The sequence below is a fragment of the Terrapene carolina genome, unplaced genomic scaffold (genome assembly GCF_002925995.2).
Source record: "Terrapene carolina triunguis isolate 2854851 unplaced genomic scaffold, T_m_triunguis-2.0 Scaffold130, whole genome shotgun sequence".
Taxonomy (NCBI): Eukaryota; Metazoa; Chordata; order Testudines; family Emydidae; genus Terrapene; species Terrapene triunguis.
In genome coordinates, this window is record NW_020664481.1 from 9,846,386 (window position 1) to 9,918,474 (window position 72,089).

The following is a 72,089-nucleotide window of genomic DNA, read 5'->3' on the forward strand; positions in this document are numbered from 1 at the left end:
GTCCAGGTTTTACCAGGATTGTTCCTTTTATGAGGTAGCTGTCCTGGGGACTCTGTGAGGGGGCTCAGTACACACTGCCAGCTGTCCAGTTTTAGGGGCTCAGGATCATCATGGAGATCCTGGGTTTTTGTACCTGAGAGGTGGCAACCCTAGTTGGCAAAGTCCAGGTGGGGGTTACATGAATATCCGTCTTCTTCCCTCAGCAGCAAAGTAGCCTCAGGGCTGTGTCCCCCCACCACCACCACCGCCGCCCCAGACACCCCCCTCCCCACTGGATCCATTGGCTCTTCAGTTCCACATGACAGAACAAGGAGTAATGGTCTCAAGTTGCAGTGGGGGAGGTTTAGGTTGGATATTAGGAAAAACTTTTTCACTAGGAGAGTGGTGAAGCACTGGAATGGGCTACCTAGGGAGGTGGTGGAATCTCCTTCCTTAGAGGTTTTTAAGGTCAGGCTTGACGAAACCCTGGCTGGGATGATTTAGTTGGGGATTTGTCCTGCTTGAGCAGGGGGTTGGACTAGATCACCTCCTGAGGTCCCTTCCAACCCTGATATTCTAAGATTCTATGATCCTAGCCCTGTGCAAGGAATCCCCATGGAGACCTTTGCTATGCTGTGAAGCAGGGATGGACCCCCTGGGCTGGCTCCTTGAATCCTGCTTCCCCAGCAGCAATCCTGCCGTGTCCAGTGCCTTCCACAGCTGCAGGATTTCCCCCTCTCCCCTCCCAATATTTAATTCATACTGAGTTGGGAGAGAATCAGGTACTTGTTTAATACGATCCCTCTCCTACAGTTTAGCATGTAAATCCTTTCCAGTCCCCAGCTTTATTCCCTTTCTTGCCTCCTCCAGTGTTTAGAAATGTGAGGGACGCCAAGCCAGGCATGTGCAAACCTCCCCACGCAGCTCAGTGTCTCAATCCTGACCCGCAGCAAACCTGCTAATCCAGCTCTTAGCCTTTCGGAAGCAGAGGCTGCCAGTTACAGTGAACTGCGGCAAATTGCAAACTAGTGGGAAAACTGAGGCGAGGAGGAGATCACCAAGCTCATTTTCACTCAGAGCCTAACTGGGATTTGAACCCTAGTCCTGAAGGGATGTTTGTTTAATTGCATTTTTCCCATTTGTTCGCTCATGTGTGGAGCCTTAGTTTACGCATGCAGCAGATTTTGACTTGGCAACGTCCAGACTAACTTAGAGCATATTTGCATTGTGCTGAGCTTCAGTGTTGCACCATCATGTGGCTACTTAATGCTGTGAACTGCAAATTTAAACACACAATGAAGGGGGAAAAAACACCCTCTACTTGAATTTTTATCCGTTGCACCTTTGTACCAGCAATTATGGTATTGTGCTGAGCATCATTTATTTTCTCTGTTGCTCTGTGGTATTTCTATAGTGCCAGTCACTGGGATTTACACGGCATATTGACACATGCAAATCCCACAAATGGACATTTGTATGCTCCAGGGCAATAGCAAGCATAAGTCCCCCTTTTCCACCCACCAGGGCCACCCAGAGGATTCAGGGGGCCTGGGGCAAAGGGGAGCAGACATAGAAAAAGGCGCCACCCGCTGTGGCGCTTGTACTCACCAGGCGGCACTCCGAGTCTTCGGCGGCGGGTCCTTCACTCGCTCCGTGGCACTGAAGGACCCGCCGCTGAAGTGCCGCCGAAGTCCCGGAGCAAGGTAAGGGACCTGCCGCCGAAGTGCCGCCGAAGACCCGGAGCGCCGCCCGGTGAGTACAAGCGCCGCAGCAGGTGGCGCCTCTAGCAAGGAAAGGGATTCTCGGCCAGGGCTCGCAGGGCCCGGGGCCTGGGGCAAATTGCCCCACTTGGCCCCCCCACTTTGCTTGTTCTCCCGTAACCACTGCACTTTTGAAAGTCATAAAAAAATTCTTAAGGTACCAAATAGAATTAAATCCACTAACCAGAGCACATCTGTCTCAAAGGAAAATAGAGGGAGACATTTTTATCTGTCATTCTAACTTACCACTTAACAGAAATATACTAACAAATGGGGTTGTCACCCAGGGCCTCCCAAGCTGAAAGCAGGAGCCTCTGCTGTCAAACGCAAAGGCCAAAAAGATTTTTGTATAAAGGACAAACTCTAACCCAAACACACAGCACAAACACCCAATAAAACATAATGGGCTTCTCATTTAACAGTGAGGCTAATTAATCACTGGAACAATTTACCAAGGGTGAATTCTCCATCACTGGCAATTTTTAGACCAAGATTGGATGTTTTTCTAAAAGATCCGTTCTAATTCAAATAGGAATTATTTCAGGGAAGTCCTTATGGCTTGTGGTATCCAGGAGGTCAGACTAGATGATCACAATGGTCCCTTCTGGCCTTGGATTCTATGAATTAGTCCATTTTTTCAAATGATGCCAGTGAGAGGAGAGACTGTGTCCTAACAAAACCAGATCTCCCCACTCCCCTCGCCGCCAGGCAACCTCCCTACCCAAAAAGAGATTCTTTATAAAGAGGTTTGTTTTGAAACTGAGCAACAGTGAATATTTTTCTTTTGCTTCCACTGCTTTGTCCAGTAGCCTCCATATTCAGTTTACTGATGCCATCTTCTGGTTAGTTAGTTGACTGCCTTATGTAGCAAAAGCCTCGGTTAGAAGCTTTAGTATTTATCAGTGCCGTTAAAGAGTTTTCTAATCACATCCCCAAAACAGTTTTCCTTCCTTATTTTTAACAATGTTGATCAAATGAAATATTAGAAAAAATATTAGTAAGGTAATCATATTCAGCATTTATGAATAATCATTATATTTTACAAAAACAGTTATGAATGTATGATTCCAACAATTTTTCCCATTGTTGACCATTAAGATATGGTGCCAATTTTATAATATTTACATTAGTGGCATTCTCTCTGATCTGGCACCAGATTATCCCAAATCACTGGACGTTCTACCCCTTGAGAGAAGGTGAGCAAGAACAAACCATATGTAATAAATGTCAGGTTGCTTAATGCACTACTGGAAACCACTCAGATCCTACAGGATAAGGGTGGTATAAGAGCCTATATAGAACAGAGTCATTCTTTAGGTGCTGCTGGGAATTTTCAGTGTGTCACAGAGTTGCGGGACTCTGTGCATCTGGGTTGTGAGATGAGATGTGAAACTGAGACCCTGACTACTTGTGGTCATTAAAGATCCGATGGGATTTTTTTGTATTCACCCTAGTGTCCTGGCCAAATCCTGCGTCAGGTAAATACATCCCGCCTATCAAAATCTCCCCCAACAGTTTCAGTTGGATATACTGAACTTCACTTCCTGATCTAAATGTATGTGTAGTGTTGCTGAAATAAAGGGTTGATATTATTACCATTATTGGTCTGAGTGGCTAGCCAAAAATTCAGGGTCCAGTAGGTTGTTCCAAGTGGAAGTAGAAATTGATGGAGTTTGGTATTTTCTTTGATGCAGCTTTGTTTATTTACAAAGAAGGTACAAAGTCCTGTGTCTCTGAGCACTGAGGGACTCAAATGACAGGAAACAGCTTCTTTTGCTCAGAGCACCAAGAGCACTCGTTCCAGCCTGCACCTCTGACCTAAAAACCTCTTTCCAGGTGACTTCCAGAGTCAGCTACCCGGCTTTCAGCTGCTCCTTCAGGCTTTCTGTCTCACTCAGCCTGTTCCTATCTGATCTCAGTTTCTGTGTGATCTCTCTACGCACACACACACACACACACACACACACTCTGTCTCTCACTCTCACACTCACTCCCCTACCAAAAAGAATACTCTGCCAAAAAACTCCTGGGTGGATTCACACACATCTTTTGTCTTTGGTAGGGCTTGTGTTTACAGTGATGTTAATTGAAGGGTGAGTTTGCACCTACCAATCTCACTTGGGTTTTAACTCAACTCATCACAATAATATCCACCCAGCTCATAACGATATGCTGCAAGCCAGAAGTGGCTGCACTTCTGTAGGGGTGAGATGATCCTTCTATAGCATGTCAAACGTATGAACAGAGCTACAGAAAGAGTGGTGCCACATGAACATGAGAGGATAGTGCAGAGTCCGTCTGAGGCCACCGAGAATTAAGCAATAAGCTATAACAAAGTGGGTGATATGTGATCGGGGTATTTTTGTCAAGTGCCTGCAGCACCCTGAGAAATGCCCCAGTACCCGCGTACAGGACAGGGAGGAGCGGGTGGCTGCTAGGGTACGTTTAAGTAACAACAACAGGCATTTTGGAGCATTGATAACAGCTTACTTTGGAACAAGAAGGACGTGCCCCCTGTATCACTGTGTTCAAGGTCAGTGGGCTAAGGTTCAATAAGCAGATTCAGCATAGGGAAGTCCCACAGCAGGCTGGGGGTAGGGAGTCCTATCCCATCCCATCCAGGCTGCAACCTCATGGCTTAATTAATCTCTGCTGCCCCCTTTTGTGGGAGGAGGGATCCCTGATGCAGGGTGGGATGAAACATCTCTCCAGCTGGTAGTAAGACCGAGGCACAGTGACCAAGCTATTGTCTGTGTGGCAAGTTCCCAGCTGTGCATTCTCTGCGAGTTGGTTCCTGGCTGTAGTACTAGGAAGGCCCCTCCAGCCAATCAGGGAACAAGCCGCCAGAGCCCATTCGGAGGGTCATTTTGAACTGTGGACACTAGCGACTGTCAGCTCGCACATCCTCAGCCAGGCATTTCCAGCTTCGGTCAGACACTAATGATTTTCCAAATGCATCAAGTAAAGGGGAAGAAAAAGATCAGACGGAAAATGCACAGAGAAGTGATGTTACGCCAGTGACTCATATGTGGGCTGCACTCCCTTATTTGCCAGCTTTGCAATCAGAATGCAATTGCAGGCTAAGCTGGGAAGCCACATTTTTAATAACTTTCTCATTATTGTCAATTTTCAGCCCTAGCACACATGCAAAAAAGAAGAAAAATCCATTTCCAGTTCCCTTAAAGGTGCTAAATGGCTTTTGCACTGAGTTGTGAAAATTTGCCACTAGCACAATCACGGCAAAGTCTGTTTGCCTCTCACTATCAGAAAAACCTTGGAGAAATCCACACAGGCCTAGGTGTGTTTTTTATACCACCCCTAATTCAACACTCTGTTGTTAAGCGTTTAATTATTAAGACAGTGAAATATGACAACAGCTAAGATGTTAATTGAGGGAACTAATTACCGCCACCACACACCTGGGTCACCCTCAGCTTAAAAACCCTCCTGTCGTTATCATCTAGTTGTCCTTTGAATGACTCCTGATGTAGTAACCTCTTAATTCGGACAAACGGCTCCTTCAGACGGGAGCAGATGACTCTAAGGCCTGGTCCACACTAACCCCCCACTTCGAACTAAGATACGCAACTTCAGCTACGTGAATAACGTAGCTGAAGTCGAAGTACCTTAGTTCGAACTTACCGCGGGTCCAGACGTGGCAGGCAGGCTCCCCCGTCGACTCCACGTACTCCTCTCGCGGAGCGGGAGTACCGGCGTCGACAGCGAGCACTTCCGGGATCAATCCAGGATCGATTTATCGCATCTAAACAAGACGCGATAAATCGATCCCAGAAGATCGATTGCTTACCGCTGGACCCGGAGGTAAGTATAGACGTACCCTTAGTTGATGTAGGAAAATCTTCCTCCTCCTACGACAGCAGCTTAACGGTCCTGAGAGATCCCCTGTCTGTGCCACGACACAGAAAGGCAAGGTAATGAGAGAATAGTGGGCAGGAAGAACTTTTCCCTTAGAAACTCTGAGGAGTCTTATTATTGCCTTGCAGCCCAATGTGGAACGTGTGGAACTCACATCAGCACATTGTAGGTCTTTGTCCCCCTGTAGCGGCAAGGCCATATAAGAGGTTTATGGATCAGCTGCTGCTCCTGGCTATTAGGCATAGGCCCTGATTCAGCAAGGTGCTTAAGCATGTACTTTAAACACATCAACAGTCCTATTGCTTTAAACACGTGAGCCATTTAATTGAAGTTAAGTGCGTGTTTAAATGCTTTGCTGAGCTGGGGTTTTAGGCCTTTGCGTTTGGCAGCAGAGGTTCCTGCTTTCAGCCTGAGAGGCCCTGGGTGACAACTCCACTAGGGGGGTCATCATTCAACAAAACACCACAGGAGTTGTTGGGGGATGAAATTTACAATTGCCTTTGATTCCGTGAACGGCAATGAGTATAACTGACTGGCTCTGACGACTAAGTGCTGTGAGTGGCCAGCTCCCTGCACAAAGGGTCCTGCTTCTACAACAATTAGCAGGAACATTTTCTGAAGAGTCTGAAGTCACTTTTGAAAATGGGGCTTAGCTTCCAAAGTCCAGACCCTCAACGGTACTTAGCAGCTGAACTCCATTGATTTTAGTGGGAGTTAGGCACCTAAACACCTCTGAGGATCTGGGCCCCAGGGGCTTTTCACAATTTTATTCTAGATCCCTCCAGCTTTAAAATGTATCCTCATAAGAACTGGTATGCAGAACCTTGGTGCAGTTTGATAGCTCCAGTTTATAAACAAGGGTGTAGATCAAACCAACTACAGCCTCCTCTCTATTGTCTGATTTGAGGGAAGAGTGTGGACCTGAGGTGGTTAATTTCCCCAGGCCTGATTGCGTGTCACTTTACTTTTCAGTGAGATTTTATAAATGAGGCAAAAACAAAGACACAGATCAAGACTGTGCTACAATAAACGCTTGTGCGGCTGCGACTTCCACAGATTTAAGCCCAGCAGGGACCAGGAGTAATGGCGATTCACAGGCATCTTGATCAAACCTCTTACTGGGAGCAGGTAATTGAAATGCTGTAGTCCATCACTAGCACTTACGAAGCTATGACCCCCGAAGGCACTGAGTTTAAAGCAGGTCTTGAGCAACCGAGAGACCCCACACATTCCCTCAGACACTGGGCACAGAGGAAGAGGCGAAGTGTATGCTGAACAATCAGTGGTTTGGTCCCGGTCCTGCAGGCCAGAATTAGGAGGAGTACAGCATCAGACCCCATTTCTCTTCCACTTCCTCTAATTCAGTAGCACATGCCACTTGCTCTGGGGTGGCACTACCTGTCACTCTGCCTCACACCAGGAAACGGCCTAATGGTTAGAGTGCCTGCTTGGGACAGCTGGGCTCAACTTTCTGCTCTGCCAGAGTCCCTGTGCAGTCTTGGCAGCTACTTATTTCCAGGGGTCACTTTGCTCACATTGGCCTACATTCCTGTATACAAATTTGAGTTGCCTGAACACACAGAAGTTCTGGGTACTAGTTCTCATTGCTACCAAATTGCAGTTATTCCATTCTGAGCCCTCTAGTTCATTATCATCTGCTTAGCTCTCTGAAGCAACTGTTCTTGTTAGTGTTTCTCACAGTCTAAACCTTCTGCTAGGGACCCTTTGGTGATTATTTTGCTGCATTGGGCACCAGACTGGGAGTTAAACATGCAAAATATGCACCCAAGTGTGTGAGCATTTGATGTACCTAACACTTAATGGAGCAGTTCTGGTTCTGTTGAATGGGGCCGCGGTACACATGCGCACTAGCCAGCTCATTGCAGTACATTCAAAGGAGTCTGAAAACAAGTCCAGCCAGCTTGTTTCTGTTTAGAGGTGCAATAAAAATCCTGTCTTTGGGCTTTTACAGATGTGATTTTTGTGTATGTAAATGGCTGGGCCAAAAAATATTTCAGGCACAGTTAAAGGAGACCTGCTGAAAATGGAGCCCTGACTTTTAATGGGGAATTAGAAAGCAGGGGCTTGAACTTTAGACCTAGGGGTGGACTTCAGTGTTTGCTTTTTTAAAAAAAACAAAGAAAGAAGGGCCTTTGATTGGAAGCTTGAAAATAAAAAAACAGGAAATCACACCCAGAGCTTGGGAGACTGGTGATCCAGTATCATCATTACAGGCAGCATGATAGCAGCTGATGATGCTAATAGTGTCACAGGGACTGCCTGGGATCTTTCCAATAGAGCTACATGTATTGGGGGCAAGCGACACAAGAAAATGTGCTGTTTCCAGATGCCCATAAACATGCCTGTCTCTAGATTCTTACTCTGTCTCCCATGATTAAGAGCCATTTTTCTACTGGCTTCCTGCAGTCATGTCTGCAAAAGCGTGATGGATGCAAATGTGTAATTTGGGTGAGATATGCCCTGATTTGTGCCTCTTTCTCACTAGTTATTAATCATCATGTTGCTTTAAAGCCTCCAAATAATCCTTTTTGATTGTAGTAATCGAGTGGAGAGGACAGACCTCATCAGCTTGGGCTCCCCTGCTGCCAAACTGTGCTAAAAAGCCACTCATGCCTTGAACAGATGTTGCTAGTTTTTAGACTAGTAGGAGATTAATGGAATAATTTAGACTCCCTTTGGAGAGCAAATGCCAGCTCAGTCAAAATCCACACACTGACTGATAAGGGAGGGAGCATTGTCCTGGGGTTAGAGCAGCTAACTGGGAATCCCACTTCTTGGGTTCTCTCTTTAGCTTTGCCATTGTCTCGCTATGGGTGTTTGGGCAAGACACTTCACCTGTCTGTGCTTCAGTATCTGGGATGACGGTTCTCATTTGCTTTCCCTGAAATGTTGGGAGGTGTTTGTAGTGTGATTTGAGATCCTTAAATGAAAACTTGGATGTCACTAGTGAGAGGCAGACAGCCACTTGGAAAAACACTGACAGACATTCAAATAAATTAAGCCTTGATTTATGCAATTAAATTGCGCATGTAACTACCACAATTATGTGCACAAATCAGGGAACAGTGTGGCCAGCAGCATGCATTTAGGTGCAAAATGATCCAGTTTGTGATCAGAAATGGATGAGAGCAGGCTAGGGATACATTTTGCACATGTAACTGCACAAAACTGACCGGCCTGAGAGGAAGGATGGTCTTGTGGTCAGGTACCTGGGTGAGAGATCTGGGCTCAATTCTCCACTCTGCCGCAGACTCCACGTGTGGCCTTGGGCAAGCCGTTCACTCTTGTGCCTCAGCTCCCTGCCTGTAGCCTGGGGATAACAGCACTGCCTTACCTCACTGGAGTGTTGCACAGATAAGTACATTAAAGATTGTGAGGTGCGTGGACACTACAGTAATCAAGCCCATGTAAGTACCTTAGACAGATAAAAAGTCTGGTCCTAAGAGGCAGCAGTAGAGGCAAGGCACCTGCTCTAATCACTGTGAAAAGGGAAAGAAAGATCTTGTACTTAAAACCCAGGACTGAGGGTCAAAGGAGCCAAGTTCCATTCCTGGCGTTGACGCAGGCGTCTTCTGTGTCCTTGACCAAGGAAAGATCTGTGTTTTGCCTTAGTTTCCATTCTCTGTAATAGAGGTGTTACTTCCATAGCTCACTGAGTTGTTGGAAGGTTAAATTGATTTAGCGTGTGTAAAGGGCTTTGAGGTCCTTGGATGGGGGCACTGTAACAGCGGCTGGTATTATTTTATAGAGTAGGTAAAAGTTGGCCTAGTACATGTGATGGTGAATGCCTGTAATGGTGGGTCCCTGCTATTACACTTTCTCTTAGCTCAAAGACTGTGGGTTTGACCCCCACTCATGCCCATCAAGTCTGTGTATTATATCTGACCCACAGTATTCTACACACTCACAGTACATGTGAATAGTGACCATACACGTTCCTTTCTTTATTGTGGGGGGGTGTTTTTGTTTTACTTTTCAGCACCCTAAACAGAAAAAGACATCCCAACTCAGATCTCACTCCCATGGGTACCGTTTGTAATGAAACAGCCCTCGTAGGTATTGATACTTTGCTGCAGGCTGGCTAAAGCACTGGGCTTGATCTAAAGGCTCCCAGCTGCAATGATTAGTTAAAGGCAATTGATCAGAGTAATGATTTATTGTGTTAGCAGATCCTGCCTCAGGCATTTAGAAAAACTTAGCTCCTTGCCAGTCAGCGAAAGTTCTTTGATCACACTGGATTGAAGGTTTCCAGTTTTGAATTATTGGGTTAATGGCATCTGAGCAAAGGGATTGATAGGTTGAGTAAATTCTGAAATGGGAGTGCGGGGTCTGAGATACTGGACTTCAGATCTACTTCTGATGGAGAATTTTGGTTTTCTCATGAAGAAAGAATACAACAGAGAAGTGAGGTTACAGCTGACCCCATCTTCTGCACGTTAATTCACTTGTGGCTGCGGAGTAGAGTTTGCAGATATCCTCCCTTTCCTCATTCATGAACATCAGTGTCATAACATAGCTCTACTATCATATTAGAGTGTGTGTGGACACTGCACACTGTTCTACACTCTATAGTGTCAGTGTACCCTGAGGAAATCTCCACGATCCTTTTCCATCAGTATCAAGAGTTTTGTCAATGATGCATGAGGAAGCCTACTGCATTCCTTCTCCATCACAATTACCATGTAGTTTCTCTCTGTGTTTTGGAGAAAGCGGACAGTCATGCCCACTGCTGCTGTTCACGGTTCTTAGCATTAAGAAAACGGCAGCTTTAGCAAGTCACCTTTTACTAACAGCATTACATTCACAAAAGTGTAACAACATGGACAACCACCAGGTGGCAGCATACCTGTGACATCACAATACAGTAAGTGCACATTAATAGAGTCCTGTGTGGAGACAAAATTTGTATCTGCATCCAATCCACAGACATGGTCTAAGGATTTCCATGGATATAAAGCAGATATCCAGTTCTGCAGGGCTCTAGATATAAAATTTGGATCCGCATCCATCCACGATCTGCAAGCATGGTCAGTGGATATAAAGTGGATATCCACAGATTTTCAGGGCTCTACACATTAATATGCTACAATTTGATACCATATGGCAGGGATGCTACAAACCTTTCAAATCATTTGTAGAAGATGCTGCAAAGGCATCGGATAAAATTAATTGTAATTGTAGTAGCAGTAGAAGTACGTTGCCCCCTAGACAGTCATATACTTCAAGGCCAGAAGAGACCCTTATGATCCTCTAAACTGACCTCCTGTATAGCACAGGCCACAGAATTTCACCAGTGATTCCTGCATCTAATCAATCCCTTGTGATTGAACTAGAGTGTAGAGCTTTCGAAAGGCATTCACTCTTGAATTAAAAACTCCCACTAATGGAGAATTTACCACATCACTGGCTACTAGGTCCAATGGTTAGTTACCTTCGCTGTTCAAAACAGAGTCTTCTTTCCAGTCTGACTTTTGCTAACTTTGACTTCCAGCCCTGGCTCTTCTTTTACCTTTGTCTGCCAGATTAAAAAGGTCCCTTTAGTGTCAGATAACTCCTGACTGCGATCAAGTTGTTGCTTATGCTCCCTTTAATAAGGTAACTAGTTCGCGCTCCTTTTGTTTCTCACTATAAAGATGGGTTTTCCAGACAACAAATGACCTCACTGCATGCACCTCTGCAGCAAGAGAGTGTACAAACATCAACAAGAGGCCTGGGATTTAGAGGGGTAACATACGACCATGACATAAAGCTTGCATCATTAGTGTTTTATTTTTTAGCACTTAGTATTGCTGCTGACTGAAGCTCTGAATGAGACACTTAACACCACTGAGCCATTATCTCTGTGGCCCATAAGACTAGATAGAAAAGCTTAAATCAACACAGAAATGGGTGTGTGCAAAGGAGCCAGCCCTTATGTTCTGTGGCTGTTTCATTTAGTGATATGCCCACGTTTGGTTGAAACTGAGTCTCTGCAAAGCCACAGAGATGTGCTAGCATATAGCAGTTCATTTCAAGTCCACTCCACTGTCACCTGGTGCTAAAACCTGATGGGAATTTGAGAACAGATTTGTAAACAGAAGATGCCAGCCCCTGGCAAAATGGAAGTGAGAAGTTGAGTCCCTATTGTGTGGCCCCTCTGCACCCCCTCTAGCAGGTGTGCGGGACAGTTGGGCCTAGAGTAAACAGCATAAAGACACAGGACAATGTGAACAGGAACATAAAGGGTTGAGTCTTGCCATGAAGTGTAACAAAGATGGACCTGGGTGGGTATCAAGCAGAAGAGAATTCCACACGGGGGGAGGCGGTCAGGGGTTGCGCATGAGCAGGAGCATGGGTTTATTTTAGATATATAAAAAGCCCGATTCAGACTCTTAGGTTCTGATAGAGGCCTCTCTACAGGATGGGGGAGCAGGCAGATACCGGACAGTGTTAGTATACAAAACTCTGAATACTTTTATTGGTTACAATATAAACCTCAATCACTCCACATTCACACCCCAAACATACTGCATCAGAGTCCGAAGATTAGAATGAAGTCCCGACAGCCAGTCGAGGTCCACTCCAATCAATCATAAGGCGTGGGGAGCCAGCTAGCACACCTCTTCAAAATTAGGGTTCTGGATCGATGTCTGACTCCAAATTGCAGATGTATCAGGCAACCATTTATAGTCCATTCCATCGTGTCATCAGTCCTTTGTTTCTATTCGCTGGGCCTTTCATTTACAACTCCAAGAAAACAGTCCTGGGCATAATCCAAGGCGTTTCATTTCCCCCAAATTTGTCCACAGCTGTAACGGATACATTGCCATGACAACACCACCGATGTTATTCCCTTTTCTGATGATTCTTTATCTTTCCCATGGACACAACAATTGTTTCGCATGAACAGTCCTTGACCGCTCGCAACCTTAAATCCTCGCTTCGGTTGCCAGCACGCAACCCACGTACTCATGTCAAGCGCACTTCACTCACACTAGGCCTCAAATAGCCTATAACGTATTACAACATATTTCTATATGTATACATATGTGTGACAACGTATGAGGTTATCTCCCAACAAGACTCCCCAAAGTATATGTACAAAACGCAACACACCAGCTAAGCCATTAACAAACTCACCAGTGTCAATTAAAATCCACTTCCAGACTCAGAAAGTCACCTGCCCCCAAAGAGTTACATGTTCCCCACCCAGGCAGATCCTTGTTCAAGCAGCACAGATTAGAGCTCCGTTCCTCCTGCTTCCAACACACAGGCTATCCTACAGGAGCTGAAGGAAAATCCCTACCCCCCCCACACACACACACACACCCCCGCCTGGCTGCTGGTATCTCCCTGTGAGTCTCCAGACCCTGGAGGCAACACATGTATGTAAGTTCAAGTGGGTCTCCCGCACACTGGCCCGTCCATTACACTCTTACAACCTAGCATTTCACTGAATAGACATATTTGTACAGCAATCTTTGAGAGACCTTTCTCCCGCACCCTCAGATCATTTATGCATGTATCAAGATTCCATTTCACCAGCATGCATCTGCCCCAGCAAAGAGCTCAGCACGTCCCTGGAACAATGCAGCTAGAAGTTACTCAGCATGCTCTGGGTGGGAACCTTGTGGGCATTTCCATCTATTTCCTTTGCTCTGCCAAAGCAAACCACCCCTGGTACTGAGCCACTGCTAGGACTTTGCTCCTCTAACCATACAGGGGAAACTTTCGGGGCCCACCTCCAGATTCTGCACGCTTGCTTTTGCAACAGGCCTGCACCCACAGAAGTGAACAGATGCCCATTTTGAATGTACAAAGACAGGCTTTGCCCACACGAAATGGGTGTGAGCCAGCATCTGTGGGTGGAAGACGAGCCAGCTACATACAGAAGAGCTGCCTCACAAATTCAGGACTAGCTGGAAACGGCCTTCGCTGTCCTATTAATCAAAAACCTAGTATTTACCAGAACTTGTGCTTGCTTTGTGAGCTGAACTCCGAGCAGAGCTACTGTAAATATCATCAAGATGGTGGCTTTTCATCCACTTCTACAACCCTACATGGGCTTCAAACACCCTGGATTTTAAAACATCATCCTATTTCTAGAGTACTCCAATCTCTAGCTCTCCGAGGGGTGAGAGCAGATACCTGCAGACCTCAAGAATGAGATAGGGCCCAAACAATTGGTGACCTGGTTTCCTCCGACATTCCAATTCGTGGGCTGCACTAGCCCTACCTAGCCCCTTCACCCAGAAGATGAAGCTACAATATTCAGTGCTGGCAACAATGACAGGCTGGCAATAGTGACAAGTCTTTCTGAATCTCATGGGGGCTGGGGGGGAAGGGGCCACTACCGCTGGCTGATAGAAATGACAGTCTTTGTCAGATTAGTTTGAGAGAGAGTCTGAAAAGAAACACAGCCAAAAGGAAACATTAAAGGAAAGCACTGAGCCCTTGATCAGAAAGGGGAGACCCGCTGACTGCAGGCGGCTAGGGATGCTTGATGCCTAGGACCTGACCAGACTGGACCTGCACTTCAGTCTCTTCAGCTCAGAGACAGCTGGAGTAACTGTTCTAAAAGAAAGGAGCTCTCTGCTGACATGTAAGGGCCTGTCAAGCCAGGCAGAGAACCCAAAGGGGAGAGACCCAGCATAAAGTTTACAATACAAATCCAAACCACTGCCTGGCTCTGTTTATAGTGTATCACTCAGCCATACGTAAAACTCTGGGGACCTTCCCTGTAGGAGAGAGCCACCAAAGGTCAGCAGATGTTTGTGCTTGGGTTGAGTCTCTTCCAAACCCGTTTGGGAAGGTCCCCACCATTCCATTGTTCCTATGAGAGTGGCTGTGACTGAAATCATTTCTGGCAGATTTCATCCAGAGCGGCGAACTTTGGTCCCAGGGTGTCCAAGAAATCCTTGGGCAGTTCATCGTCGAAAATGAGCAGGGACCTGAAGGAGCCGCTTCTCTCTAGTTTTCCCTCCTCGGCATATGTGTGAGGTTGGTAAGTGACCATGTTCTCCTCCAGGTTGCTGAGGTGATAGAGCCTCTGAGGAAGGGAAAGAGAACAAATAAGAAAACAAAATTTCCCTGGAGACTCCAACTCTCACATCCCTTTGGAAGCCAGTGGGATTCATCATAAGCAGCAGGTTAGCAAGAAGTCCCAGGGTGATACTGTAAGAAATACTAGTCACTCCCACCCAACCAGCCAGCCCCTTTAAGACACATCAGCTACGCCAAAGAGCGCCCCGGGAGCAGCGCTGCAATACAATAGCACAGGGAAGCTGTCAGAAGAAATACAAAAAGCATGAAAAATTACAAGTTCCCCAGCCAACACAGCACGGAAAGAGCAAGGAACCTGGTTTTACCCATGCACCTGCAATGGGAAGTACTGCAGCGCCCATTGCCTGTCCAGAAAGGAAAAGGTGCACATGTGACGGACACACAAGTGTCCAGGTAACTTGTAGGTGACCAGAATGGCACAGCAAGAAGTGCTGGAGACACGAAATCTTCAGCAAAGGCTCAGAGATTGTTGTAAGTGACCCCTCCTCACACTCCCCCAGCTTGTGTACCTTGCTCTCAGCCAGGGGTTCAGATTCTGCTGCGAGTTAATGCCCGTTTTACGCACCCTATCCCCTTTTCCCATTCCTGGAAGGTGTGTCTCTCCTATGAGCAGCTGCAGCCAAACTGGAAAGTTCCCAGGGCAACCCGTGTTCCACAGCCAGGACCCACGGACAATACTGAGGAGTTCAAAACCAGCCATTCCCTACCTGATTCAACATTTCACCCACTGTTTCTACAGTCGCAGGGAGCGGTCTTCTGTGGAGTGTCTCCACGCGTCTAGAATACTGGACCCCCTGAAAGAGAGACATAGCATTGGACCTCAACAAGGCCATAGCCCCTCCATCAAGATTTTACAAGTGTCATTCTGGTCTGAACAAATTCCTCAGTACTCACTAGATGTTATAGCCATTTCTCCTGTGCGTGTGTAACCCACACACTGGGTGTGGTGTTCTGTCCCATCTGGTGGCACCAAGACCACTTAGACAGAGGTAAAAATGAGTCTGCTCTACAGCCTTAGCTAACAGCCAGTTAGCTTTTAGCTCATGTGGTAAAGGGTTATGCACTAAGCTCCAGAGGTCCCCGGTTCGATCCTGCCCACAGACAACTGGGGTCTGTCAACATTACATGTGTCTTGTCTATTTAGATTGCAAGCTCATCTGGGCAGGGAGCCTCTGCTACTCTGTGTTTGTACAGCGCCTAGCACAATGGGCCCCAGTCTTGGTTGGGCCTTTGGGATGACCATCATAAACATGGTGAATCATAATAATTCACTGCATTCCTTTTAGTTAAAGACACCAAAGGGAGGACCTGATCCTGCCAATATTTACTCACGCAAGTAGTCCTTACTCACAAAGGCCTAGTGTTTTACGTGAGGCTTACCGACTCAGGGTTATGTTATGAAAATAAAGGTGTTAGGCTTTGCATTTTTTTCTAACCTGTCCCCAGACAGAGATAGTTTGTGGAGCCCATTAGTGAGCATAACACAGTGAAAGGCATTCTACTTACGTGGGAACTGTGGTTGTCACTTACTGGTCTGGACTGGACCATTGTACTGGCACCCTTTAAAAAATAAAAACAGGGAACTGTTGCATGATTCCAGGAAAGTTATTAGGGGTTAATAAAACCCACCACAGTTAATCTCTCATCCCTTCCCCCCATCATTCCTCCCCCCACCCCACCCCACACACAAAATACTCTATGCTAGTTTGTAGAGTTTACTTACATATCGACCTTGGTCATAGTGTCCTCGACTGGATGTAAGGGAGGGAGATGGTGCCATTCCATTTACATCCTACAATGGCAAACAACAATCTCACATCACTAAAATACCTGGCTGGATAGTTAAGAATCTTGTAAGGGGAAATAGTTTTATTCTGAATGGAGACTAAGCTTGAGAAATGTCAGCCTCAGAAAATGATAAGTGACTAAGCACAGTGCTTAGAATGGCAGTGCAATTTCAGGGTTATTATTTTCAAATAGGGCTGTCTTAAGTTATTCTTTTCACGGTGGTTCATGTCATAGGCAGTGTGTTAGGCACATCTGTGACGTTGGCAGACCAGGTGCCAGCTCATGCCAAAGCCCCAGGTCAATTCACTTGTGTATTAGTATTGATCAAAATAACTTAAATGTATAAGAATGTATTTGGTGTTTAAGCATCATGAAAATGGGATGTTACATGCATTTTTTTACTTATCTGTATCCTGTTATAATGTAATAGCAAACATTTACATTATAAATACCCCTGTAACTAAATAACCCTTCAAAGAAGCCTTGTGAAATGCTAATGAAGGACTTTAACAGAAAAGTGCTAATTTCAAATCTAGTGGCCATAATATGTGATGACCGGAGGTCAATGACTCAAAATTCATTCCTCACTCACGGTCAGTGGAAGAGCCCAAATGGATAGAGACACTGTCAACTTGTTTTCTGTCAGGAGAAGCTATAAAAGATGGATTCAAGGAAAGATCCTTGATCTCTGGACTGTTTGGACTCCTACAGAGAAGTGTACCAGATGCAAAGCAGAGGTCCCCAGAGACAATCTGGGTGGCAGTTTGTCTGGGTGGCAAGATAGGCTGGAGAATCTACGGGGACTGTCTGTGACTCCATGGTAAGACTGATATAGCAATCCAGGAGTTCACATTTGTTACTGATTTGGTGAAATCTAAATATAGCCCATACTACCAGCTTGGGGTATCTGCCCTGTTTTCCAACAGTCTGCCCTAAGATAGGCTCTCACAGTTGTGAGCCACTCCAGACCTTAGGGTGTTAAAAAGGGACCACTCAATTTACAAGAATATATAAACAAACAAGTGGTTACCTCAGGCATTTGTTTTCCTTTTCTAACTTGTGCATATGTAGAGAGTTGGCTTTCATAATCCAAAACATCAGGCATAACCTGCAGAGGGCAGAGATGAAGACGTGCATTCATTAAATGTACAGAACAAAGGACTATTAATCCTTATTGGCTCCTAACCAATATTTTGCAACCCCTGCCCTTCGTCATCTGTTATTTCCCTGTTCTCACTAAACAGGCAGGTATCACATGGCAAGTAGAGATGGAGGAGCCACTCAAATCTTTCCTCAGCAAAGCACCATGTATGCCTTGTTAATACATTCCAACGGGATGAGGTGTCCAAGAAGAAGATTACTCAGAAAATTATTGGAATGGGAGAGGGTGCATCAGAGTTAGTCCCCATTACCTGGATAACCCAATACCATACAGCAGGTCATTTTCCTGCCACATTCTGCTGAGAAAGGGAGCAGTGTTCTGCTCAACACCAGATGACAGGAGACGTAAGACCAGATGGTTGATAATCTGGGCAGACAAGTATTGAGTTGGCAGGATGCTCACAATAGGAAAGTGGATAGATATATGCTCAATTACCCACCTGAGACAAAACATTTCCACTCTCTTCATTGTACTTGATTAAAGTCTGGTTGCCTTCTTCAAAAGGGAGATTGGCTTGGCTTTTCCTGTTTTCAGATCCACAGTAACACCGCAGCAGAAGACAGCCTGCCACTGAAACAGGAAAAGAATGACCAGAACTGCTACTGACACCTCACAGCCTTTCAAAGCAGCCCCGCTGGCACCTCACTGAGCTCTATGAATGTATAGATCAGATTTCAGATCATTCATTAATTCGTGTTTCAGACATAGGAAACATCAGACTGGACTAGACCAGGGGTCCAGCTAGCACAACATCCTGTCACTGACAATGGCCAGCTCCAGATGTTTCAAAGGAAGGTGCAAGAAATCCCACAACAGGCAATTGTGGAGTAACCTTCCTCTATGGGAAATTTCTATCTAATCAACTCTCCAACACCACCTACTATGAAGAACTCAAAGAAGACCCCACACCACAGGAATTTAAGGATATCATCAAATCCTTCCCTCAAACAACTCCAAGAGAAACTCTACAAACTCATCCCTCAAGAACCCACCACTGGGACCTTCTACATGGTTCCCAAGATACACAAACAAGGGAACCCAGGCAGACACATCATATCTGGCAACGGTACTCTCAGTGAAGGAATATTGGGACTCCTAGAAACCATTCACCACACAAAAAAACTTCCTCCAGGATGCAACCAACCCACAAACTCCAGATCATCAACAATTTCCCTCAGGACACCATCTTTGCCACCATGGATGTCACTTCCTTATACACCAATATCCCCCACAATGACAGCATCGCTGCCTGCCTCAAATATTTACAAGACACTGGACAACACTGTGATCTCCACCCTGAACACATCGCCAAACTCATCCATTTCATCCTGACCCATAACAACTTTACATTCAACAACAAACATTTTGTTGAAACCATCGGAACAGCCATGGGTACTAGCATGGATCCCCGATATGCCATCCTCTTCATGGTCCACTTGAAGAATTTCTGGACAAATGCACCAGAAAACCACTGATAAACCTAAGATGTGTCTATAATATTTTCATCCTCTGGACAGATGACCTAAACTCCCTCAGGTTTCCACCACAACTTCAACAGCCACCATCTGTCCATTAAATTCTCTTTGGAAAACTCCCACACTAGCATCAACTTCCTGGACACCAGAGTCAGTTTCAACAATGGAACCCTACAGACAACTATGTACAAGAAACCCACAGATCACCACACTTACCTCCACAAATCTAGCAACCACCTCAAACACACCAAGAAAGTTATCTACAGCCAGGCACTCAGATACCACAGAATATGCTCTAAGGAGAAAGTCCAGGATATACACATTAGCGCACTGAATACTGCCTTCACCAAACAAGAACACTCCACCAGAGAAGTGGATCACATCATGGAACCAGCCCGGAGTGAACCTGCTTCAATACAGAAATAAAACACCCTCTGACCTCACCCTCCCCACCCCCCGTCACCTACCACCCCTTACTGGAACCCATAAGAAGCATCATCAAATAAATACAACCCATGCTCAGTGGGAACCCATCCTGAAAGAAATCTTTCCTGAATGCCCTGTGCTGGCCTTCAAACAATCCCCTAGCCTCTCCAAGCTCATCATCAGAAGCAAGCTCCCCATAGACTAGGACACACCAACTCACAGCTGCACCAGACCCTGCCAAAACAACAGATGCAAAACCTGCAGACATATCTCCAGTGCTGCAATGATCAATCCCTACCTCCATTGCTATCATAATATGTCGTATACCTCATTCAGTGCACTAACATGCCCAATAATAACTATGTGAGTGAAACCAACAACCACTACCATCTCGAATGAATTCATACAGGAAAATAAGTTATCCTATCACCTGTGGGTGAACACTTTTCACAAAGTGATCACACTATATCTGACCTCTCCGTCCTCATCCTCAAAGGAAACCTGCACAACACCATCAAAAGACAAGCCCGGGAGCTTAAATTCATTACTTTGCTAGACACTAAAAATCATGGATTAAATAGAGACACTGGATTTATGGTTTATTAAAACAATCTATAACCCACCAATAAAACCTACCCCAATCCCAGATTCCCCCTTTTCCTTTCCCCCTGTGATGGGAGGTCCCTTGAAATCTGTGTTAACTTTGGCTACACAATCTGTTCCACCTTGTATTTAGCTATGACACTCCGTATGTTTCCTAGACCTCAAGAAGAGTTCTGTGTAAGCTCGAAAGTTCGGCTCTTTCACCAACAGAAGTTGGCCCAACAAGAGATATTACCTCATCCATGTTGTTTCTCCAATATCCTGGGACCGACAGGGCTACAACAACCCTGCATATCTATTCCCAATCAGTTAGGGCTTGGCTAATGCCAAAAGTTTTATCCTTATACATTTTAACTTCATCCAGGAATCTTCTCACTATCCTTATAGGTGCCAACATTCTACTCAAACTTTCTATCTTCCTACAGAACTCTTCTTGGCCTCAACTATATCATTCCAAGGAACGTGTGACTAATGTTGGCATGTGGCCGTGAGTTCCACAGGTTAACTACATGCTGTAAAAGAGAGAATTCCCTTTTATCCATTTCAAGTGTCCTGCCTTTCCATTTCGTTGGATGTCCCCTCATACTAATACGAGAAAGGGTCAGCAGGAGCGTGACATACATTTCACGCTCCATCTTATCTCATCTCCTATCTAAAATACGCTGCCCTGAGCTTTTCACTCTCTCCTCAGATGGAAGACTTTCCAGGACTGTTCATTTCCACTGCTCATCTCTGGACCCTGTTTTCATTATACTTTTGAAACAGACACACACTGTTCCAGATTAAAGTGTCCCAGCTCACTGTGTGATGCCACTGTAGAACTGACCGTGTTACTTTCTAACCCACTCTTCATACAGCCTAATGTTGTTTGCTTTTTCGATCATGACTGCACGCTGAGCACAGGTTTCCATTGAGTTCTCCACAATAAAGCCCAGGTCCTTCTCCTGAGACGCTACAGCTAATTTAGAGTCCCCCTCACCCAATGTAGATGAGTCATTTAAATAATCCCTTCCAAGGTCCATTACCCTTCATTTGTCAGCACTGGATATTATCTGCCATTGTGCTGCACATCATGGCATTTCTGCCAAATAATTTAACAGACTGTTCTCTTGGTTGCTGGAGATGAAAAGACTGCAGTGGTCATTACATGAGCACAGCTATGGTTCCCATTGCAAGACGAAGGTGGATCCAGAATGTAATAAGGCTACAGATCATCTGCTTAGACCACTGAATGGTGGTGACACAAAAGAGCAGTTATATAGTTCCACCTTTACAGCACTCAGACATATTGAGAGTCAAATGGCCATTTTACTGCCACTTGTTCCTTCTAAAGGCAGGTACTGTATGCCACATATTAATAGGTTGCAGCGCCCATGAGATCTTATAGCCAGGTGATGAGTAAGTGAGGGGTAAATTTTAGGAGGTATCTTACCTAGAGGTAACAGGAGGGCTGCCAAAATCACAGCAATAGCGCCACCTCCAAGACTCAATGGCACGGAGTTCGGTTCTTCGCATACGTGTCCATCTGGGCAACGGCAGAGCCTCACAGACAGATTCTGCTTCACAGAGAATAATCCCTGCCTGTCCAGTATTAGGAGAGGCACCAAATACTTGCCACGCGGGAGGTTTCTCAACATTAAAAGTTCAACCGAGTCACCTAAAAGAAGAAAGGCAAGAACTCCTGAGCCTCATGTAAAAAGCAATAAACAGCCGGAAAGCACAGTGTTGATGGAGGAGTGGCTTTTTTCCATTTTGAGCCCTTCTGAGTTATACAAACTGAGTGGGGAAATTGATTGGAAGCACAAAGGGACAGAATGTCAGTGAGGTTAGGTCCACAATTTGGTGTTTAATTTGCACACGCCGCTACCCAGACAGTGGGCGCAAAGTGGATAACTGCATGTGCCAGTGTTTTAGTGCCTGCCTGTACCTGATAACTGTATCCAGTAAAATAGGAGATCTATCGCTTTCCAATAGGTGTAATGCCTTCAGTTCCATAGGCACTGTGGCGATGATCCCAACAGAAAACCGTTTCTTGCCATATGTGAGATTTTAGAGGCCTCAAAGCAGAAGGCTGAATGGTGCAAAATCCTATTGAGCCTATAATCATGGGAAATTGTATTAAAAGACATCTAAGCAGATTCTGACCTCCAGAGTTACTCCAGTGTAACTCTGGAGTGACTCCACTGAAGTGAGAGTAGACTTACTCTGAATCTACTCCGAGGTAGGAGTGCAGAACTTAAAACATTGAAGTGATAATAAATAACAGATGGTAAACATGACTATGCCTGTGTGAAACAGTGACAGGATGACAAAGCGAGCAGGGGTTTCACAGGGTGTGTGGGAGGAAGAACTTACCAAAACTCTTTCCCAATCTCCAGTTTTGCTTTATACTTTTTGAGTCATCAGCGAGTTTAAATGTAAAAGGACTGGCATACGGATGGGAGTCATTATCCTCCGCCTTTATGATGAGAGGAGTCAGTATTGCTTTGTCACAAACTTCCAAGGAACGTGTGACTAATGTTGGCATGTGGTCATTGATGTCAGACAGGTAAAGCAGAATGGTGCCAGTGCCCGTCTGCGGTGGGACGCCTAGGTGGAGAATATGCTTTATTAGTAATAATCAATTAGCCAGTAATAATCAATTAACCCTTGATACTACTGTCAATTAGATACATATCATCATCCCCTCTTCCAAATGGGTTAGCTTAAGGTATGTCTACACTACCCGCCGCATCGGCGGGCAGCGATCGATCCAGTGGGGATTGATTTATCATGTCTAGTCTAGACACAATAAATTGATGCCTGAGCCCTCTCCCGTCGACTCCTGTACTCCAGAGCCGCTAGAGGCGCAAGCAGAATTGACGGGGGAGTGGCAGCAGTTGACTCACTGCGGTGAAGACACCACGGTAAGTTGATCTAAGTACATCGACTTCAGTTACGTTATTCATGTAGCTGAAGTTGCGTAACTTAGATCAATCCCCCTCCAGTGTAGACCAGGGCTGAGATACCAAGGAGTTAGATGCATTTCCAAAGGGCACACAGCAAGGTCACAGTCAGGACTAGAACATAGTCCTCCCTCTCATTCCCCCAGTCTCCTGCCCCAATTATGAGATCACAGAAGGAAGTACAAAAGGAAGGTGGATGGTCCAGTACATAGGACACCAAGGTTCAATTCTCTGTTCTGCCATAGATTTCTTGTGTGAGCTTGGGCAAGTCAGTCCGTCTCTGTGCCTCAGTTCCCATCAGTACATGAGGGATTGTAGCACTGCCCTACCCCTGTAATCCATCATCTGTACTGCAGCTAATTAGTGTCTGGTAAAATCAGAGGTGTCGATTGAGACCTGCAATGCCCCACCTCTCCCCCTGTAAGCTCCCAACACAGCTGCAATCATCTGAGGTGATGAGCTGACAGCACCCTTGTCTGCTAAGTGAGGCTAGTAGCAGGCCGTTCTCACTGAGGGAGGCCTCACTTGTCACACTCCCTTGGTCCTCTAGAGCTCAGATCTGGTGAACTTTAGGGCCCAATACAAGTCTGGCCTGTTTTCCCAGGCGCTCACTTGAGGCACTGATTAGGAGACAGAGTGGAGCGCATTTTAGAGCGGGAAGGGTTTAAGCAGGAGGCTGTTGGGAAATTTGTTTTCTTTGAATGTTTATTTGCCATATTGTGATGATGGTTGTGCCTTTATCCTTCACATGTGTGCCTGGAGAATTTGACAGGTGTCACTGAAAATCTGATCCTCTGAACAAATATGCAAATGAGCAGCATTCTGGATACAAAACAAGCAGGGACTCCTGAAAAGAAAGACTTACAGACACATATCAGCAAGTGAAGACCTTATTCACTGTGCAATGGACTCGAGTATCCCCACTCTTCCTCGACAGGGACTATTTTTCCAGTAACAGGAGCTCTTATTCCTCTCTACAGTGATGCTAACGCTCACAGCACATACTCAGAAATGGTCTCATTTGCTACCATCTGAACAGAAACTTACCATCATCTATGGCATGAACAATGATGGGGTAAACACTGTCATTCACATAGGGGGATTCCCGATCAAGTTCTTTCATGGCAGTAATAACGCCAGAGTTCTCATCAACAGTCACCCACCCTGCTGGATCATGAAATACTTTGTATCTGAACAAAACAAGACAAAAACCCCAAAGCCACACAATTATTTAAAATGTCTTAGGCACTCAAATACAAGTTCCGTTACATCTCCTGGTATCTTTTTAAGCCTCAGATATTTCCACTCTGGGACTTCACTTTGGTTAGTGTTTCTTGTTGATGAAAAGTGATGAGGTGGCTTCACTAGGGACTGAATTTTCTTTATCAGCCAAAACATTTGCAGTGTAGCTGGCAGCAATGCAAGGTTCCCCACACCAGTGCTAATATGCCTCTCCCAGAGCATAGAGGAACCACTGTTAAGGGAGAGATGATAATTTAGTTTCCATTCCAGTTCAGGAAGGAGGAAGTCAATGGGAGTTCTGACCAAGCAAGCACTGTATGATTGGAATCATTATTTTTACTATTCCAAAAGCAAAACTAGATATTTTCTGTCTAAGTCTGGAGGGTTGGCTGTATCCAGTCAGTCTAGTGCTCCAACATACAGTTTAGAACAGTTGCACTAAGTTAAAAAGTTCTTTCCTTTATGTTCCTTAACAATTTCCCCAGCTCAGGGTTTATAGTGTCTCCACTTACTTTATATTATTTGGCACCACATCTGGATCTACAGCAGAATATTTTCCAAGCCTCGTCCCAGGCTTCACGCCTTCTTCTTTTTGAAGAACAAGTGTAGGAGGGTGAAATTCAGGAGCATCATTTGTGTCTAGGACTTTCACAGCCACGGATGCACTAATGGGGGCTACAGGAGGGCTCCTCAGTTTCCCTTTAGGACATGAAGATAAAGGTTCTTCGTTTTCAACAGAAATGACAAGTCTCTTCTCTGAGTCACCTTCATAGTCCAGAGGCTGCAAACCCCAAAGAGAAGCTTTCATTAGAAATTATGGCTTTTCCTGTGGAAAGATCATCTCTCTATAAGTGAGAGCAGTAATTGATCCCAAATTACAAGCAGCTCCAACTACTAACATTACAATCAATCTGTCCATGCTACAAAATGCCATATTGTATCAAATCTACGGCTTCAGTAACATTACCTTAATAACCCTTAAAATGCCCTCATTTGTTTCAGGATTGGTCTCAACGATGAACTGTTCCTTTTCATTGCCTTTCACAATTTTGTACTTTGCTCTCCAAGCAGGTGTGTTTGGAGAATCTTGATCTTCCACCTGGAGCCTTAACACACCTGGTCCTACTTTGCCTTCTTCAATTTGCAACTGATACTGAATAAAAAAAAAGGGGGGGGATTGTCTCATCAATGTCTAACCAGGAATCATCACATTGAACTAGTCCATCAATCCAGGTTCCCATCACACTTCCAAGCCCTGAAGATCCACTTCACAGAGGCCCTGTTCCTCTGCACTAGCTTTAGGGTCCTTACTCCCTGGTTGTGCAGCTCCAGTGTAGACGCACAACTAGGCCCTCTCCTACAGCTTCCTCCAGGACCTTGTTCCCCAGGATGGCAGAGGCTCTGTGGATATGGCCTGAGGTTGAGTAATCTCTGAAGATCTGGGTGGGGACATAATTCTGCACAGTGCAAATATCTCCCTAATAATAGTTACTTCCATCAGATTCTGTATCTTCTGCTGGTAATTTTTATTTTTTTGTTTAGGGCTCAATGATGCCTCCCTGACTCACACAAAGTAGCAGTTTACTCTGCGAGCTGACTTATTGATATCAATTAAACTACTCATGAAACAAGGTCCTACTCAACGTGACTAAGGGTGGTGGAATCTAGCACTTGTATCCTGGAGCTTATCTAAAGCACCATCCATTGCCAGAGACCATGGAAGCAGATACCCATATGGAGTGAACAAATCACGATGGCTACAAAGGACCATAGAACTTAACTAGCATGTTTTATCCCCACAAAGCCCAAACTTCACCCAGAAACCTGCTGGAACAGGTACATTTTTGCTCTATGCCCTGAAGTTTTCAAACTCTAGCAAACAATCCTGGGGAGTGAATTACATAGGCAGAGGTCTGCCATGGCTAGGTCTTAGTCAGATGTTGGTTTTGTGCACTTTGTGGCCAATGCTGCGATGTAAGACCCTTTTCTCCTGGTCTGCACCTTAACTTATTAATACCCACACATACCCTGTCAAGCCTCCCACCTTCATTCACTAGAACAGGCAAGTTACAAAACCGGTTTTAATTTTTCATACACAAATGGAAAATATTAACTGGACTAGAACCCTAAAATCCTCAGCTAATTCATAAGCTTTTCAGAACTTTTTCCCCAAAACCAAACAACAAAGGAGGAGACAGCAGAGGAGAAATGGAAAGAGCATGCTGGTTGGAGACTGGGTGGTAGTTGGGTGGCTATAATTACTTTCAGCTCAGACTAAAGTCATGGCTCCTTTCTCAAGCAGAGAGGATTTCTGGTCCCTTAGACATCAGGAAGCCTGCTTCAGGAGAAGAGTTCCGCACTTCCTTAGTTCTTGGATGAGGTAGGGTTCCCCTCTCTCCCAGCCTCAGGTTCAGCAGAGAAAGCATTTGATGCTTTCCAGATCCACAACAGTGGAGGATGCATTGCTAAACTCAAAGAACATTGAGCCTGCATTCCAGTAGCTTGTAATCCACCTGGTGAGACTCGTAATTCAGCAGACAGAAAAAGAAAACCAAAGGAAAGGGAAGATCCTGACTATGAAACAAAACAATAAGCACCCAAACTGGCCCCATTCTCCTCAAGATCACTCTGGGTTTTTTTTATAAAGCTCTCAGGCCAGGCTGTTCACTATGCTCCTTCCAGAGTCGTCTAGGAACTACATCTACCTAAAATATTTTTTATGCAAAAAACAGCCTAGGGGCATATCAACATGTCCAGTTCACAAACAAGGTTCTCATCACACATCAGGATCTTCCTCAGACCAACTCTGGCCATAAGTTTGAGCTCTTTTCCAGAATTCCAAGGTAACTGTTCATTAATCCATAACCCTTTTAAAAGTCACTTTCCTTTAGGCAAGCTTGCTTCACTGGTCCCACCGTCATAGCAAGCCCCCTCCTGAGAGCACCCTGCTGCCGGTATTAGCAACAGCTTTATCCTCCGAACTGACAGTAGAAACAACTCAGCAAAACTTAACTCCTACAATGGGATATACAGAGGGTACATAAGTAGCCAGGTGTACTGGGCATTATGGATCACAACCAGAATTTTTTCCACAATCAACATTTCCAGTTGTCGGCTATATTAAAATAAATTGCCTCTATAATGTGCATTTGAGAATGCAGGTATAATGGGGTGTAAACCCCACACTGGCACTGAGAGGGTTAACAAGAGCCTGGGAACTGGACCCAGAGGGGTGCTAAGTAGGTCAATTAGCCGGTCCACCTGGAAAAGAGTCAGGCCTGAGAAAACTCAGTTAGAGAGAGAGCCAGGAGAAAGGAGGCTGGGAGTTCCTGCTATCTGAAAATGGTCTGATAGAAGTCAGGAGAGAGGAGAATTGGGAAAAGCTACAGGAGGGGAGTTAGTTTGTGTGGTGCATCTCAAAATGGAGGCAAGATTCCTGGGAGGCAGCCCTGGGGTGTCAGTGTTCAGCTGAAAAGTAGAGTACCCAGGGAAACTTGTGAAGGACTAACATTCAAGCCTGGGAGGGATGGAAGTGGGTCAGATTGTACTTCTGGTTTGGGATTTGGTGAAGAACTCCAGGGAAGAATCCTACAAGCCAGAGCCCTGAAAGAAGGGAGTGCCTGAGAGGCATGCAGGTGCACAGTGAGCACAGGAAGTGGCTGGTGGGAAAGGCCTGTGGACAGGCTGAGATTGGAAGTGGTCCCTGGGAGGCAGCAAGGAGTCTGAGTAGATGGACATTGGCTGCTTTCTACAGGGTCCCTAGACTGGAACCCAGAGGAGAAGGAGGGTCTTGGTTTCCACACTGGCCACCAGAAAAGGTCCTGGAGACCACTTGTGGAAGGACTAGTGTGTTAGGACTTGGGATGGAGAGTCGGCTTGAGGATGCCACTCCATTGTTTATCAGACTTTGTTACTCCAGAAGGGATGGGACTAAATGTGGCCTGACCAGAGGGTTGAGTCACAAGAAGACACAAGGGCCAGAGAGGCTGTTGGTAAGGGGTACTAGATGGAGAGCCTGCTATGCCATGCCCAGCCAAAAGAGGGCGTGACAGCAGCGAGTCCACTTTTCTACAACATGTAAGTGCTGTTTTAATAGCACCTGATTACAGAAATGGCACTAAAACTTTTAGAGGAGCCAATATCAGTACATGGGAATCCACTGAAATTGATGACATCCTGTCAAGTGTTCTCCTGTCAACATTTAAGAGATTTCTATTGACATTCATAGATGCCAAGGCCAGAAGGGACCATTCTGATCATCTAGTCTGACCTCCTGTATAACAGGCCCAAAATAATTCCTAGAGCAGATCTTTTAGAAAAACATCCAATCTTGATTTAAAAATTGTCAGTGATAGAGTGAATTGTTCCAATGGTTACTCACATCAATAAAAAATTATGCCTTATTTCCAGTCTGCATTTGTCTAGCTTTAATTTCCAGCAGTATTATCCCTTTCTCTGCTAGACTGAAGAGTCCATTATTATATAAGTGTTACCTCAGATACATTCTATAAGTATCTAATCAAATCAACCCTTAACCTTCTCTTTGATAAGCCAAATAGATAGACTCAAGGAGCTCAATCACTAAAGGCTGGTTTTCTAAGCTTTTAATCCTTGTCATAGCTCTTCTCTGAACCCACTCCAATCTATCAACATCCTTTTTGAACTGTGGGCGCCAGAACTGGATACAGTATTCCAGCAGCAGTCACACATTGCCAAATATAGCGGTAAAATAATTGAGATTCCCCTGTTTATGCATCCCAGGATGTCATTAGCTTTTTTGGCCACAGTGTCACACTAGGAGCTCATGTTCAGCTGAGTATCCATCACAACCCCCAAATCTTAGTGCTGTTTTGTTAATAACCCACATCCATATATACTTTAGCTTGATCTTGCAAGGTGCCAAGCACTCTTAATTTGCCATTGAGCTTACTCGGCACCTGGCAGGATTGAAATTTCTTCCTCTTGGGATGATTCAGTAAAGTACGTGCACTTTTTCCTTACATTTTCCTTGGTAAATTCAGGTGGGTGGTTGTTTGCATCTTCAACGGCAATGTTAACTGTTGCAGTAGATGACATTTGTGGGGTACCATCGTCTCTGGCTTTGATCAGAAGTTTGAAAGAGCTGGCAGTCTGAAAAACAAGTTAATTAACTTCCAAAATATAGGTTAGGAAAAAGTGTCTGGTCGCTGCTACAAAACTGATCCTTTAAACTATTTATACTTGTGAATCTCTCCCTACCCCAGAAATTCCTATATGAACCTAAATTTACACATGGCAAGTACACCTCTACCTTGATATAACGCTGTCCTCGGGAGCCAAAAAAATCTTATCGCATTATAGGTGAAACCGTGTTATATCGAATATGCTTTGATCCGCCGGAGTCCGCAGCCCTGCCCCCCTTGACTACTGCTTTACCACGTTATATCCGAATTCGTGTTATAGCGGGTCGCGTTATATATATATATATATATATATATCGTAACATATTATGTACTTCACCTGATGATCCAAGCATCCTGAAATCACTATAAAACCCCTGGTAGGATGGATGTTAAATCTGGGCTCTTTCAGATTGGGTGTCTGTGTAGTAAGGGAATAGGTCACCAGAGAATTAGCTGTGTCTTTTTCATCTTTGTCAAAAGCTGTCACGTTGAAAACTGGCTTATCTAGGATGAAGAATTGAAGCATTTATTACACGAGTTCACTACTGACATGGATGTGCTTGGGCCTAATGACCTTTATCCCTCTCTACTACTTCTCCCCTCATTACTCCAGGCCTTCTGCACGTCCACTAGACTCCTCTGTGCCTCCACATATTCTCTCCACATTTGGACTGAGGTTTGCCACTTATGTTTCTCTTCCTCTGCAGCTCCTGCCTCCTCTCCTGCCATTATAATTACTCTAGCTCACTTAGGGACACAAATTTGTAAGAGAGAGATATACTATAAAGATATTTATTGCATTTCTGTATTTCTTTACTAAACATTCACTGGTTTCTAACCCAGCAGTGCCACCAGTCAACCTCACACTATGTGTTCACATCACTGTTCTTTCCGAGCACACCCAGTCCAGTTTTTTGTTTATCATCTGGTTCATTAGAGGAACTGGAAAAAGTTCAGAGATGGCTTCCATGCAAGGAAAAACTAAAAATATTAGGGCTGCTTAGCTTTGAAAAGAGATGACTAAGGGAGGATGATAGAGATCTATAAAATGTGGAAGGAGTGAATAGAGAAGTGTTATTTATCCTTTCAAACAACACAAAAACCAGGGGTCATCTGATGAAGTTAATAGGCAGCAGATTTAATGCAAACAAGAGGAAGTACTTCTTCAAATAATGCACGACTAACCAGTGGAACTCATTGCCATGGGATGTTCTGATAGCCAAGAGTATAACATGGTTCAAAAAGAACTGCATAAGTTCATGGAGGGTAGGTCCGTCGATGGCTATTTGGCAAGATGGTCAGGGATGCAACCCCATGCTCAGGACTGCCTTAAATTTTTGACTAACCAAAGCCAAGAATGAAAGACAGGATGGATCACTCCATAATTATTCTGTTCTCTTCATTGCCCCTGAAGCTCTGGTACAGGCCACTATCAGAGACAGGATACCAGGCAAGATAGACCATGATCTGACCCAGTATGGCATCTTTTATGTTCTTATCTGGAAGGATGAAAGGGTCCAATCCTGCAACATGCTCAGCACCTCCTGTAAGGAGCAGGGCCCTATCAGCTTCTAAGTCCAACCACTAAACAACTGGTTCACATGCCTGCCAGGAACACTGAAAGCTCTACTGCTGAAAATGACTGTTTCATATGGAGATAAGGGATACTAGAATTATGTACAAAGGCTCTAAACCTGTTCCCACTAAAATCAATGTGAATTTTGCCATTGACATCAACAGTGTATGACCCTGGGATTGTTATTTCCAGGTTGAAGCTGGCCCTGTCTACTTCCCATCCCTTTAAGTTCTCTACAATTTTGTGCAAGTTTTGACTGATAAAAAGGTACCAGACCCAAGGACGCTGGAAGTTTTGCTAAAGATATTTGGTGTTTATGTATAACATGCTGCCACTGTGTATTTAAAGTTGACATAGACAATAACTTTGGCATTACAGCTTCTCACGTGCACACTAAGACACTTTATGCAGGGCTTTCATTATGAACCTTCTCTGGTCTAGGAAAATACTTGACTTTAAGCCTCAAGCTTTGCAACATCATTTAAACTGCATGATAAAAATGACTCCCCAAACTGCATTCCCTTTTTTGCTGCATTCTTTACAAGAAACTGATTTCAGACCAATTCTTCCTTTAGTTAAGACTTCATTCAATTGCCATACTGCAATCAGAGGTGATAGTAGCAAAGGAATTACTATAGGGCCCAAGCCTGAAAACAACAGCATGTATCATGGTACTGAAGGCAATGGGGTTACTTGTGACAGTCTGTAAGCACCTGTTATCAGGTACTTACAGAATTGTGACCTGTCTGTACATTACTTAGGACTTCAACAGAAATGAAAAATTGTTCCTTCACTCCCTAAACCCGTGTATATTTGAATAAAAACTACAGGGGAGGGGAAAAAACCCACAAGCCACTAGAAATCGCTTCTTTAGATAGCACTTACCTGTATCATGGTTTTCTTTTATAGCAATGTTAAATTCCTCCTTGGGAAACTTGGGTGCATTATCATTAATGTCTTTAATCTTAATAATGAAAAATAAAGATCTGTCCACTTTCTTCCCAGTCACTGTATTTGCAACATCAAAACGTATCTGAGTAATGGATATCGATACAGAAACAAAAGTTAGCTATCAGAATTGCACAGGAAATCTCTTTCAGCTATTTCAGTTTAAACATATTTGGCTATTTTTTTTTTTTTTTTTTTTGCTTTGCATCACTAACAATAAGTTGCTTCACTTGGCAAAGTTAGTATAACTCAAAACAATTACCCTCTGCATTTAAAAACAAAACATGGTCAAGTTCTAGACTTTTTGTAAAAATAAATACATAGATCAAATGGAAATGCAGCTGCGCAAACTAACCCAGCAATGGGAGACTCTAACACATCATGTAAATTCCGGAGACCATTGCTGCACCTGCCTTCTGGTCCACTTGATGTAGTTTGTGGACCAGGCTTGGCAGGCTTCTTTCTGGCCCATTCAACTATGCACCAGCTTGGCCTGGTTTCCTCTCCACACTGTGCTTGTGGGGCAGCACTCCAGACAAGAACTCATGTGGTGGAAGAGGGCTCAACTCTACATCGGGAGGGTGGTTCACAATGCCTAGCCTCCCTGAATACAAAGGCCATCCTTTGGTTATGGTACCTAAATATTGAGCTCTGACATCTGCGTACAAGAGGAGAAGGAATTTTCTGATGACCAATATCAATACTTTCTTTTATACATCAGCAAAAATTTGCTTCCAGAAACAGTAACGATGCAATAGCACTGTACTACAGGCCAATAGTTTATGGTTTTACAACTCATACTTTTCTACTAGAACTGCAATTTATCATGAGGTGTACAACAAGAACCTTCCTTAGAACTGCTTATGCTGCTTCATAGCAATATCACTGTAGCTATGCAAGGGGTAAAATTCTGGGTTTGCAGAACTTCAAGCATGGCACAAAGGTTAGACAATAACATTGATCAATGTTTAGATAATTTAAGCAATTTTATGGAGATCATTGGCCATGCAGATATTTATTGACATATTTATGATAACTCTTATGATATTTATTATTTATTTATCATAAGAGTTAAGCAAGAAAGTAACAAACAAATACAGACTTGAATTTACTACTGGATTTTCTCCTTCACATGAAACATTTAGCAGTAGGAGAGTAATTTAGAGTTTCCATATGCTTAACTGTTCTTCTAAACTCTATTTACCTTAAAATAGGGGGTGTTCTCTCTGTCAATGGTACGATGTACGTACACATGTCCATTGGCATTGTCTTCTATAGAAAACAACCCAAACTCTGGAGATTCATTTACACCAGGTCCACTGATTAAATATTTTATGGGCATATGATATGACATGTTGTTGAACAGCTACAAAAGAAATGGAGCATTAGTGAAAAGCTAACTGTATCATAAGGATTAAGTTACAGCACCAGGATTTAAAAGTTTTAAAGACACACTGACAAAAATTCAGGACAACATATTCATCTGGTACATTTCTGTAGTCATGGTTATATGACTCCACACTCTGGGAGAACAAATACCATAGGATGTTTCTAGCTACTATGTTAATTGAAATTGTGACGCCAATTTTTGATAAGAAGCAATTTTTACCAGAAGTGGGAGATCTTCATAGTAGTTATGGAGCCTTTGTAATTAAGGGTTTGATCCAAATCCTATTGAAATTAATAGAAAGCCAGTTGGATTGGACCGTAATGTATTAAGAGCAAGGACAAACTCATAAATTAAAGAGCAACAAATCCCCAGGCCCAGTTAACTTGGACCCTAAGTGTTCTGAAGGAACTGAAGAACAAAGCTGTTACCAAAAATCTAGAATCACTCATCAAAATCAGCAACTGTACAAGCGGATACTGAGGACAGCAAAAAGTTATGCCTATCTTTAAGATATGATCACTCTGAGAACCTGAGAATTACAGACTAGTGAACCTTACTTCATTATCAAGTAATCTTATTGAAACTACAATTAAAAATAGATGAATACTATAAAAAAATGCCTAGATGAAGAGAATATGACAAGGACAAGCCAGCACTGCTTCTGTAAAGGAATATCAAACTTCCCTATCACAGTTCTTTTACTTTGTCCAAAAAAAACAACAACCAGTAGATAAAGGAGAACCAGTTGGACTTTCAAAAAGTCTTTGACAAAATCCCTTCAAGAGGCTATTAAGGAGACTAAGTAGCCATGGAAGGAGAGGCAATGTACTGTCATGAAAAGACCAAAAGGTCAATCAAATAAGGAACAAACAAAGACTTTAGTTTTCTATTGGACTTTCTCCTCCATATAAACTCTAATGTACCTAATGCTAACTCATAGGAAGAAACAACTCCTATGGACACTTTTTCCTGAGTTGTCCATGGGTTTCTTCGCTTCCTCTGAAGCAGCTGGGGCTGATCACTGTCAGGGAAGGAATACTGGTCTAGATGGACCACTGGTCCAACCTGCTGTGGCAGTTCTTATGTTTCTATGTTATGTGGTGTGTAAGGAAGGTACCAGTCTCTCAAATGAGGACCAATCATGCTCCACAGTGGAAGAGTGGCAGCCTCTCCACCCCATTACATTGGAAGCCCCAATCTGCGATGGAAAGTATTCTATAGAGGAAAGTAGGAATATCCTTGCTAAGAGCTTTTGTTTTACCTCTCCAACAAGTTTGGGGAATGGTCCTTTGTCCTCCTCTTCAAGTTCAAAGGTGGTTATAATCCAACTCCTTTTTGTACGCTGTAGAGGACGAAGATTGTCTGACTGATAAAGATCCAGCCCCTGTTGGTATAGAGATGAATTCAGGTCACAAAAGTGGGAGATGACTCTCCCAATAGATTGTGAATTGCAGATTTTGCTTTTATGATTAAACTATTTTATAAATGTAAGAAGTCTGAGTATAAACCTAATATTTTAAAATCATTAAAGTTTTCAACAGAACTGGGATTAGAACTTGGAATTTCCTGATTCCCAGCCCTATGTCGGGTACAATAGACAAGAGGGAAGAAAGTGATTGATCAAGTGTTGTACCTGTCTACTCTCTAATACTTCCTCTAATAGGGAGTGAACTTTTCCCCAAGCATACATACTAACAGGCACAGCCATAAGAACAAATTTGGCACTTAGATACAAAGGGGGCAGGTACCTGATGGAAATACTTTTGCAAATAGGCCACTCTTCCCTTCGACTTCTCAAGCATAAAGGGTTCATCAAAGAGTGGGACCTGGCCTTTTAATAATGCAACTAATTCTTCCCTGCCTTTTCACATCATGGTGATTTCTTGCAAGCCAAGACTAGCATTGCAAATCCTAAATATTTACATATCACTCTACTCCCAATTTTAAATACATTATTTATTAAGTGAATTAGTAAATTAACAAACCTTGCTGCTTGTCTTGTGGATGGTCTTTATTAGACTGACACTGTCCTTTTCAGAAGAGGTGTTGCTGGCAGCAGTAACCTTATAAAACAAAATGGCTTTAATTAGGGGGATGGCTAATTATAAGATGTCTGTGAGACTTATGTAATATTGTACTTACCCAACAGAAAGTACATTGCCTTTTCAGACAGAAAAAGGAACCAAAAGACATCTGACTCTAAGAAGAGTTCTGATCAAGCATTTCCCAAATTGTGAAGCATAAAACAGAGTTTTGTTTATAGTGGATTGGGTTTCTTTATCTCTCCAGAACTTCCTAAAAGTTGCTAGTATCATAAATTTGTTTATCTTCTTGTAATAGTGTTGCTTCACACCTGACTCCATAAATTTGTGGGGGCGGTTTTCAAATTCAAACAAATTCTAGGAAATACTAATATTCTGATATGCAGTCCTACAACATACCAGTACTTAACCTAAAAGGATAATTGCCGTAGGACAGGGTACTCTTACACAAGCAAGTGGTCAATTATTTCTTTGCTTTAAGAGTGAGCCCGTTGACTTTTATGGCTTAAAATGTTAGGTCCTAAAACAAGGACTTATCAGGTGGGATTTTCAAAAGCACTCAGTGATGGTTTAACACTCTTTCCACTGATGTCAGTATCGTTGGGAGAAAAACCACACCAACCCTGAACAATTTTGAAAATCCCACTCTATTTGGTCTGCAGTTGAGATTTTCAATGGAGACTAAGGGAGTCAAGACCCCAACTCCCATGGAATTTCAATAGCTAACTCCCTTGGGCTCCTTTGCAAATTAAAGGAAAGAAGTTCTACAAAACAACTTTCACAGCTGTGGCATTTTCAATTTTGAGCTCACAAGTGGGGATATGTTTTCAACAAAGCTGAGACTTGGGCTCCATTTTCCAGACGTAGTCTGTACCCACAAAACTGGAATTTTCAATTTTGTGCCTGCAAAATTCTTTGCAGGGGCAGTCAAGGCCACTAAACTACTTGATTTGCAACTGCAATGTAATTGTGGATCAAGTGTTGCGAGTGCAGTTTATGACCAGAAAAGAAAGCCCATCCTTTTGAGAGCTTTCTGTCTCTATAGTTGTGACGCTCTGTACCTCGGGGGAACACCCAGCACCCCCATGTTCATCCTTGTAAAATGATTGTGTGGTAGCCAATGCAAAGTTTGTCATGTCGGGTGTCTACGGAAGGCTCATGATGTACTAAGCATTGTTGTTATAGTGATGTTATAGTTACGTTATGGGTTAAAATTTCATGTATATAGTTGTGAGGCTGAAACTGTATCCTTATGGCTTAAAGCAAACCCAGACAAAAAGCTCCAAGAGCAGACAGGCAGTTCACACCTCATCTGGGCAGGTATGGGGCAAACCCAGCCCAGCCTCAGAGGAACAAAAGACGCTGGCTTAGGCAGCAACAAAAGAATCTGTTAGGGTAGGTCTACACTGCGAAGTTATTGACAAAACTTTTGTCTTTCACGGGTAATTAAAAAAGCCCCCTGGTGAAAGACAAAAGTTTTGCTGACGCAAGTGGCAGTGTGAATGCAGCTTTATCAGCAGGAGCACTCTTCCATCATTCTATCAGAGATACACATGTTTAGCCTAGAGTTGACTAGAAGACAACATTGAAAATCACTCAAACTATTCCTGAGCATATGACTTCATTTTGAATGTACTGTAAAATATACCATTTTATTACTACTTTTTCGAGCATTCATATTTCCAAAGTACATATAAATACATGCTATAAAAGTTTACGGAGCTGAAGTCAGGCAGCACATGATGAAAAAGAAACCATTCCGCATTTTAGATAGCAAGTTCAATCAATAGCAACATAATTTAACTTGCTTTTCTATGGAAGACCAAGTTTTTATCATAAAGGGCATTAAGCACAAGCAGTACAAAGGTCTGCTTTATTGCAATTGAAATTAACCAAGATACTCTAGGGTCCATACCCATTTCCTTAAACACCATACAAAAGTGTGAACTGCCTGTCAGAGAAATATTGTTCCCCCTTTCATGGCATGTTATCAGGTCCTCTAGTCTATCCTCTGGGCAGAATGCAGGATTGATCCCCAATGTATATGTTCTAATGCTTCACATGCTAGTTTTAAGTGTCTCCCAGGGCTATATTGTGATATGCATTATTAATATCAATTGCTGTTCATTAACTGATTGGACAATATGGCCCACTGGATGAGGCTTTCACCATTTTCCACGGGAAGTTATTCCACAATCTTGTAAAGTTCAGCTCAGCTATGTGCTCCCCTAGTTACCCTCCTCTTCATTTCATCCCATTATTTTTTAGCTACAGCCACTTCGTACCACGCTGATTTTTCTCTCTTCGGTATTTACACCCTTCCAGGATATGTGGCGGGCAAGTCATTCTCTGCCATTTCCACAGGACCATATCCTGAGACGTGCTGGCTTCAGGTGCTCAGCAAGCAGTAACAGAATGTGGCCTTAACTCAATCTGTGCCTGGTAAAGCCATAACCGTTCCAGCCACACTTCCCTTCCTTTCACTCTACAACATAGACTCAGGCTATGGCTACACTTGCAGATGTAGAGTGCCAGGAGTTAAACCAGCCCTCAGAGACAGCAGCAGGGAAAGCGCTGCTGTGTGTTCACACTTGCTCCTTGTGACTGTGGAGCATGTCCACATTAGCAGCTCTTGCAACGCCACAGAGAGCAGTGCATTGTGGTAGCTATCCCAGTGTGCAAGTGGCTGCAGCGTGCTTTGGAAAGGGTTTGCAATGCCTAATGGGGCAGGCACAGCGTCACATAATGCAGGTTTCCCAATCCCATTGTTCCATAGGCATCCTACTAGATTGCCAGCGGCTTTTCAAATGAGGGGGTGGGGAGTGTGACAGGGAGTGTGTTGTGTGTATGTGGGGGGGAGACAGTGTGTTTTGGGGGGCAGAGTGTGTCAGCATGCTGTCTTGTAAGTTCAGACAGAGGCAGGGGGAAGGTGGAAACCCGACATCAGCCCCCACCCACCACCTCTCTCTCTCTAACACACACACACACGTGCACAAATGTCCTCTGCAGCAGAAGTGTTCCACAGTAATGGTTTGCTTTGTGTCCCGGAGCAGATAAGCATCTGGGCTGTCAGAAATGGAGCTTTGAAAGGAGATATCCGCATGCCTGCAGCCAAGTTCAAAACAATGACCAGAGTGGCCACTTGACTTCAGGGGATTATGGGATGTTTCCAGAGGCCAATCACAGTGCAGTAATGCAACACATCATCCACTCTGACACCCTGGCACTCCAGCCGGGGAACAGCAAGCTCTATGGTTCTCGTGGAGGTGGATTACCAGGAGTGCTCCAGCTGCAGAGTCCAGGCGCTCTAAGTGCCTTGCCAGTGTGGACACCTCAGGAGTTATGGCGCCCAGGGCTGATTTAATGCGCTCTAACTTGCAAGTGTAGCCAAGCCCTAATTGACTCAGGTCTTTAATTTCTGCCTTTCCATCTCTGTAAACCCCCCCGTCCCCGTTCAGACTTATTGTATCTGCTCCTTTTGAGAGAAGACTTAGAAATTCTGCTCTGTTTGCTGAATATATCTGTATTATTATTCCTCACTACCACCCACTCCAGACGCACTCGCAGAGTCGTGTGGCATTTAATAGATTTCACACCACAGATTTGCCAAACATTTTCTGATAAGCTGTGAGAAGCACTTCCAGATCCCATCCTCAGCAAGAGCCATCTTTAACAATCAGTTGGCTCTGCAGTAAGCGCCAGTGCTGTGCCCGGTTATGTGGCAGGACTCTGCATTTTTTAAACATTCAGGTAACACAGCTATTCACTCTTTTCTCACAAATCTTAAAAAAAAAAAAAAAAGGGGGGGGGAGAAGAAGAGAACCTTTCCCCCTCTAGAGACCCAAGCCCAGATCCTTCATGGCTATACAACAGCAGGGCTTCCTTGACTTCAAAGATGAGGACTTGACCCTTAAATGTTGTTTAGCAAAATGCTCTTCTGGAAAATCCATTACAATGCAACTAGACATTCACTCACAATAATTTTAAAGGGACAGCCACACCGGAGGAGCTGACTGAGCTGAGTACTGGCTTCTGCAAGCGGCAGCCCAACATACTGCTGCTTTCATTGCTGTGGTTCCTGGCCTGGTCGCTGGCCATGGCCCTGCTGGTCTCACTCATTGTCGCTAGAACCCTGCAGCTCCACAGATATCTGCTTTATATCCATGGATATCCGCATCCAAGGATATCAATTTTGTATCCGCGCAGGGCTCTAGTTGCATTGAGATCTAACCCACAGAGATCTAACCCACAGCTCTATCTTCTCCCTGCAGAGCTGGACTGGATCTGACTGGTGCTCAAACTGTTCGCCAGTTTTGTACCCCAACAGAACGCAATATGGATTGGCTAGGAGCTTCTAACTATGGGGGGGTATGTGTACATCCAGGAATGTCTGCCCTAATTAAGGGGGGGGGGGAGAGAGAGAGAGAGAGGTGTGTGTACATGCAGGAAGGTCTGCCCTTAATGAAGCCTTCTACACCAGCATCAAAACAGTTACCAAACATAGTTTTTAACTTCCTGCATTCACTCTAGTGTGATGAAATAGCAATTACTACTTTGCAGTCACTCAAGGCTCTCTATTGCCACCTTGTCTGGGAACGTTTCCATATCAACTCAGAACAAGTAGAAACAGCAGCATGAAATTAGAAAATAAATGGGGGTTACACTGACACTACCAATGAAATTAAGGCTAACACTAGTGTTACAGAACATCATGTCACTGATGCATCCCCTGAATCCCTGCCCAGGAAGAGTGTAAAAATAACTGCAGGTTGTGAAGGTCCACTCAAGGTCCTGAACCCATGAGCAGATAGCTGAACTACTTTTAAATTGAGAAACTTCACTGAAGACATTTTTAAACACCAGAAAAGACCACTGGTCCATCTAATCAGATGTCCTAACTCTGACAATGCTAGATGCTTTAGAAGGAGATATAAAACAACACACCTAGCTAACTTATTTCAGTTGTTTTTTCACCAACTTACAAATTTTTGTATCATGCCCGCTGGAAACATTTGCAAGAACAAAATCCTATGAAATCACAAACTCTTAACTTGCACAGGATCAGCTAATAATAAGAACTCCAAGCACAAAACCATAAATATGTATAGAAGTATTAGCATCGGTGTTCTACAAAAAGGGAACGGACTTCATTATTATTTTTAGACAGGTGTATATTTTATACTAGTCTGTATATTATCCAAATACTATAAGAATGAAATTATAGTATTTATATCAGTGCATTATTATAACAGCACTATAGGCAGTGCATGTATACATGTGAAAATTATAAAAAAATATAGGTTGTCTGTCCAATTGGTACAGGTATATATAAAAATATATATTTACAGTAGTTAAGTATAAATTATTAAATTGTACAACCACAAAATAAGAGCAAGTCTTTGTAAACAAGATCTTTTTATTTTATATTCTTTTCTATTAATGCTAGTAGTTCATAAATGAACAGGTGTGAAATATGCATGTATTTACTAAATGATAATCAATTGATTTTGCATTCTGTGGGTTCTCCTATATGCACTTGTGTTTAAATAAGGCCCTGATTCTGCAGAGCTTTCACAAATGCTTAACTTCAAGCATGTCACTACAGTAGAACCTCAGAGTTATGAACACCTCGGGAATGGAGGTAATTCGTAATTCTGAAATGTTCATCACTCTGAACAAAATGTTATGGTTGTTCTTTCAAAAGTTTACAACTGAATATTGACTTAATACAGCTTTGAAACTTTACTATGCAGAAGAAAATGTTGCTTTTAACCATCTTAATTTTAATGAAACAAGCACAGAAACAGTTTCCTTACCTTGTCAAATCTTTTTTTTAACTTTCCCTTTTTTTTTAGTCATTTACATTTAACACGGTACTAGACTGTATTTGCTTTTTTTTATTATTATTATTTCTGCTGCTGCCTGATTGTGTACTTTCGGTTCCAAGTGAAGCGTGTAGTTGAACGGGTCAGTTCGTAACTCTCAGGTTCTACTGTAGTTCCATTCATCTTAATGGGACTATTCATATGCTTTAAAGTAATTCTTTGTAGAACTGGGGACTGAGATTGGTACCAACACTTTTTATGTATTATTTTCATCGCTTTACCTTGTAGCAATATCTTCAACTTGTTTGGTTATTTTTTGCACAAAGGAACCTATTTCATAGAATCATAGACCTGGAAGGAACCTTGAGAGGTCATCTAGTCCAGTCCCCTGCACTCAAGGCAGGACTAAGTATTATCTAGACCATCCCTGACAGGTGTTTGTCCAACCTGCTCTTAAAAATCCCCAATGACGGAGATTCCACAACCTCCCTAGGCAATTTATTGCAGTGCTTAACCACCCTGACAGTTAGGAAGTTTTTCCTCATGTCCAACCTAAACCGCCCTTGCTGCAATTTAAGCCCATTGCTTCTTGTCCTATCCTCAAAGGTTAAGAAGAACAATTTTTCTCCCTCCTCTTTGTAACAACCTTTTATGTACTTGAAAATTGTTATGTCCCCTCTCAGTCTTCTCTTCTCCAGACTAAACAAACCCAATTTTCACAATCTTCCCCCATAGGTCATGTTTTCTATACCATTAATCATTTTTGTTGCTCTTCTGTGGACTTTCTCCAATCTGTCCACATCTTTCCTGAAATATGTTGCCCAGCTGAGGCCTAATCAGCGCGGAGTAGAGTGGAAGAATTACTTCTCATATCTTGCTTATAATACTCCTGCTAATACATCCCAGAATTATGTTTGCTTTTTTTGCAAAAGCGTTACACTATTGACTCAAATTTAGCTTGTGATCCACTATGACCCCCAAATCCCTTTCCGCAGTACTTCTTCCTAAGCAGTCATTTCCCATTCTGTAGGTGTGCAACTGATTGTTCCTTCCTAAATGGAGTACTTTACAATTGTCCTTATTGAATTTCACTGTATTTACTTCAGACCATTTCTCCAGTTTGTCCAGATCATTTTGAATTTTAATCCTATCCTCGAAAGCACTTGCAACCTCTCCCAGCTTGGTATCATCCGCAAACTTTGTAAGTATACTCTCTGTGCCATTATCTAAATCATTGATTAATTGATTTGTAGGCTTGGAAGGATTAGATTTTTGTTGGTAAACGTTGATTTCACCGAACATACACAAACTGACAAATTTCCATCCATGATCATTTAAATTTACAGCTAGACAATGTAAGAAAAATTCTGCTTCAAAATGTACTAGAATTTGATTTAAGGATATTTACTTTGTATATTATGCTGTTGACAACTTGGGTTTTCATGGTTATAACACCTTAACTTTTTAAATCTCATCTACTGTCATTAAATAATTAGTGTCCGGCCCCTCCATAACTTCCAACAACTATGGAAATGTAAATTGATTAAAAATCAAAGTGCTTAAAAATGAAATTATAAAAAAAAAAATCAAATTCGGCCAAGCCTACCTCTTTGAGATCAGCGCATCTATGAGGAACGTAGGTTAACAGGCAAACTATTTCAAGGGCAAAGATTTTTATTTCCAAAGGCTTCCCCCCTATACCCGGCGTTACCAGAGTGGGGCAGTTGAATGCGGTGGGGTGTCGCTGGTGGCACTGAATTACTCGTGCACAGGTGCGGGGGAAGCCTAGGCAGACTCTGTGTATCCTTTCTCTGGAGCTTCCCCAGCTCCTGCATCCGCTGCCTCTGCACCGCTCCAGCCTGCCCCAGCCTCTTCCACCGCACGGGGCCCGAACTCCCCCTGCCCAGCCACCGCGGGGCGCCCTGTCCCCCACGGACACCCTGCACCTACCGCCAGGAGAAGCAGCGCAGCCAGGCACCCCATGGCCGGCAGCGGAGGCGGTGACCGGTCTGAGCCGCTGCACCGCAGCCTCCCCGCTTATAAAGCGGGCTGGAGGAGCGGCCTGGGCGGTCCCCTGCAGGGACCGGCGCTGGGATCCCGCGGCCGCGCCCCGGAGATGCTGGGGCCCGCGGAGCGATGAGGGGGAGTCGCTAGAGGTGCAGGCAGCCCCCGCTCCCGGTTCCCCCGGTTGCGAAGTGCGGGTCCGGGTCTGCTCTGCACGCTCCGCTTCGGAGGCAGAGTTTGGGGCCGGGGCAGGTGCCAGCCCCGGAGCGCGCGTGGCTGGGAAGAGGGGGGTGGGCGCGCTACACAGGGCCCCCGGGGAAAGGGGTGGGGAGGGGGGAGCTGCAGGGCTCGTGCCATTCTTCTGGGGCGTTGTCCGAGCCCCCACGCGGCGTGATCCTGCGGCCCCCCCACTTCCACTGGCTGTAACCAACGCGTGGGATTGCCGGGGGCCGGGGGGAGCTCAGACTGAGGAAGGGAGAGGTGGTGGGAGTCCGCTCTGCCCCTAAAGCAAACTGTGTCCATGCATGTGGACAGCATGAGGCTCTGCCCAGGGGAGATTGTGCAGATGTTCAAAGTAGAATCCTGCAGCAATCTGCTCTGCTGGGCTTCACCTTGGTTGTGCTTGAGTGTAACCAGGGGCTCTGTCTGGCTTCTTGATGGGAGGGAATAAATAGTGGTGTCTCTTAAGCGCTACCCACTTGTAGCACGAAAATGAGACCCACACCCTAGGTGCATAGGTGCTGGAACTGGGGGTGCTACCGCAACCCCTGGCTTGAAGTGGTTTCCATTATATACAGGGTTTATACACTTTGGTTCAAGGGCTCTCAGCATCCCCACTGTACAAATTGTTCCAGCATCTGTCTCACTGCATTGTCTAGGTCTCTGGTCTTCTATCTCCTTTCTTACTGCAGCAGTAAAATAGTTCACAGTGTTGATGGAAATCATGATCACTGAGCATTGGAGTTACAGCTCACGAGAGGAATGGGGCAGTTTGCCCCTCCCAGTTGTTCCAGGCTCTCTGCAAGCTCAACTTGTTCATCTCAGCATCAGTTAGTCAAGGTCACATTTTTGTGGTTTTCTTCACAACCACGACAGTTGGAGATTTCTTTTAAGAAGAATGAAACCTGAGATTCTGGACAACACCACAGTATCTACAGAACGGTGGAGCGTGTTGCCTGGGCTGGTACCAGCTAGTTTCAAGCCTTAGTCAAGGGCACTCAGTGCCTCGGGGAGAACTCAACACCTGCCAGGCTCCGGTCCACAGTGACTAAGGCAGGGTTCGGCAACCTTTTGGCACGCAACCCGTCAGGGAAATCCACTGGCAGGCTGGGACGGTTTGTTTACCTGCAGCGTCCACAGGTTCGGCCGATCGCAGCCAGGACCGACAAGAGGGGAGGGGAAGCCGGTACAAATTACTGGGGCCCAGCGGTCCGGCTCCGCCCCCCCCCTCGTTGCCTTTCCGGGGCCCAGCAGTCCGGAAGGGCCCGGCTTCCCCCGCCCCCTCATTGGCCCTGTTTAGCCGATCCGCCCTTGCTGGGGGGCCCGAAAAAAATTTTCACTGGGGCCCAAACCCGCTCTCAGCGGCCCTGATCGCAGCTCCCACTGGCGCGGTTCGCCATTCCAGGCCGATGGGGACTGTGGGAAGCGGCGCGGGCCAAGGGATGTGCTGGCCACCACTTCCCACAGACCCCATTGGCCTGGAATGGCGAACCGCAGCCAGTGGGAGCTGCGATCAGCCGAACCTGCGGACGCTGCAGGTAAACAAACCGACCCAGCCCGCCAGCGGATTTCCCTGACGGGCCAGGTGCCAAAGGTTGCCGATCCCTGGTCTAAGGTCTTGTCTGCATCAGGGAGTTTTTGTACCATTGTAGCTAAACAAATGTAGCTCCACTGGGGCAAACCCCTTCTTGGAGAAAAACTCAGGCTAACTGTAACCCTAATAACACAAAATTTGTAAAAGCAAAAATTATATAAAGCAAATAAAAATATCAAAATAACCTATGTATAAACAAAATGCAGCTGTTGCTTATTATTGTCTGTAACAAAAAGTATAAATGCTTGCTGTAATTGTTTACCTGTTAAAAAACCTGCCTAGGAGGGGAAAACCCCTGTGTCCTAGTGCACTCTCTCCTTCTACGCAATTGCTTAAAAAAATAAAGTATCTAACTTTGCTGTACCCAACCAAAAGAGTAAAAACTCTGTTATTCTCCGACACCCTCGTGTAGACTCATTGCACCAGTGTAAAACAGGGTTGTCACCAAGCTGCTCTCCTCAAAACGAGTCAAGCCCCACTTCACTCCAATGGAGGGCAGGTATATGAGGGTGTGCTGCTCTATTACAGCTACATCAGCATAGCTGCCACCCTGTGATGCAAACATTCCTGATGTTGACAAGGACTAGATGATTTTCTTTAATATGCTATTTCACTTCTAACATCGAGCTAAATTGAAGTATAGCAAATCACGTTGTGAGCAGCTTGACCCATGTCAGTCCCACGCTGGCTCTAGCCTTTCTCCACTGGTGGTTTAAATGAGCACCGTTTCTGCTGATGCTACAATTCTAGCTGGTAACTCTGAGCTCATTGTATCAGTGAGGTATATACCAGGACAGTAAAGACCACAATGTGTTAGCGCATCATACTGTTGGTCATTTATCAATCAGTCCCAGAACCAAAGGAAATGAAACACTACCTCTGCTCTAAGAACCCAAGCCACAAAAAGGAGACCTGCTGTAGGTAGGGAAATGCCCCCATTCCCCATAGCTCAATGCAGGAGCAAGTGTAGTGATAAATGAATCATATATTACATTTACTGAGTAGCCTGACTATTCACACATGGATACCCAGTGTCTGTTCCTGAGCTTGGATTCTGGTGCCTTCACCAAGAGAAAGGGTGAAAATACCACCCTCAATTTAACTGGCCAAAATCATAGAAAAAATCTGGGTTTACATGCAAAAAGTCTCCTAGGAAAGTAAGATGATTTCACGCAGCTGCTTTGGTAAATACAGAATATAAGATGAGGCAAAGCACGTGTCATCAGCTCCTTACACTGAGTTTCTGCAGCCATTGCGTGCCTATGTGAAGTCCAGGGATAATTGCAGTCAAGGGACCTCAGATTGCCTCCTCGGTGCATGCCTGCGGGCAGACATTTCTTCAAAGGGCTGGGGAGGTTATGAGAACATGGTCCCTTGGCCCTGAAGGAAGAAGTCTGCATCACAGCATAATCTGTGAACCCCTTGTGTACAGGTGAGCTCAGGGAAGGATTGTGGCCCAGTTGTCGGCCCTTACAAACACAATTGAGCCCTCTGTGACTTTGGATAAGTCATTTAGACCAGAGGTTCTCAACCAGGGGTACACGTACCTCTGGGGGTATGCAGAGGTCTTCCAGGGGGTACATCAACTCATCTAGACATTTGCCTAGTTTTACAACAGGCTCCATAAAAAACACTAGCAAAGTCAGTATAAACTAAAACTTCATACAGACAAGGACTTGTTTATACTACTCTATATACTATACACTGAAATGTAAGTACAATACTTAAAATCCAATTGATTTATTTTATAATTATACGGTAAAAATGAGAAAGTAAGCAATTTTTCAGTGACCGGGTGTTGTGACACTTTTGTATTTTTTATATCTGATTTTGTAAGCAAGTAGTTTTTAAGTGAGGTGAAACTTGGGGGTACACAAGGCAAATCAGACTCCTGAAAGGGGTACAGTAGTCTGGAAAGGTTGAGAGCCACTGATTCAGACAAAGTCCTAATGGGAGTTAGGTGCCTAAATACCTTTGAGGATCTGGGCCTTTGTCTATTTCCTCATCTGTAAAATAGGGGCAATACCCACTGTGAGAGATAAACGTCAATATTGACACAAAAATGGTTATTATTAAAGTTATAATTTATTCATATCATGTTAGGTTGTTACAAACTTTGCCGCACCTTGACTAAATTTGAAGAAATAGCAGTATTTGTAAGAACTTGTATATACATGGTGCTTGGAAAATAATTTATATACTTATGTTTTCAGTTGATTGTTTTATTAAAGTGTTCAGGCTAATTAAAAAGAAGAAATCTCTGATTTCTCCCAATAAGTGACAGGCACAAGCAGCTTTGTTTTTGCAAACTGTGGGTGAAGTTATTGTAGATCCCACTTTTGGGAACTATTTAGATAAAAGGGCAACGTCCATGAGGAGTATCTGTCAAAGAGCCAGACGCCACCTCTTTGTCAAGAAACATGAAGATGTTCTTTTTCTCAGATTTGATAGAGAAGTGGTGTGTAGCACTTGGTTGGCCAATGCCAGAAACACCAAGGCTGGAGCCTCTTCTCTTCTCTTTCTCTCTTCATAGAGGAAAAACTTTTAAACTCATACAAAGAATTCTAAGAATATTCTAATTAAAAATTGATTCCTTCTATAAACACTCTGAAATCTTTACATACCTTTAAGGAAAACAGGTATAGTTGGGAAATGTAGAAAATCTTCATTTATTCCTTAAATGCTTAGAAACAGCTTAAGCTTCTCTGAGATGTTTATTTGCTAAAGTTTTGTATTTAAATAAATATAGATAGATGTTTTATGCAGAGATATAGCACGGTCACTTGGTCCTATCACTGGCTACTAATATATCAGAAGACATTTGCATATAAACTATTGTTAATTGGGGAATTTAATTTAATTAGGTATCTGGCAGTGCTTAAGCAACTTCCCTATCAAACTCAGAAAGACAGGAGCCCCCTCTCCAAAGATTAAGAGAAGGGACAATAATTTATTTGATTGCATAAGTGTAAAAGACTTTATTTAACAATTATTCAAGTTTGAAGAGACTATTTTGAAAGCTAATAAATTGCTTTTATAGATGATACAAGGGGTTTTGGACTTACATGAACAAAACCTCAACTCTCATGAAAGCCTAATGAAACTAAAGAGTATTTCAGAAAATGGACGGAATATAAGAAAGAATTAAAACTCTAAACTTAAGAAAATGTTCTGAGATTTCCCTCTACTAAACAGACAGTTACAACTCTTGTTGCATTTACATTAACAAAATGCATATTCATGAGCTAAAGATGCTATCTGTACCATCCATCAACCAATGAAAGGGTGAAATCCAGCCACGCCCCAAAAGAGGAGTCTTGCATCTCCAGTGAAATTATGAAATAAGAATATAAATCTCTCTGAATTAAGAAAGCAGCACACTGCTCCCATCTCAACTTCAGCATCCCGAATGTCTCAACACACTCATCTCAGCCTGCTCATCTCATCTCCTTCAATTAAGCAAACAACAGCAAGAAGACAAAGAAGCCACTTACTGCATCAGAAAGAAGCAGCCTCCTGTAGAGCACTACTTCTGCAGCATAATAGTGTCACCAAGACCACAACATGAGGGGTGAGAAGAAGTTTGCCAAAGCACGGCCAAGGAACTAGGTTTAAATTTTTCTTGTAATGATTTTAATGGGACATTAAAATGCTATTGTAACTTAAGACAGTAATATCTTCTCTTTAACACCAAAAAGATTTAGACTCTATTCCTAACAAGGAGACATAAGCTAACTCAGTAAACAGAGAGAAAAATGGATTTAATTTGAATATTAAGATTCTTAATGTTAATTAATCTGCCTGTCTCAGGTCAGTTCCTGGAATGGCTTCTTTTAAGTAACTGAATTTAAATACTTTCTCTAGGTCCATAAGACTTAATTAAAATCATTCGCCTTTCCCCATTTATAAACTTTAGGATATCCATTTAGGATATCCATGATAAATCAAAAAGGACTCACCTGCCCTTAAACAAAATCCCTTTGCCCATCTATAAACTGCTGATGTATCTGTGATCCACTAATACAGGACTCACTACTAATTTTGGAAATAATACTGTTTGGTCTTAACCATAGAAAAGCAGCCTCACCAGAGGTGGGCCCACTCTCAGCGGTGTAATGTCTATTAGAAACTCTCCCAAGAGGCATGCTGAAGTAACCATTGTTAGTATTTCTTTTCCTTTCCTTAATAATAAAACTGTCATAGTTAGTCATTATTTGCAGTGTTGTTGTAGTTGTGGTGGCGCCGGGGAATTAGAGAGACAAGGCAGGTGAGGTAATGTATTGGACCAACTTCTGTTGGTGGAAGAGACAAACTTTTGAGCTATACAGAGCTCTGTGATCTGAAGAAGAGCTCTGTGTTGCTCAAAAGCTTGTCTCTTCCCCAACAGAAGTTGGTCCAATAAAATATATTACATCACCCACCTTGTCACTCCTAGTTAATAATTGTGATTATTTTGCTTGTTTGTCTTGTGGTGTCCCCTAAGGCATGGCAAGAATCCCATGTGACTAAAATAGTCACATGGGGTTCTTGATTTGGGTGAAGACAGACAGTTATTAAGATTTGGCTTGACCATTTCTTGTTTCTATAGATTATAAATTTAGTCATTTTGGGGGATACAGTTACTTAACGCTCAGCTAAAAAAAAACCCTTTCTACCCTACTTTCAGGCCTTCAGGTGGAAGGTACTGTGTAAGTCAAAGGATTATTATCAAAGGGGGGGGGGAGTACAGAAGCCATCTGAACAGCGTAGCTGAGAGAAGATTTCAAAAATCTGTGTCTGTGATTTGAAATAAGCACTTGTGCATTTCAGCATAAAAAGACAGTGGTCAGCCTTCCCGTGCTGGCTATTGGCAGCTCCTCCAGGCCATATTTCCATGGGCAAAAAATAGTTTTTTAATTAAAAAAGCTCCCTGGCAGTATGGCTTCGTTAGAGCTGTATTAACAGAGACTCCCCCTGGCTATGACTGACCCCAAGACATGGGGGAGGCTGTGGAAAAGGGCTGTATTATCTTTCCCAAGGAATCTCCATGGTGCTGGAGAGGCTCCTCTACTGCTGCCATCTCCTGCTTGTCCACTCGCCACCCCTTCCCCTCTATTGCAGACCCTGGATTCCACGGAGATGCAGAGGGATGTGGGAAATGGTGCCATCGAGGTGTTTGAGCGTTCATTCTGCACAGAACAACGGGAGACTTGTGCATGGAGGATTCTGCACTGTGCTAATCGGGGGACACAGACTTGGGCCTTCAGCAGTTACATAGCGATTGGACTGTCCCCAAGAAGTTCACACAATGGCTCATAAGGAGTTCTTCAGTACCTAGTTCACCACAGTTCCGTGGTAGTTAGAGCTGTTCTGGGCTATGAGCAGACGTGTCTGACTTGGCAGATTTCTTATCAAACAGGAATTCAATTAGCAATGATTGAGATACTGTTAAATGAAAATGGATAAAAAAACAAATCATAACTACTAGTTCAGGTAGCTCTAGTGCCAAGTGTTTGCTCACTTTATTGCACATTGTAGTGACAGAAGAAAACAGGTATCTTCCACCACAGAGTTCTTTGGAAATTTGATTTCCAAATAATGTCAGTTATTGTTTGTAAAAGCTAGACAAACATGATGTGATGTCATGATGAGGTTTTAAGGTTGTTTCCCTTGAATTATTTTTTTAGTTGCCCAATAGAAGGTTACCTCTTCCGCTCAAATGACTGATTAAGTCATAAAAGTATGCAACATAGCCATAAACAATACCGGGATTGTGTTGCACTTCAGTGAAACTTAAGGCACCAATACAAATAATGAGGAAGTCCTTGGTGCTTCAACTTTTGAAATACTTTAACTCAACTGTTAAATAAATAAAACAATTTTTGTAACATCAGTGTAACAGGGGCCTTTCTGTGCTCATGTCCTTTTCCCTGCAGAAACTGTGTGGACTCCCCTGGGTGTGCTCTCCATGAAATTTTATTTCAATTCCCTTTCACCAGTATCACCACAGTCCCCCATGCTCCTGCCTATTTACAATATTTGCCAACCTTTAGGCCCTCTCAGCAAGACCTGAGGGGAATAGAGGTCTCCTAACTCTCAGCCTTTTGTATTACTAGACTCAGCTAGCCCTGTTCCTTTCCTTCCTGTGCCTCTTTTATCAGCCTGGCGCTGATAGGGCCAATTAAGTTTTTCCCCCATCCAGCCCACCAGCCTGATCAGATTATTACCCCCAATCAGCATCTCCTGGGGCACTAATTAGCGTCTAAGTGATCAGACTGCAGGCTCACCTACTCACTCCCTGCACTCTGTCACAATCATGTAAAATACAAGAGAAAATCTGAATAGTAACTAAATAAAACAGGCACTGAATAGTTCAGATGCAAGCAATAATATTTGAATTTTTAACAAACATAATGATTTGTCCTGCCATTTATTCCAGCGCATTATGATTTTTGCCAAAGAAACTCAAATGTGATGGCTGAGTAAGGGTACGTCCAGACTACCCGCCGTATCGGCAGGTAGCGATCGATTTATCGGGGATCGATATATCACTTCTCGTTAAGACGCGATATATCGATCCCCGAATACGCTCCCCGTCGACTCCGGAACTCCACCGGAGCGAGCGGTGGTAGCGGAGTCGACGGGGGAGCCACGGCTGTCGATCCCGCGCCGTGAGGATGGGAGGTAAGTCGGAATAAGATACGATATTCCTGTAGCTGAAGTTGCATATCTTACATCGACACCCCCACCCTAGTGTAGACCAGGCCACAGGCAAGAAAACATCTTGATATGTGATTTATTGAAAACAACTATTATTTGTATTGTGATAATGCTTACTAGCCATAATAAGGTTTAGCGCTCCATTATGTTAAGCACTGTACAAACTCGTAAAAAGATTCCCTTCCTAGAAAAGCGAGTCATTATTTTTCTGTGGTTTACTTCCTTGATGAAAATAATACTGACATTTAAGATAAAGTAGGTCACATATATGGTTAAAAGCATCTTGACTGCAACGTGTCCTGTAAAAATGATTTTTCAGGTAAATCATAAAATTTCTGGATCTTCCTGTCCCCTTTAGGTTGCTAATTTCCATGGAAAACCTGTTACATTTTTACCACTGGCAATTTCCGTGGAAAACCTGTTACATTTTTACCACTGGTAATACAGGGAGTGTGTTGGCAAGCTTCTTCTAATCTCAACAATCGCTAGACTTCTAATTTTTCTGACATTTCTAACAAAACCTCAAGAGACTTCTTGTTTCAGCAAAAGAGAAGGATTCATTTTCCTTGAGGTAAATATTGACTTCAGCTTCATCTTGGTATGCTTGACATTTTTATTTACTCCTTGTATGAATAAATATTAATAGTTACCTCAGCAGAAGTCAGTAGCTTACTTATTAGAAAATAACAACGAGTCTTCATCAGTTTGACTTTCTGTTAAACTCGAAAGGAGGCCATCCCTGGGATGGGGATATACATCAAGTCTCAGTCAGGGGGGAAAGATAGATGGAGGCTCAGCTACCAGGAATCATTGCAACTAAAAGCCCTGGGGTGGCCATCAGTTAGATTAATTGGTGTCTGGGTTTAGCTGGAACATGAGATCAGTGTTGGGACCAAAAGAGTGGGTGGGGTACACCTGTCCAGGAAACAAAATGTGAAAGAGTTACACCAATTAAAAAGTATTACAGTCCTGCCTTTCAGCCAGCAAATGTTCCCTTCTGAAGGGCCCAATTGCCCCCAAACACGTATTTCATCCAGTAGCTGGATTTTCAGGTCTTCTAAAAATCTTCAAACTCCATTAAGACAACCATTAATCTAGCTCACAAATGCTTGTCCTGGCTTGCAAGAAGACAGGTCTGGTTAATGTTTGCTTTTCTTTCTTCTGTGACAAAATCAACAGTATTTTCTGTACCACACAATTGCTGTGGGCACGGAGAGAGAGAGAGAGAGAGATCTTAGTATTTAGTTTGTAACACTCATGTGAAATACTTTATTATGATAAACCCATTTAAGCAACCCATCTGTATGCAGTAAATGAAAAACATTGCAACATAAATGAGTAAACTTAGAAAATGCACTTGTATCACTGGAGAGAAAGATAATGCGTTCAATTTACATTTATTCAGCATCTAGTTCTCAACTGAAATCTCATGACAAAGTTTGTTTCCTGCATTTGACAAGACAATTATAGGACAGGCAAATAGTAAATTGAAATTCTTCTGCTTTGTATTAAGCAGAAACATCATATGGCCCCAATGGTATACAAAGGTTGAAATATAGTAGATGCCGCTTGCCTATTCAGCAGCAAGCTGGTCAGTGTCCAGTTACATGGATCGCCATAAGTACGTGAACCTCTCTTCCCCATGTATGCATCTTACTGAAACTTATTACTAACTTCTCCCAGGAGTGCCGCCAGCTTTTCTGCCGCCCTAGGCGGCAGAAGGGCCCGCCCCAAAATGCCTCCGCGGTCGCCGCCCCCCAAATTGTAGCGTCTCTAGGCCGCCTAATGGGTTGCACCGGCCCTGACTTCTCCTGACAAAAACCATTTCTTTTGCAAACCTAGAGACTGATTCTACAAATCCTTACTCACATAAGACAGTTCCTTCAATTTTATGTGAGTAAGAATGGGTAGAGTTGGCTCTTACCCCAGCCAAAGAATAAAAATGTCAGTAGGAGTCAGGCTTATGGGAATGCAGCGCATAGCCCCAAATTAAGGCCCAAACTTGCAAGGTACTGAGAGCTTCTCTGAAAGTACTGAGCACACTCAACTCCTGCACCTCACGGGGACTGCTCAGCACCTTGCAGAATTAAGTCCTAGCAATGGGCCTCATCCTGTTGCCATTTATGTCTATGGAAAAAACTTCCATTGAATTCAAAAGAGCAGGATCATTTGTTGAAGGGCCACTTTAACAGCATAGGGGCTGATCTTGCTTTCATCAGAATCAATGGGAGTTTTGCCACTGATTTAACTGGGAATAGGAACTGGCCCATAGTGTTCCAATGACAATCCTGTCCCAGCACAAATGTACCAGCGTCCCAGTGTAGGGGCCTTCTGCAGGGATCTGGATTTGTCCCTTTGTTAAGTGAGTTACACATATAAGTGAACAAACAAGACTTTAAAAATCAGCACCACGTACTAAGATGTACTGACCTACACACAGCAAACAGTAGTATGAAGGCACAGTCTTAGACGTGAGTGCAGTGCTGTTTGCTGGAAAGAGGGGCTGCATCTCTCATTCTAGGGGTTATGGAATTAGCAAAGTGAGGTTCAATATGAAGCTGAAGGGGGGAGGATTTTTCAAAGGCAGAAAGGGGAGTTTGGGTGCCTAACTCTTTGACCTCTTTGAAAATCCCATCCTGAAAGAGCAGAGCAGATCAATGCAGAGCCTGGTGCTGTTCGGGACCTCCCCCCCGCGCCACCCCCGCCACCCCCACACACACACACATACACACACCTGCTTGCAGAAGTTGGCCCAGCATGGGTAAAATTACTGTGTGCAAGAAAACCCTTTGATCATGAAGAAAGAGCAGATTTTTGCCCTTTGGTATCCCAGTATTAAACCACTGATGTCAATGAATTTGTATGGCTGTGAGGTCAGAACTTGCCCAAGTACTATGAATTTTTTTGCTGTAGGATTGTCACCCCATCTTGTCATTAGGAAGCATGTCCATTTAAGGCCTAATTTTTCTCAACCTCATGCAAATCTGGTATTTTTTCACTTTTACAATTCAATTATTTACATCCCAAATACCCAATCATGAGGCTGATGTTATAGACAGGTTTCCTGTTGATTTCACACCCATGCTACCCCATTGACTTTGGCATCCAGGCCTGTGGCATTATGGCCTGGATGCACAAAAAGAGTTAGGTGGCTAAATTCCAGTTTCGGGACTACTTCAATTCACAAAACTCCTGCTGAATCCTATAAGCATCTAAACTCACTTGGTGCCTACATTTTTGCAGTAGAAGTTCCTAGGTACCTATGTTTCTGCCTGTGGAGAGGTGCAGTGCAGCCTGCCACTAGGTACCTGTAGGCTTATTTCCCACCCAAGTCCCAGAGCGAGTCACAAACTGAGGGACAACAGACGTTCAGCTGCTAAAGTCGTTTGCCGGACCCGATCCAGTAGGTTCGCTCTAAGCACGCCTACTGGATCAGGCCCCTCAGGCAAAGTCACACAATATGGCAGTATCTGTAAGCTGTCCCTCATAACTTCTAGTCTAGTGGTTAGGGTACTCACCTGGGATATGGGCTATGCCTGAGGGGAAGAAGGGATTTGAACAGGGATCTGCCACCTCTCACATGAGTGCTCTATCCACTGGGATAAGGCTGACATGGGGCTGTCTCACTCTCTGGTGTTGAAACTGTTCCACTAGACAAAGACTTAAAGAGTCACTGGAGCAGGGATCCTGGATACTGGGTCTCCTCCATCCTGTGGGAGTGCTCTAACCAGGTTACAGAGTCAGTCTCATACGTCTGCTCTCACTCACTCACTCTCTGTGTCTGGCCCAAATGATGCCAAGTATTTATCCACAATGCAACCGCTTCAATAGAGATTCAGGGCACCCCCCCCCCAAATCAGGATATTCCATAGCCCAGTGGTTTAGGCACTCACCTGACAGGGGATAAAGCCCATCCCTTCTCCCTGTCAAGTGGAGGGGGACTTGAACTGGACATATCCCACTGGCTACCTTAGCCAGCTCCCTGCCTAATGTGCTGGCTTTTGTGAATTGCAGTGTAAGGCACCTATCTCTCCCCATTCATTGTACATGAGTCTAGGTGCCTGACTCAGGCTTTGTGAATCACAGGGATTTTCTAGGCACCTAAACATTAGGTGCTGTGATGCTCTGAATCACAACACTTAACTCCTTTTGTGCGCCCTGGCATACGTGACTTCTGTAGAACAATACAGAATGTAAATGAGCACAAATGTTGGCCTATTGTTCTTTATATTAAATTAATTCCACCTCATTTAAATCTTCCTGTTTCGTTGGTCTCTCATTTTGGGTGTTTGTCCTCTCTTTGGACACTAGCAGGCGATGTTGGGTTGCAATCAGCAGACACTCCACTAGGATTCACAGTAATGAGCTTTGCATCTTAATTAAAAATATTACTAACAGAGCAAAAATTGTATTGTGCAGCTCCCACTATCTGACTCATCATTGTCAGTTCAGGTTGGGAAGGGACTGACAGTTTGCGTGGCGTGTGGGTCAGTAAAAGGTGATGATACATCGCAGTAAGCACTTATTAACCCCACACACACACATACACAAAATTTGGTTTTACAATCTTGTGCAAAGGATACTAAAAAAATCACACTTCCCCAACGCTTCCATCAAAAAGGGTTCAAGTGTAATATGCTCAGGAGCTTGGACCTAGGAACAAATGTTTGGTCATTCTACTTACAGTAGTACAAAGAACAAGGATTGGGTAAATCTTGTGGACTTTTCCAAACAGCTCAAGCTGCTTTGGGGATGTGAAAAAATGTTTTGAATTTACAATTATTTTTCACACCTACATTCTAACCCTCAAGCTTTCCCCACACGTCAACAATGACTCGGTTTTAAGAGACAAAACATTTTTACTACCTAAGTGAAACTTGAGCTTTATATGACCCCACCCCCAAATCAATCTAAGCTGGTGTAAATGGAATATGGAAAGCATATACCAAGGAATTATATACTTGCTGGCCTGATTCTACTTTCAATTTGCTGGCATATGTCACTAACAACTCCACACTATAAACTGGCATAAGAGAATAATCAGGCCCAGTGGATTTTGTTGTTGTTGTTATAATTTAGCTCTCTTTTTCCCAAATAATATAAACTCTGGGCAGAAGTTTTGAACCCACAATGCTCAAATGGGTTTGAAATTAACCAAAACAAGTTTGTCCACACCTAGCGGTGGCACCAAAAAACAGCTTTTAATGCCTTGCAAACACTTACCCATATACTTAACTTGCTTGCAAGATCAGGGCCTAAGTATCCGTGAGGCTATCACAGAGCGTGTGAAGTCCATTGGATTGGGTAGTTTATTTTTCAAGTTCAATCAACACATTTTCATAATACTGAAACTAAATTCTTCCCACCGATTTGGAGTCTCTTCAGGCAGAAGGTCAATAAAAGATTAACTTACAGTCGCCACCTTGTGGCTGATGAAAAAACACATCAAAATGACAAAGATACAGTATCACACCTTTATGTAAATAAATAGTATATATTGAATTAGCAAGATCGTTTTCCTGTTGATATTACTAGCAAAAACAAACATCTGATAAACACAGGAAGCTAGGCTACAAAGTTCTCAGAAAGTTATGTATTACTATTGTTTCAGATACAGCACATTTATGGCCTGATTTTCAGAGAGCCTGAACACCCACACATCTCCCTGATGTCTATGGGAGCTGCATGTGCAGCGCCTTTGAAAATCAGCCCATTAAACGACATCTATGGCATTTTTTCATGGTTGAAATTTTAACTATTGTACAGACACAGAAAAAGGCACTGTACACTGAATATTACAAACCCCTCTCAGCAAAAACACCATGAAAAAGTTCTGTAGCTAGTACTAGATCCTTGAAATAACAGTGTCAAGATGTAAATTGCCTCAGAAACAGCAATGATCATCACATACAAATGGAGCATGCAGGGGTATTGATTTTTAAGGTAAAATTTAGGAAATATGAAGTTAAGTGGGCAAAAATAGCCAGGTTATTGACGGATATATATACGGGCTACTGTACTTGTTTTGTGGCCATTTTTCTTATATGACAGGTCCAGATCGCAAGGATGAATTAAAGTTACACTCAGATCCTATATGCAGTACTATTTATGAGCCAAGTCACTCCTCTATCTTATAAAAAATGAAATTCCCACAGTATGGGGTCAGAGGGAAGAAAACATCAATGAGATCATTCCGCTAGGGAGGATGGGATTATCCCAAGCCCTCTGCATGTATCCCTTGAGTCCCATATTGAATATGATGGAGATAGAGGGACATTCACACAGATGCTCTCTGACTCCATGCTGGTGCTACACCTCCTCCATGTTATTCTCCACTGCTCTTCTATCAGTACCGTGCTCCTCTCTTGTGACCCCCTGCTCTTGGGTGGGGGTTCTACGGTGGGAGCATTCTTTATTCAGAAGTTTAGCTCCAGGCTGTAATGACTTCCAAGTCAATTCCCTGCAGAGGGGTGTGTGTGTGTGTCGCTGATAAGGCATCTGATATCCTCCATTCCACATGAGAAGGAGGAGATCCATGCATAGAGGATTTTCTTTGCGTATAGATCCTCATGAGATGTTCTGGCCTTTTCTCAGGTTGTTGACATGCTCTGGTGTGGCTTTTCTGCTCTTAAGGTCAATATGGTGAGGTGTTATGCACCTTCAGCTCCCGCCGAAGTCAACAAGAATGGACGACACTCAGCACCTTGTAGCAGGTATTCAACATCTTCTAGGACTGAGGCCATATCTAAGCAATCTTAATGATATAAGGCTTGATCCAAAGCCCATTCAAGCCAATGGAATTTTTTCCATTGACTTCAATGTGCTTTGGATCAAGCCCAGACAGTGTTATTCCTATGTGGTGGAGAGTAATTAGGAGAGTGAAGGCTGATGCAGGATACAGAGTTACAAGTGATTGTTGTTAGCTGTGATCATGGGCAGTGGTTCCCAACATTTTGGGCAACTGTACCCATATACCAAATAGTTCCACTGCGCCAGTTAGCAATTTCCTCTTCTCCCTAGCCCCTCGACCAGCATCAATCTTCCCTGTCAATTTTAATGATAATCTCCACACTCTGTAGTGAGCACTGCCACTGCCCACTCCCATTTAGCTGTGTGCCCTCTAACCTGCAATGCCCGTTACATTCTAGAGGACTTCAAATCCCAGAGTATGCTAAATTTTGAAAGATTGGGATTTGGACCTCCATTGCTGGTTAGCGTGCCCAAGTGACCTCCATTGCTGGTTAGCGTGCCCAAGTGATGGGGGATGGGTAGCAGTGGCTCAACAGGGCCATCATACTTATACAAAGGTGTTAGGCTTTGAATTCACTAGTACAATAAAAAGCAGGGACTACTAGACTGGAACATCAGTACCTGAATGTTAAATTGATGGGAAACTGACCACAAGCAAAAGCTAATTTCATTGTGCAAGATGAGGGAAATGCAGAAAAAACAAACACACCTACAAATTGAAAAAAGTAAATTGGTTTTACATTTTTACATGTAAATTATTTGAGATATTATTAGTAATGTAATTAAGGAAATGTTTGAGCTTAAAAATATTTGGGGCCCAAATTCTGTTTAGTTTGAACTCAGAGTAACTCCATTTAAGATAATGGAGTTATTGTAGGTTTATACCAGTTTACCTAGAAGCAGAATCTCTCCCTACATTTACAATGGAACCTCAGAGTATTCATTTCAGTAGGCAATAAACAGCTAGAATCTTGGGTTATCTAAACTTGCAATAAATCACCTTAGTAAAATATTCCAAATCATGATAAATTTGATGTTTGATTATTAAAAATGGAAAAATACAATATATTAAAATGATGTTCTTCCATCATTCTATCAGAGATACACATGTTTAGCCTAGAGTTGACTGGAAGACAACATTGAAAATCACTCAATCCTGAGCATATGACTTCATTTTGAATGTACAGTAAAATATACCATTTTATTACTACTTTTACGAGCATTCATATTTCCAAAGTACATATAAATACATGCTATAAAAGTTTATGGAGCTGAAGTCAGGCAGCTGATGAAAAAGAAACAATTCAGCATTTTAGATAGCAAGTTCAATCAATAGCAACATAATTTAAATTGCTTAATTTGTTCTCTTGTATTTACAGCTTCTTAATGTAAACCATAATAGGCAAGAACTACAAAGAGTCATGACTTAGTCATATGTCAAGTAACAGCTCTGATGCTGGTCCCTGGAGCAGAAGATTAGCATCTGCTATATAAATATTTTCTTCTTTGTTTTGAAAAGGCGGGGCCATATCCTCAGTTGCCATAAATGTGTGTCATTCCATTGGCTTGGAATTACACCAGCTGATATCTCATCCTTCAATTCTTTGGTAGCTGTTACGCTAATCTCTCTACTTTCCTGTCTCCCACAGAATTCCACTCTCCCAAAACAAACACTTCAACCCAAACATGGTCCTGAAACAGTGCCCAATCCTGGCTGTAGAGTTACTTACTGCACCACATTACAGCAGCTTTCACTATATGGAGTAATTTCACCCACTCCTGAAATTGGAACCCAAACAAGGTGAAGTAGAGTGGACTGCAGGACAGTGCTATGGACAGTAGGTGGAGATGCATATAAGTGACTGAAAAGGGACTAAAAATGTATTGGTGCTTCAGCAGAAAGCATGTAGAACACACCATGTAAACCCTCTCCCCAGTGGCCTGATTTTCAATGGGAGCTGCAGAGCTCAGCACGCTTGAAAATCACAATTTAATGGGATCCATCATTTTTCCTTATTCTTCAAACCTCATAGGAGAGGTGGGACTGATCAGAAAGTACAGAAGTTTCGTCTAGAAAGTTTGTTGGAGAGGAAGAGGGAGAGGAAATCACAACACAACAATAAGTCAGTTGTCAGGTTCCTCAGAAATTTTCTGAGTAGGCTGGAAAAAGGGCCTTGAATATAAATTATTGGGAGAGGGGGAAAGGTTCAGGCAACACAAAAGGCTTAAGAGATCGTTATAGATGCCATATGTATGAGCCTGACGGTTTCCTCAGGCAATTTACGTGGGACAGTCTGGACAAGGAAAGAGTAACCATAAAATCAATCTATAGCTGTCCCCGACCGACTAGAAAAATGCTACACCAAACCTACCATCTTTTCTGAACACTGATCAGTTTGTTTTAGCCAAAGAAATTCTTCAGTTAGGGAAAGCAATGCCACAAGACACAGTAACTTCAAAGGTATAGGGCAATGGTTACTTCTGTGTCTTTGGTCTAGAAATTGAAATAAATGTGTAATTACCATAATTCTTGGGCTACCTTGCTCCTGACAACTGTCATCTCTCCCTGCTGACCAGGTAGGAGAAATCACACTAAAGAAAGATATGAAAAAGACAGACTCCAGTTCCCAGGGACAGGTGTCTGTGTCACGAAAGCCACCGCCACAAAGGTCAACCCCAGCAATGAGAGGGAAGAATGGTCTGAAACACTGAACTACCACACCGGAGACAGTCCTGGGGAGGAGGGCTGAAAGGGGAAGGCTGCCACTCTCACTGCCCATGACGTGTAGACAAATAACTTCATTCCTTAGGGCTGTCAGTTCACCTTTCACCAGCATGACAGTCACATCCTCTTTTTAAAGCTATGAAAGAGGAGCTGATTGAAGTGAGAAGTTTGGAGTAGCTGCGCTTTAACTCATTCCTGCTCCTGGGAAATGGTAACATGACTCCACTGGGCTTAATTTTGCTTCCAACATTTGGGGGGGAAATATTTTCAAGGGTTGTTTGAATCCAATTACTGTCACTTGTAACAGTGTGGTTTTATGTAGACAAAACCAGGCTGTTGTCTCACAACAAACTTATCTTTACTGAAATAAAGGGAAGAGATGCATCTTTTCTCTAAACCATTGTGGGCCCAATCCTGAAAACTATTCAGTAACTTCAACCTCCATTGCCATCACTAGGAGCTGCGAATGAACAGGAGCTTTCAAGATAAAGGACCCAATCACAAGAGAGTGAACATAAAATGGCCATATAGGGTCAGACCTGTAGTCCCATCTAGCCCAGTATCCTGTCTCCTGACAGTGGCCAGTATCAGAGGCTTCAGAGGGAATGAACAGAACAGGGCAATTATCAGGTGATCCATCCCCTGTCATCCAGTCCCAGCTCCTGACAGGCAGAGGCTTAGGGGCACCCAGGGTATAGGTTTGTGTCCCTGACCATCTTAGCTTGTAGCCATTGATGGGCCTATCCTCCATTATTTATCTAATTCTTTTTTTAACCCAGTTATACTTCTGGCCTTCACAACATCCCTTGGCAACGAGATCCACAGGTTGACTGTGCACTGTGGGAAGAAGTACTTCCTTATGTTTGTTTTAAATCTGCTACCTATTAATTTCATTGGCTGACCCCTGGTTCTTGTTTATGAAAGGGCAAATAACACTTCTTTATGCACTTTCTCCACACCATTCATGATTTTATAGAAATTTATCATGATTCATATCCCCCCCCCTTAGTCATCTCTTTTCTAAGCTGAACAGTCCCAGTCTTTTTAGTCTCTTCTGATATGGAAGTTGTTCCATGCCCTTAATCATTTTTGTTGCTCTTCTCTGTACTTTTTCCAATTCTAACATTTTTTTTAGATGGGATGATGTGACGGAGTATACCAAACCCTCTGAGGTCCCCTGCTGAAGGCCTCGTGGCCCTGCCACACCCTGCCCCCCAAAAAGGGCAGTGGAGAGGGTCCTCCAAAGTGCCTAGAGTGGCTGTGTGGGATACAGCCAATCAGGGCCCAGCAGCCTCATATAAGAAAAGCTGCAGGGCCAGTGGAAGATCAGTTCCTTGCTGGAGCTGTAGGAGTGTGGATGGTATGTGGCTGGCTGACAGAGCTACAGACCCCAGACAGGGCAGTGCTGCCAGAAGCTGCGGAGAGCGAGAAGGAGCCATGAGCTGGTTGCTGGGACTCTGTTAGGACAAGGTCCTGAGGTAAGGGTGAAGACAGCGCAGGGCCGTGGGGAAGTGGCCCAGGGAATTAGAGAAGCCGTGCAACATAGTTAAAGGGATACGGCAGATGGCTGCAATCTACAGGGTCCCTGGGCTGGGACCTGGATTAGTGGGTGGGCCTGGGTCTCCCCTACCTCATCCCCGATTAGCCACTGGGGGGAAGTGGCCTGGACAGTGAGGCGCCCCAGAGGGGGAACTGAACTATAGTGACCCAGATGGAGAGCTGTAGCCAGGAAGCCCTAAGGGGGCAAAGACATTGTCTCCAGGGAGGGAGCCCTGGGGTGCTGCTCTATCCCAGAGGAGGGACAATCAAAGCGTGTGCACTCGGCCGAGGGGGTGCTCACGAGAGGTGAGTGCACGCTGTTACAGGTGACCAGAACTGCATGCAGTATTCCAGGTGTGGGAGTACCATGGATTTATATAGTGGCATTATATGATCTTTTCTGTCTTATCTGTCCTTCTCCAAACAGTTCCTAACATTCTATTCGCTTTTTTGGCTGCCATTACACACTGAGCAGATGTTTTCAGAGAACTAAGCAGGATGACTCCAAGATCTCTTGCTTGAGTGGTAATAGTGGTAAGAGGGTCACCTTCTAAATAACATAAAGCAGCAAGACCTACAAGGTGGACTTTAAGGAAAATGGTCTAAGACTACAACAAAGGTAGCTGTATAAAAATATTCAGGCCATATCCTTGGCCTATCACCAGATGAGCGGATGTCAGTCCTTTAGCAGCGGTATGATTTTAACTAGTAGAATCTCTTCTGACTCAGAAGATTACTTCAAAACATTCTCTGCTCCCCAAACAGTCCGATTTTGTGCTCTTCCCTCAAGAATCAGAGACTTTAACTTTGCATAGATGAGCCTGGCCAGTTCCATTCTCTTATAAAATCAACTAAACTCTTCTCCATCAGAAAGAAAAGCAAATCTGTCTCACCCTATATGGCATACGTGTGTGTCTGCTCAATGGAGAGTGTATGGATTTGATTCTCCTCTCACATACACCAATGTAAATCAGGAGTAACTCCACTGAAGTCAATGAAGTTACATGGGTGTCAGTGTGAGAAGAAATCAGACATTTTATGTTTTCCTAACTTTATTAGCTAGAATCTTCTTACATAAGCAAGTGTCTACCCTTTGAGTAAAGACCAGTGGAAGACATCTGTCTTCAGAGAAAAATATTCCCTGTTGGCCCTGCTAGTTTAAGGTCCAATGTACTTAAATGTGCAGAAATTTGCAGCAAGAACAATTTTCTACAGGATTTCCTGATGGAAAAACCATGGCCCCTCCACTCTCCAGCAGTCAGCATTGCATTGCCAAATTACTAATTAATTCTTCTTCATTATTTAAATGTACATGATGTTTGCTTCACACCATTTGTTTTTAACTTCCTGTCCCCTGTTGGTTTCTTGGAAGGAACATAATTATTAGCATTTCCATTCTTCTTCAGATTTGAACATGCCTGTGTTTTTTGCCCCTGGGTGGGGGCAGCTGAACTATGGAACTTGGGACATTGTTTGAGGGGTCTAATGTTACCAATATCCTGAATACCAACATCCTGAATCTTAGAGCTGCTTGCACAGGGCTGCATATTGAGAAGTTGCTGCTTGGTGGCTGACCTCTTTTTTACCTCATTCCTCATTTCACAGGCACGTGTCTGTGGGGATGACGTGCCACCCATAACCTCAGCAACTTTTGAGTGACTTGGATATGCATTTAACTGGCTATTTTCTTCACAGTGTACATCTCTTCTGTGACCTGAAAGGCTGGTGGGGAGCTTTATCACACTTTCTTTGGGAGTTAACTGCTTGTTAGGCGAAGGGCTATGCAATGATTTGCCTTTGCCAGGGCTTTTTAGGGTCCGAATGATACTAGGAGCCGTCTGAGGCCTAGTTTTGGCTGTCTTTCCTTTCTCGTTCTGTATAGTTTGCACCTGCAGCCACTCCAGCTGCAAAAGCCGATCGATATATTTCTCAATAAATCCTGCTGGTTGTGGTCGAGATTCCGATTTACACTCTGTGTTAACAAACATTGCCAGCTGCTGCAGGTCCCAGGAGTTGAAAGGAGGTGGGAGGAAGTCAGGATAATAATACATTGATTCTTTATACCCTGCATCAAAGAGGTGTTCAAAACATGCTGGGTCAATTTCTTCAGCTCTGAGGTTGAGTTCTGGCAGTGTGCAGGGGGAAGGGGGAATGGGAATTCTTTCTGAGTCAGAAAGGTCACTGGCACTGTCCTCAGCAGCATCCTCTTGAATAATTCTCACTGATTGAAAGTCAAGAAACATCTCATTCACAGAGGTCCCTGGATATTTAGAAGTGCAACGGACAGCTTCAGTCACATGCTCTCCAAGACTTCTTTGAGATTCTCCTTTTTGATTAGAATAAAATCTTTGCATCAGTGCATCTTCTGCCCTACTGGAGCCACTTTGTGAATTCCCCTTCAAATTGGAAGGGATTCTGTGTAGTCCAGATTCACTTTGCTTTCTTTCTGTGAGGTCCTTCTTTGCCCCTCGTACTTTGTACAGTGATGTGCAAACACTCATCATTCTACATGAAAAGAAAGAGCATTTACAGTTAGATCATTTAACCCCTTTTGGAACTCCAACTACCCCAGGGCTTGCTAACTCCACAACCTCTGGAGCCCCAGTTGTGTCCACAAGATGAGTCAAAGACTGAAAATAAAAGATAAGAGAATTGGTATGACTTGAGAATCTATGAATGAGATGACATTAATATTTAACTTGCAGAAATAACCTTGCCTAATGTCCCATTTAATGGTTTGACCATTTTGATGCACATCACTTACAGTGTGTTTATATGTAAAGTGTAGAGTATATGGAAGCAAATTTGGATCTGCAGGAAAAGGCAGGCTCTTGCAAGAAGGGTCAGTTGAGATCTGAGACAGAAATAAAATAGCTAGGCTTTCCGGGCCCTATCACCAACTCATGTAAACTGATGTAGCTCCCTTGACTTCAACTGAGCGTTGCCAATTTATACCAGCTGAGGAGCTAGCCCTCTGTGTGGTTAAATGGTTAAAAACCGGAAAACTTCTGCTCTTAGCTCCTAAACCAGAAATACAGACATTAGCCACCATTTGCCCATGGGTACAATGAGGTGAACAGGAGAGATCAGTTTTTAATCAGCTTAGAACAGGAAATAACGGTGGTAAGCGTGTGGTTCCTGTTGGGAAATGTTCTCTTTATAAACACATACAACTGACTTTTTTTTTTTTCCTCACTGTCTCCCATTTCATTCAAATCTGATTTTGACTATAAAGCTCTTTGAGGTAGGATAACAAGATTCCAATACTGGTAACTTAAATCTGTGTTCCTAATAACTGAACATGAAGGGTGATATCATGGCCCCAGTTAAGTCAAAGGCAAAACTTCTATTGATTTCAAAGCCAGTATTTCACCTGAAGACTTATGTGCAGCTTCGAAAAATCCATGGACATCAGACAGACAATATAAAAAACTTTACCTGTTTTGCTGATGAGCCTCATCTAGCCTGTTTCTTTCCTTGTAAAGAAAACTTGGTTGACTATCATCCTGGGTGCAATGGAAAGTCTAGAAAACAGATGTAAATATGTGTACCTAAAACTGTAATAAAGAAAAATCTGACATAAAATGTAAGCACATTTTTATATATGCAAAGGATTTGAATTGATTTACCTTTTTGGTGGTATTTAAAATACTTTTGCTTAATCTGCTGGGAGAAGGTCTCACAGGGGAAAGTGGTTTCTCTACTCCTTTGGTACTTGGATGTCCCTTTCCACCACTGGAACTAGCAATAAATAAACAGGGTATTGTCAAGTATATTGTTATTTAATTACAATCACAGCTTCAGTACAGATTTTTAATGCAGATTCATTTTAAAAAGGGGGCGAGAAAGAGATGGTCATAATTATACTTAAGTGTTCCTTTGATTTAAGGGATTTCTCATTTATGCTTCACTAAAACTTTTTCATGCATATTTGGTGTTCCCTTTTAATTTACATGCCACATAAGTGCTTAACACAGATAGATAATTCAACAGTAATACTTCACACTTTTATAGCACCTTCTATCCAAGGATCTCAAAGCAATTTACAAACATCAGTAATTAACCATATTGCTATTGTTTTGCACAGTGCATAGTACAATGAGGACCTGGTTCATGACTCGGACTAGGTGGTTCCACAATACAACTAAAGTAATGATAATAATATGCAGTATTAAGAATATAGCAAGCCAAATCTTGCTTGCCTTTTTTATGTGCATAGTGCCAGTGATGCTCAAGGGATTACTCATGAGGATGTAAGCAGAATTTTGCTCAGAATGTGCAGTCTGTTACAATATTAATTGAAGCTATTTAACAACAGTGGCACAAAGCAAAATTCACAGTTTTGCGTGATTACAGGTTGGTGCTTAAATCAGGAGCAAAAAATCCCCCACACATTCAAAATGAATGATATGCATTACTGACCTGGACAATTTGATATTATATACCAGAGAGTATTCCCTTAAATAAATCAGACTCTCTCTGGGGGCACATTAGGAAAAAAACCCAAAATATTTTAACATTTAAAATAATGCATTCTCTAAGAATAAGAAAAGTTGTATTTGCATTGCACATGAGCACTATACCTTATTTTAAAAAAAGAATGCTTGAAAATGTCACTTCAAAACAGCAATCATATTTTACCTCCACGTCTGCTTTCAGATGGATTGTAGTAAAATTCACTTCTGTCAATACATAGTACTCATTTTTAGTTGGAGTCAGTACCATGCGTTTTGTTTGGGAAAATGATGTTTTGCCACTTTAATGGGTTGTAAAATAATGAAAGCAAGTCCCAGTCCCTCCAGCATGGAAACAATCACCTCTAACTTTGTGACCTGCACATAAACTATTTGATCATCTGTTTCATTGTGAATAAACAAATAGATAAATGAAAAGGAAATAAATGACAACCTGGCTAGCCCACTGAATCACACAATCAGTTAGATACTAATCTGCAATAATTACATATTTCCCTAGCAAAGAGAGAGAAAATAATTTCCTTACATTACCATTCCTTTGTGGGTTTCATGGCTTTGACTGTCCTTTTTCAGTGTCCCTCGTTGCAGTAGTAAGGGATAATCTTGAATGCCTGGTCCCATTATTATTCCTTTTAAAGAGTACTTGCAAGTTACACCTTTTTCTTTTTTTTTTTACATCATTTTTCACAATCTTAAACAAAGGACTCCAACCTTTTCTGCGTAAAAGGCAGAGTGCAGTGGATACAAATATCACCACATCCTATGGATGCAGTAAACAAACACCATGCACTCCCCCATAAAACACGTGATTTAATCTTTTATAACGGTAGGATAAAAGTACTCAGCCAGCCAGCTGTACTGGAAAACAAGATTTCCCTCCCCCGAAGCTTGCTGAAGGAGCAGCTGCCTTATTCATCTTCGGATGGCTGATCTTTGTGGAGCTGTCATTACCAGGGCTATTGAATGGAGAGCAGCACAGTGCCCCCGCCCCCTTCCTCCCTGAGGAATAGGTTGGCCATTAGAATTGCAAAGCATTGTGGGTCAAGGACAGCAGGGAGATACGCATACTTTTCTACGGGAAGCTCGGCTGCTGCTGCTGCAATATTTATCAGGCACAGCCTGCCAGTCACTCCTGACTAGCATACCCTGGATTAGGGGAGGCTGCGCTAGTACCATCTAGGGTGACCAGATAGCAAGTGTGAAAAATCGAGACGGGGGTGGGGGGTAATAGGCGCCTATAGAAGAAAAAGCCCCAAATATCGGGACTGTCCCTATAAAATAGGGACATCTGGTCACCCTAGTACCATCCCAAACCATGAGGACCCCTGGGAATCTGTTGACAAACATGGCTCTGCACGATCACTTGTAAAAGCAGAGGGCTGCATTTAAATGCACAGCAGCACTGGAACAGCGACCCTTCGTGCACTCCATGGTGATTTAACTTCCTCTTGCACAGAAGCATTGGGTGGAGCTGAGTCGCATTTGCCAATGGGTCTGGGTATCTCTGCTTTTACAGTAACAAGAACAGGTGATCAGGGACCTGGGCTTTCCCTTTGAGCTGCCCTTTTGTCAAAAAAAAAATAAATGCATAGACCTTGTATATCAGGGGTAGGCAACCTATGGCACGCATGCCGAAGGCAGCACACGAGCTGATTTTCAGTGGCACTCACACTGCCTGGGTCCTGGCCACCGGTCCGGGGGGCTCTGCATTTTAATTTAATTTTAAGTGGAGCTTCTTAAACATTTTAAAAACCTTATTTACTTTACATATAACAATAGTTTAGTTATATATTATAGAATAGATTTATAAAAAGAGACCTTCTAAAAACGTTAAAATGTATTACTGGCACGCGAAACCTTAAATTAGAGTGAATAAATGAAGACTCGGCACACCACTTCTGAAAGATTGCCGACCCCTGTTGTATATATTTGTAGACACTGGCAAATTTTAACACTACATCCATTTCATTTTTGCTCCTCCTTCCAAAATTGCAATTCTAAATCTGAATTGTATATCGAAAATGCCTGGACTAGAGCAGTCTATGGGCTGCTCTCTCTTATCCCCTTGAAATTGCATTCTCTGGACTAGGGATAAAGAGAGGCGGGTGATGTAATTTCCAGAAGGTGACAGACAACCTTGGTTCTGATGTAGCAAAATGCAGTTTCTTAAACATTTCGCTCTTCTCCATCAGAAATCTCATCCCTTGGACCAGGAGAGAGGACACATGGTGGATGTGATTTCTGATATGTTTCTCTGCTATCCTTCCGCAATTGCTTCAACCACTTGTCTTCCGCCCTGCCAAGGGATGCGATTTCTGATAAAACGAAACATCTCAGATTTTGCATCCTCTATCTATTCTTGGCCCTGTCCCTCCCAGGGAGCAAATTTTGACAAGTCTCACCCTTCAGAGAATTTTGCATCACTTCTTTGCTTTAAAAGTGATGACTTTTTTTGTTACTTTGACTAAATATTACATTTTACTTGGAATGTCTCAATTCTAATTGTATTCCAGAGGGGAATAATTTTTTAAACGGTACTCTATAAAGGTATAATGATGAGCATTCTGTTGGGAAGGACTGCTCAGTTAAAAGTAATATTCCTAGCCTGATTTCTGTCTGTGTCTGTCTCTTTCCCATAGCTGTCCCACCAGAAAAACTGAATTACTCTCATTACAAAAAAATTAGGACCAGATCCTTGCTCCCAGTAAAATTACTTTTTGATGTTCCAGCCAACAAAGCAGCCTTCAAGCTGATCTAAGTGGCCAGCCAGGGATTCTCCTAGTATAATACAGAATTTCCAGTGGCATCAGGCCGGTGTAGCAATGGTAACTGTGGATGTTCATCCCCTTGTTAATTCATGCCAATTATGTTGGCAGTCAATAATGTCCTTAACTAGTCTGTCACATTCCCTCTACCCCTTCTGCTCTGCCAGTGACATCGTTAACATCCTTTCATCTGCACACACAAACACCTCTGCACCCACCATCTCTACAAATATGCCTGGAACACTCTCCTACAACCTATTTTTCAAGTCAACATGGGCAAATTTGCCCAAGTGGCTAGTGATTTGGGGTGGTTCATTTTTTGAATGCCCAACTTGAGACACCTTAAAGGGGCCTGATTTTAAGAAAGTGCGGAAATCTCACCTCTGAAAATCAGTCTGAAGTTGGCCCCCAAAAACTGAGCCATGGAAAATCAAGTCGCTTTTGAAAAACTTGGTTTAGCTCTCCCAAAAATTCACTTTTGCCACAAAGCCTGTAAGAGGTGAACTATAAGAAATGTAATCTTAAAACTGAACTGAGTTATATGATCATGTGTATTTAAACTTGTCCGTTTCCTCTCCTTCTGCTATAATTTGTTCTCTCCCGCCTTTGTTGTCATTTTAAACTTCTAAACTGTAAGTGCTTCAGGGCAGAAACCACGTGAAGATCTATGCACACCTGTCCTCTTAATACAAATAATAAGTTATGTTTTTTGTTTGCAATCTTTTATTGTTTTCATTTGTGAGAGTAAATGTATACACAGCTTTTAAGTGTTAAATACATTAGCACTTAGCTCTTTGGGGCAGGGACTATGAATTACTTTGTATTTGTGCAGCATCTAAAAAGAAAGCATCCCAAATTTAATTGGAGCCTTTGGACACCAGCAGAACATATTGATGATCTGGAGATCCTGCCATTATTTATTAAATCAGTGAGGGGAAGGTACCTAACTTTAAAATGGCTGCAAAGCAACATCCAAGTTCCTCTACTAGCTTTGAAATTGTTATTGGAAAAATCTGTCAATGAACAAATGCTAAACTCTCAGAGGCAGGGCAAGGCCAGCCCTTTTGCTCTGTTTATTGACTGCCTTGCACAATGATCCAGGACTGCAGCTCCCAGGTGCTACCACAGTGCAGGGCCACATTAACTTTTTGTCGGCTCGGCACCAAACATATTTGTGGGCCCCCATAAGGAACAATTGTAAAAGACAGGCAATTGACACAGGAGTTGTCTTTGACACAGCGCACAGCTGCACAAGTTTTATTTAAAAGTTTAAGTTGCAGATGGAGCTGGCTCCCACTGGGGTACCAGCAATGGTAGCCTTAGGACAAAAAGAACACACACAAGTGCACATAAAATACATTACAAAAGAAAAATACAAAATAAAACACAGTGGGTAAAAACAGCTAACAAAAGCCAAAGCTGGCCAAAATACCAGCCACGTGCTGCTCCCACTAAAAGGGAAACTTCACGCTATCTCACCCTTCCGTAGGGCTTGCATTAATTTTTTTGTATGAAACTGGGGAAGATTTAAAACTATTTAGAACATTTTAAAATATGAAAAACTGTAATACATTTTATTTACAGTATCATTATTCATACTAGTCTTGCTTGTCTAACGAGTACATCTGCCATACTTGAAAGAACCCATCAGTGCCGTAACAAGGGCCAGGCGAGTGAGGCACTTGCCTCGGGCACACAAAGCCAGGAGGGGGAGGGGGCGCAGAAAATGGTGGAGGAAAAAAAAAAAAAGAGCAGAGAGTCCCTGTCTCTCCCCTGCAGCAACTGCTGCCGCAGGATGATAGCGCCCCCCATCTCGACTGCCAGGGCAGACTGACTCTGAGCCTGCCCTTCCCCCTCAGACCCTTTCATTTTCCAATGGGACCCTCCAGCAGCACAGTCCCCCTCCCCCGCCGCCCACAGTCACCGCTCCTGCCCCATGCTGGCCAAGGAGGCAGCCCCATCCCTCACCCCCAGTGAGGCTACAGTCAGGGGCAACAGCAGGGGAGGAGGCACATGCAGCACCCTCCGGTACCCACCATGGGGGAGGCGAGGGTGAT

The 72,089-nt window shown here is 43.4% G+C and overlaps 2 protein-coding genes across 2 annotated transcripts; both read right to left on the reverse strand.

The window, feature by feature from the left end:
• Positions 1-14,318: 14,318 nt before the first annotated feature.
• Positions 14,319-43,245, reverse strand: CDH26 (cadherin 26). Its single transcript, XM_024195907.1, is given in 19 exon segments — positions 14,319-14,480; positions 14,482-14,664; positions 15,386-15,472; positions 16,185-16,238; positions 16,402-16,470; positions 17,497-17,574; positions 18,068-18,198; positions 21,565-21,789; positions 22,488-22,721; positions 24,125-24,267; positions 24,832-25,100; positions 25,287-25,472; positions 29,321-29,449; positions 29,819-29,985; positions 31,943-32,090; positions 33,210-33,371; positions 34,657-34,779; positions 35,381-35,458; positions 43,213-43,245. Coding segments are annotated over 19 exon segments (2,661 nt in total).
• A 20,025-nt stretch (positions 43,246-63,270) lies between these two features.
• FAM217B (family with sequence similarity 217 member B) lies at positions 63,271-67,888 on the reverse strand. Its single transcript, XM_029911820.1, has 4 exons — positions 67,794-67,888; positions 66,422-66,533; positions 66,231-66,316; positions 63,271-65,297 (listed from the first exon to the last, which is right to left on the reverse strand). The coding sequence occupies exons 1-4, from the start codon at positions 67,886-67,888 to the stop codon at positions 64,091-64,093; spliced, it is 1,500 nt and encodes a 499-aa protein (XP_029767680.1). The 3' UTR covers positions 63,271-64,090.
• Between the last annotated feature and the right edge of the window lie 4,201 nt (positions 67,889-72,089).

Bases quoted from the DNA above. Each gene is read 5' to 3' on its own strand.
- FAM217B (XM_029911820.1), bottom strand. From the start codon at position 67,888: ATGGGACCAGGCATTCAAGATTATCCCTTACTACTGCAACGAGGGACA. The intron at 66,534-67,793 runs GTAAGGAAATTA...ATTTATTGCTAG, and splicing joins ACCCACAAAGGAATGGTAAT to TTCCAGTGGTGGAAAGGGAC. The intron at 66,317-66,421 runs GTAAATCAATTC...TCTGTTTTCTAG, and splicing joins TTTTAAATACCACCAAAAAG to ACTTTCCATTGCACCCAGGA.